The sequence below is a fragment of the Artibeus jamaicensis genome, unplaced genomic scaffold (genome assembly GCF_021234435.1).
Source record: "Artibeus jamaicensis isolate MK-2021 breed Jamaican fruit bat unplaced genomic scaffold, CSHL_Jam_final contig_332, whole genome shotgun sequence".
Taxonomy (NCBI): Eukaryota; Metazoa; Chordata; class Mammalia; order Chiroptera; family Phyllostomidae; genus Artibeus; species Artibeus jamaicensis.
In genome coordinates, this window is record NW_026521788.1 from 30,774,744 (window position 1) to 30,845,772 (window position 71,029).

The 71,029-nt window shown below is 43.2% G+C and overlaps 2 protein-coding genes across 8 annotated transcripts; one reads left to right on the forward strand and one right to left on the reverse strand.

Moving 5' to 3' along the window:
- Positions 1–1,474: 1,474 nt before the first annotated feature.
- Positions 1,475–10,535, reverse strand: TMEM254 (transmembrane protein 254). Of its 2 annotated transcripts, none has more exons than XM_053663842.1 (4): positions 10,446–10,535; positions 8,530–8,633; positions 8,277–8,336; positions 1,475–3,768 (listed from the first exon to the last, which is right to left on the reverse strand). In XM_053663842.1, exons 1-4 carry the CDS (start codon positions 10,533–10,535, stop codon positions 3,648–3,650), a joined length of 375 nt encoding a protein of 124 aa, XP_053519817.1. In that variant the 3' UTR covers positions 1,475–3,647. The 2 variants fall into 2 exon arrangements, with proteins under 2 accessions (XP_053519817.1, XP_053519816.1); XM_053663841.1 differs by lacking the exon at positions 10,446–10,535 and adding an exon at positions 10,077–10,251.
- Positions 10,479–49,783, forward strand: LOC119064187 (pulmonary surfactant-associated protein D-like). 6 transcript variants are annotated; one of them, XM_053663838.1, is made up of 9 exons: positions 10,479–10,568; positions 11,127–11,245; positions 29,706–29,801; positions 30,185–30,403; positions 34,669–34,777; positions 39,615–39,813; positions 46,151–46,267; positions 46,888–46,971; positions 49,215–49,783. In XM_053663838.1, exons 6-9 carry the CDS (start codon positions 39,639–39,641, stop codon positions 49,589–49,591), a joined length of 753 nt encoding a protein of 250 aa, XP_053519813.1. In that variant the 5' UTR covers positions 10,479–10,568; positions 11,127–11,245; positions 29,706–29,801; positions 30,185–30,403; positions 34,669–34,777; positions 39,615–39,638; the 3' UTR covers positions 49,592–49,783. The 6 variants fall into 6 exon arrangements, 5 of the variants coding, with proteins under 5 accessions (XP_053519813.1, XP_053519812.1, XP_053519815.1 ...); XM_053663837.1 differs by lacking the exon at positions 34,669–34,777; XR_008391336.1 differs by lacking the exons at positions 39,615–39,813; positions 46,151–46,267; positions 46,888–46,971; positions 49,215–49,783 and having other exon boundaries at positions 34,669–36,386.
- Positions 49,784–71,029: the final 21,246 nt, after the last annotated feature.

Consider the following 71,029-nt stretch of genomic DNA (forward strand, 5'->3'; position numbering starts at 1 on the left):
GTTTGGTAATTTTTTTCTTCCTTCTGGTCCACAGACCTTCCTTCCTTTCTTGATTTGAGTCCCAGTTTCCTTTCCATCACTATTGGTTTCCTGTGCATTTTCCTTAATTTTAATTAGTTTAGCCTTCATTTGTTCCTCCAATTTGTGACTAAAATCAACCAGTTTTGTGAGCATCCTGATCACCAGTGTTTAGAACTGTGCATCTGAAAGGCTGGCTATCTCTTGATTGCTTAAGAATTACTGGCTCTGGGGCTTTGAGCTGTTCTTGAGCCTTAATATTTTGGTCTGTTTGCACCTGTTACTTATGAGGGGCGGAGCCTTAGGTGTTCACAAGGGTGGGGCGACCCAGTCACTGGGTTGTGACGCTATATGTGGGGGTGGGGTCAGAGAGGGGCAATGGTGTTTGTTATGCTCTCTTGGATTTCAGTCCCTTCTGCTGCTTGCTGCAAGCAAACCTGCCCCGCCCCCGCCCGGTGTTGGCTGCTGCGTGTGTGGGCCTGTGCACCCTCCTGGACCCTGTAGGTCTCTCCAACAAACTCTCTGTGAGCCTGGGAGCCTCTCTTGGCACCTTGACCCCGAAAGTCTTTCTAATTGGTGCTTTCAGGCTCTAATTCCCATCGCTGGGGCCCTAGCCTGAGCAGTCTGTCTTACTGCTTGGTCCTTTGCTTGGTTTATCTGCATGCAAATGTGTGACCGTGTTCAGCCAGCTGCCTTGTGCCCTCACTGGGTCCACCTATTGCCACCCCACACCTGGGACCTGCCAACTGCCGCCTGAGCTCCTGGGTTGGTCCAGCCGATCTTTCCTGCCTGACCCTGCTCTGCAGCTGACTCCGCCCCTCTTACCAGTCTGGCTGAAGTGTTTGTTGTTGCCGGACTTCTGTACAGTTCAATTTTCTGTGTTTTGGCTGCATTTTTGTTACTAAAACTTTGCTATCTTCAAACTTCGTTGTGCGAGGAGGCACAGTGTTTTCACCTATGCCTCCATCTTGGCTGGAAGTCTAAATGAATTGTTAATGGGAACTAGAGGACAGTCCCATAATAAAAGGAGATACTCGTGTCCACCTGGGGCTCAGTGTGCATGGAGAAGTGGGCTGTGGGCAGTTCTAGAAATGTAATGAGGAGGGCCTGGCTGGTGTAGCTCAATGGATTGAGCGTGGACCTGCAAACCAGACTGCGGTTTGATTCCTAGTCAGGGCACATACCTGGGTTGCAGGCCAGTTCCCAGCAGGGGACACATGAGAGGCAACCATACGTTGATATTTCTCTCCCTCTCTCCTTCCCCTCTAAAGGTAAATAAAATCTTTAAAAAATAAATAAATGTAATGAGGAGCATACAAACCATACCAGGGCATTCTGCATGTATCAGTGAAGAAAAAAAAATGCCTGCTATCTGAACTGGACAAACAGTTCTATAACAGAGTCTACTTGAAAAAAGGTAGAATCAAAAGTTTGACAATATATCAAAACAGACACAAAAACAATATTTTATTGGAGACAATTCATACCATTTAATCAAATAAATCCATTTCATTCAATAATCTGCTATATTGTTTCTAGCAAAATTAATACTATTGTATTTCCCTTGGAGAGGACCATGCTTTCAAAAAAACGTGAGTTGAATTTCCACTATGTTTAACTCTAAAATATTTTACCATACCAAAAAGCAACCCCTAATCAGAAGAGAAACAGAAGGAAAGATGTTTGTAGAAACTGATCTCCATCAGAAACAATTCACTGTCCATAGTCTTTCAGGGTGGTGCTTTTACATGGGGACTTTTTTGGGGGGATGGGGGAAGAGGGCTGTTTCTCATAAACGTTTGCTTAAAACACATAGCATGCCCCACTGCAGCGATTTTCAACAGGTGTGCTGCAGCACAACTGGTGTGCAAGAGTTTTTTTAAAAATTTAATCCTCACCCAAGGATAGGTTCATTGATTTTTGGAGACAGAGTTTAAGTGGGAGAGAGGAAGAAACATCAATGTGAGAGAAACATTGATCAATTGGCTACTGTAGGTGCCTTGACTGGGGACTGAGCTCACAACCCTTTGGTGAATGGGACAATGCTCCAACCAACTGAACCTCCTGGTCAGGACTGCAGCAATAGTTTTAAAAAACATAATACCTGATTATTTACCAGGGGCACTGACCTCTTTTCCCTTAGATTGTCAAATGAAGAAATGACAACAGCCTGGCTGGTATAGCCTGGCTGGTATAGCTATAAAATAATTGAGTGGGGAGGGAGAGGCTGTGAACCAAAGGGTTGCTGGTTTAATTCCCAGTCGAGGAACATTCCTGGGCTGCAGGCCAGGTACCCAGTGAAGGGCACACTAGAGGCAACCACACATTGATGTTTCTCTGCCTTTCTTTCTCCTTCCCTTCCCCTCTACAAATAAATAAATAAATAAATAAGTAAAATCTTACCAAAAAAAGAAAACAGCCAATACAACAATGCTGTCTGGTATGAATGATTCAAAATTATACCTGTTTTTTGTAGATCAGCAAAAAATATATTTTTTGGTGTGCCATGAGATGAAAAAAGTTGAAAATCACTGCCGTACTGTAACCAGTCAGTATTAATGAGGTGAATGGGTAGAAGAGGTGGTAACCAGCTGGACCACCCATGGACTAGAATCTCTAGAACAGGAATGTTTTGTGTTGGAGTAAGCCAGAGCTGAAGGGAGACACCTACAGCATCTGGAGAAAAGGACCAAGAACAGGAAAGCGTGAAAAAGATACAGGTTTCCCAACAGGGGACCAAAAGAAAGCTGGTACTACCAGTCAAAGATCGTCTGTGCTTTTCCTTGAGACTAGGTTACACTAAATGGGTCCTGCAGTTTTCACATAAAAATTGGATTGATACTAGACAGTGAAATCAAAGTTTCCCTTTTTTGTTCAATAAACACTGATAAAACACCTGTTTCCAAGGCAATGAGGCAGGTGATAAAATAAAGCTAAGATGTAGTCTTGACTTGAAGGAGTAATCCAGCAGTAGCAATCAGACCTTGCACTGTGTCCAAGGGGCCATATGGAGGGAAGAATCACTCTGGTTGGCAGAATCAAGGAAGGCATTGTCCAACTCTCTCCTCATGGGTGTCAGCATGTCCTTCTGCCTTTATGTATCTGCTCAGGCTGCCTGGTTCCAGGCACTTGCTTATCTTCCTTATCTTTCTTGGTAGTGTGAGAAATGAAAATTTGAGAGGATAAGACCTTGCCTCACTGGTGCTAACAAATGCTTGTGGAATTGATATATTGTGGACATGGTTACTCCCCCTTGGTCCAGAAAGGTGGAAATATTTTGGGAAAAGAGAGCTAAGATGATTGTTAAGGTGTTTTAGTCAGAAGATGGGAGTGAAAGTACATCAACAAACAGATTTAGTACAGGGCTTAATCCAGATGATAGGGACAAAGCACCAACATAACCAAGGACTTCTAGAAGGTAGCTGGAAGCCCTCTGCCAAATAGGTTAGTGTGCAGAATAGGACAGCTAAAATCTTTTCCTATGATCTACTCAAGTTCAACTAAAGCATAAGAAATAATGAATAACTAGAGAGCCTTAACTTTCCAGAAAATAGAAAGATGGAATAAACAAAGCACCCCACAAAAAGATGAGTTTGGATGTCAAAATGTAGAGAAAGCTTCTGAATATGTTAAGTTTTTTTTGGATGCTTTGGATTGTAAGCAATCAAGATGGACAGGGAGGCTATCCCAAAGAGGAAAGTCTGTAGGAACCAGAGTAGTTGAGCCCGAGCGTTCGTTATGCCTTTAGACCTAAAAAAAGAAAAATTTAACCATCAAAATTTTAATATTATGGTTTCATAGGAGTTACTGTCTTCTATTTTTTTAAAAATAATGTACTCCTTCTAACTACTTTCATTGGGTTTATTTTGCCATTTCTCCAGCTTCTTAACTCAAATGCTTAGTTGATTTATTTTCATTTTTCTTGTGCATTTAGGATGGTACACTCTTCCCTGAGAAACAGTTTGGCCACTGCCTAGAGCACTGTTATTATACCACTGGTTCTCTCATGATTCTGATGAGTGGATAGGGTTAAAGTAGCACTGGTATGGCTTCAGAGCAAGTGTTTTGAAGAAAGGCCAGATGTGAATCTTAGCTTGGCCAACTATCCACTGAAACCCTGGGCAAGTCACTCATTCTTTAGACAATTTCCTTGTCTAAAAAAATAAGAAAAATGGTTTTTATTTCATCGAATTTGAGATGATTTATGAGATAATGAACACAAAGTGCTTAGTAAAGGGCTTGACATAGTAATATAGTAATAATACTATAGTAATAATAGTAATGATAAACACCTGTAACTAAACTGCTTAAAACAAAGCTCAAAAGAAAATGACCCAACTGAAGTGAAATACTACATTTTCATCTGTATTTAAGTCTCATGTGAATGACTTTTAATTGAAAACAAAATGTAAAAACAATATATGTAAAAATGACACACAGTTGATCCTTGAAGAACATAGAAGCTAAAGGAACTGACTCTTCCACATAGTCGAAATCTGTGTGTAACTTCTGACTTCTGCAAAATTTAACCACAGTTAACCCTTTATATTTGCAGGCGGTTGGCCCCAGGAATCCTTGGTGATACAGAAAACAGAGGACGGTCAAGTCTCTTGTATAAAATAATGTAGAACAATGCAAACAGTAGGTCCTCCACATCTGTGGATTCCAAACTGTGGTCTGAAGACAATATTTTCAATCAGCAGTTGGTGGAAACCACAGATGTGAAACCCATGGGTACGGAGCACTGACTGTATATGTTGAAAAAAAAAAACACCCAACATGTTCTTTAGGGGTCAAGTGCACTTTTCCACAATAACAAATTAAAAAATAAAAATCATATGATAATCTTAATAAATGAAGAAGAAGCATCTCATAAAATTTCAAAATCCATTCTGCTCTAACATCTTAGCAAACCTAGAAATGTTAGAATGGAACTTCCTTTTTCTGATAGTGGAGATCTACACAACTCTAGAAAAGACGTGATAGAAAAATGTTACAAGTTTTCCTTTTGATCAGGAACAAGGCAAAAATGCCTACTACCACCATTTCTAGTCACTACTGTGTTGGATGTAGTAGCCAGTGCAATACAAAAAGAATCCTAAATAAAAGATATACAGAATTAGCCTTGTCTGGTGTGGCTCAGTGGATTTAGTGCTGGCCAGTGAACCAAAGGGTCGCCAGTTCGATTCCTAGTCAGGGCACATGCCTGGGTTGCAGGCCAGGTCCCTGGTTGCGATGAGGTGTGTAAGAAGCAACCACACATTGATGTTTCTCCCCTTCTCTTTCTCCCTCCTTTCCTGCTCTCTAAAAATAAATAAATAAAATCTAAAAAAAAGATGTCCAGATTTGAAAGGAAGAAATAAAACTGTCTACATAGTGTTACTTACAATAGTAAAAACTAGACTTAAAAGTCCACCACAATGGGAATTTGTTAAATACATAAATACATTAATATTGAGGTACATACACATATAGGCTACTATGCACTAACAAAAGGAATGAGACAAACTTATAGGTACAGACATGGAAAAATAGGAATAAATGCCAAGGAGAAAAGTTATGGAAGAGTGTGTGTGTACACATACACACACGTACACACACGTACACATACACACACACACACTATGGTGGCTATAAAGCAAAACATATAGTCCAATCTTAACTCTGGTTAAAAGGAATTCACCAATTCATTTTTATTGCTGGATGGTGGGATGTGGGATGCTACATATACACAATATGGCTTTACATACTAAGTAATTCACTTGAATTACTCATCTATTCATAATCTAGAAGGAATGCTTATTTTGTTTTATAGGGATCAACAATACATTGCAACATGTTACACCATAAAGAAATGATTTCGCAAGATAATGGTGACTGAACTTCTCCACATTTGTTTTCCCTCCACCCTTCAAGAAATGGGTAGGAGGATATTAATGAGTCTTTTGGTTTTCATTAGAGTTTCTAAACCAAGAACAAAATAGGTGTCAAGTACTCCAACAATGTAAGTTGAGAGGCTGAACCACTCACCTTTCAGCTAAGATTTCACCAATAGGCTGAAGAGGCCATTGGAAAGAGGCACTAGTGTGCTGTGGCATTTCCTATTACAAGTGAATTCCAAAGAACAGCTTTAACAGAACCACTTGGAGAGCGTGACAAGAATTTCTTGGAATTTAGGGGAAGTTATTAACATCTGATTTAAAGTTGAAAGACTGGTTGTCCCCCCTGCTGGGTACAAGGCTGCACTGTGAACAGCATGCACTTGCAGATTCAACCCAGTGGGGGGACAAAGAAACTTACTGTGAGCCACACAGACCTTGTGGAAGGACACTGGACATTGGTGGGCTTAAAAGGGACTTGCTTAGAGGCCTGACTGAATAGAAGAAGAGAACTCAGTAAAAGAGAATTTTCCCCCCATCATAGATCCCGAGGAGAAACAGCAATGGCACATTGGAGGATGTGTCTGAAGAAACCAGCAGGGGAACTGCAGAAGGGAGATCCCAAGTGATGAGTGGTTTTGTGAACACCCACCACGGCCCCTCTGGAGGAAAGAGCCAACACTGGGTATGCAACATCCTCAGCACCCAGCTGCTGATCACAAGGCAGACTGTGCCCTGTTGCCCTTAACTGCTCCCACAACCTCGAGGCCACAAGCAGCTGCTAATCAATAGAAAAAGAGGCAGAGAGCCCTGGCTGGTGTAGCTCAGTGGATTGAGCGCAGGTCTGCGAACCAGAGGATCGTGGTTCAATTCCCAGTCAGGGCACATGCCTGGGTTGCAAGCCAGTTCCCTGCAGGCCACTTCCCAGCAGGGGATGCACTAGAGGCAACCATACATTGATGTTTCTCTCCCTCTCTCCTTCCCCTCTAAACATAAATAAATAAATATTTTTTTAAAAAAAAGAAAGAAAAAGAGGTGGAGAGGAGACATCAAATCCCCTCTTCCCCACAACAGGCTCCTGAGCACCAGCTTGAGGAGAGTAGACATTCTGAATAGATAAGTTTCCTGTTTTATCCCTGGCTGGTGTGGCTCAGTGGAATGAGTGCTGGCCTGTGAACCACAGGGTCACTGGTTCAATTCCCAGTCAGGGCACTGCCTGGGTTGTGTGCCTGGTCTCTAGTGGGGAGCTTGCAATAGACTGCCACACACTGATGTTTCTCTGCCTCTCTTTAAAGAAAAGAAAAAAAGAAGTTTCCAGTTTCAGTAAATCAATTGGACTATACTAGAACATATCACAGGGGAAACCTACGGAACTGCTTCAGATTTCATCCAGACCTAGGGTGGGAGACAGACAAAAATCTACACAGTGAGTGTATTTGGAGAGGGGTGAAAAAGAATAAAGCTGGTTTCAGTTCCTCTCCTGGAAACTCTAGCTTGTTTAATCAACCAGAAGATAGAGTACCATCCATTTAGAGTACTTAGCAGTGTCTGGCATAGTGCATACCCAATAAACATGAATTGCTTTTATTAACAAAAAGTAGTATTTTTCACTTTTAGCAGTAATACAGCAATAATAGAGGTGATAGTTAGTCTTGGCCAGAAAAATATCAACTGCCAAGCAGTTTGGCATGATTATAACCATCTCTTTCATTACATCATCCTTTATATGCTACAGAAAGTACAAACATAAAGAGAATCTTTCTTAGTACTCTCACACAGTATTAACCTACACTGGCATCTGCTGAGTGGCATTTAGTCAAGTGGCTTTTAACTTGCATTTACTGTCTGTGGAGCTTGTAAAAATAACACAGTCCCATGTCTGAAGCAAGGCCGACCACATCAGGATCTTGTTGGTCTGGAAACCAGGCTTGTGTATTTTGAAAAAGCTCCTTAGGTGACTCGGTTGTGAAAGTAGGATTGAGAGTCATCAGCCCCAGTCAGTAACTAAGCCTTTTAAAACTAGAAGGCAGCCTCCTAATCTTTGTTCTTGTTGGTGCAAATACAGAGAATTTTTTTTGAAAAAAATAAGAAAAGTCATCTAAATTAAGTAACTAAACAACTTTCCCTCTGTCAATTAGGCTTTTGAGAATAATTAAGTCCCAATAGATCTAAAATTTCTTAAGCTAACACAAATGAAATTAATTCATTCATTAAATATTTATTGACTACTCCCTCTGAGCTAGGCTCAGTATTAGGTGTGGGGATTCAACTCTACCCTGAGAATGCTCTCAGCCTACAAGTACATGAATTAATTAAATGGGACTACTCTCAACTTATATCAGATACTAAAAGTGACAAATACCTATGAAAAACACTTACTTGCACAATACCATGGCATACAAGGACTCTCCCACATGGATCAGCCAGGCAAGCCAATACCTGAAACAAAGTCAGTTTAGTTTAAGGTGATGGTTATTTGCTGATGAAATCTAACACAGAAACGTCAAAAAAGAAGGTGCTTTAATGTGAACTAGCACCATTCTTAGATATCTAAAGGCAACTGCAGGCCTCCCATGTCTACAGGGAGACTAGAACTGCAGTGGTCCAATCCCACTGCTGCTGCTCTCCTTACCCATTGTGTAGGAGGGTGTGATGGTGGTCCGCCAAGTACTGAGTGAAGAGGCCCAGGGGCCCTAGGCTCTGATAAGGAATACTTTGAGGCCAGAAGACAACCCACTGAAAGAGAACCAAAGGTACAGAACACCTATTAGGTCACTTAAGTCATTGTATTGAGAGAGGCTATGAAATAATCCTGATTCTACAACAGCAAAGACAGAACAAAAAAATTTTTTGAACTAAGTCATATGGGGTTCCATGCTTGACTTCTATTTTCTAAAAATTATTCCAATGGGAGATTTATGCTGAGGAAACTATGTGGTTATCAGACTTATTGCCCAGGTTGGATGACTTCTATTCTTAATGAATTCCACACAATTTTAAGAGCTTATGTGTCCTGGCTAGCTTCCTTACTGCACAATCTATGGCTTGAGCCAAGTCCCCATTTAATTTAAAATCCCTTTCTCTTCTTTCATCTCTTCTACCTCTAAAACTGTGACTGGTTCACTGCATAGAACTGAGAAATAAGTAAGATCCGGTTTGTTAAGTGCTAATAGCAACTACTTAATCACATAAGGTTTTTGTAATCTTACCAACTTTCCCTGTTAACTAGGCTTTTTAGAATAATTAAGGCCCATTAGATCTAAAATTTATTATTCCATACAGATTTCAGCCAAGAGCAGTACTACCTATCCCATTATGGTGTTATACACTTAAAATTTAAATAAAGCATAAAACCAAGTTATCCTCCCAAACCAAGATGAAAGGGCAGCATCCACCAGCTCCACAATATCCCAATATAAAGCCACCAAAGCTTTCCTCCATTTATATCCTAACTACTCAGAGATGCAGAATCAAAGAACAGAATTTGACCTTTGAAAATTTTCAGTTCAACACCTCCGCTTTACATATGGAGAAATCACCACAAAGGTCGTCAGTTTTCACAACAACAATGTGGACAAAACACTTCTAATCTGCAATCTCCAGGACATACCGGGAAATACCCAAATAGTTTTTGCTTTCATTCAAAATTATACCAAGTCGGTCTCCAACCGACCTTTCCAGTTTTGCCCGTTGTCTTTTAAATGAACTGTCAGCCAGACAAGAGTTGCTTCTCCTCTCAGTAGAGATTCTCTGACTTCTTGTTTTCACATCCGTGCCACAACATTTATATTCTCTCCACTCCTTCTTATCAGTTAAATTCTACTCATTCCTTAGGGTTATGTCCGTTCCCTAATCAATTCCAACTGCCTCAAACATTCTGCTTCAGAAGCCCTATCCTGACTTGGCAAGCCTACAGCAGAGTGTAAACCTGCCTTCCTCGGAGTGCTGAGACTGAGGTAAAACGCAGTAACCGCGGAGCAAACACAAAGGCAGAGAGAGACTCGATAAATAGAAGCTGGGTTGTAAGGCTACTGAACTTCGGCTAGGTGCAGTAACCTTGGCAACCACCACCAGCGCAAGCGCAAGACTGCGCTCCCAAGGAGCCCCTTGCCCTGCCCCCAAGCCCTGAGAGCCTGCTGGCAGCCCCAAACAGATACCCCGCTCCTTCCGACGCCTCACCATAAAATATCCTAGCGTAAGGATGGTGACCAACGAGGGCAAGGGTCTGGCTGTACGGAAGTAGGCGGTGGCATTCTTGCCGGCCTCTGACTTTGCTACCACCATTTTGAAGGATATAGACACTGAGGTGTGGGGTGAAGAGCAATACCTGCTCCCGTCCCCACACAGGAAAACCAGAGTACCTGGTTTCGCCTGCCTTCCTGCATCGGCTAAAGACGCGGGCAGTCCACTGCGCCTGCGTCTTTTTGGAATCTAGTCACCCTCCGCTGAGAGAGCGCAGGTGCGGGATTGCGCCTAGGCGATCAGTCTTTTCCCGGCAGGCCCGGGTCCTTCGTTGAGTGAGGCGCTCGCTCCCTTCACTGTCTTTACCGTGTAATAGCCAAAGGAGAGGGTGATGATGGTGAACCAGAACAGACTGCCCCTCTGGAAGTAGGCTTTATTGTTCGCTGCTGGCCCCATTGCTGCAGCAGAGCCCTGGGAATTCGGAGCAAGGTACGCTAGCCTAGCCGCGGAGAGAAGGGTCCGTGCGAGGAGGGCGGGGCCTGGCCGGAGCTCCTCCCCCCAAAAGGCGGGAGAAAGTTCTGCGGCTTCACTTCCGGGAGAGATGCTAGCTGGATTCTAGGCAGGTGGGCGGGACAACATCCGCAGGGTAAAACCGCCTCCCGCTCAGCGTAGCTTTGCAGCGTTTATGATGAAGGTGTGGAAATAGCTTTACACACGTGTGATAACCACGAGTCTAATTTCTGAATTTAAGCTCGGCTGGCTCTGTGAGAAACAACTCTGTTCCGTTAGAATCAGACGTGTGGAACCACAGGGCCAGCAGTCAGAACAGGGGATGTGGGTTTAAGCCCTGGCTCTGTTGGTAAATTTTTTTTGCATAAATTTAGACTAGTTACATAACCCATTTATGTCTTAATTTATCTCCTAACTTGCCTTTTCCACATGTGGCAGGCGCAGTAAATTTTTTATCCTCCAGGTATGCTGTATTGCCATCACCTCTGGGTTGGCAGAGAAATTGCTTGCCTCCTTACATACTTTATCTCTCTATAGATGGATTCATTAATGACCTAAACATTGAAAATAGTGAAGAAAATGTGGAGAAGAGTTTTACAACTTTTGATAAAGGGGAAAGAAACTTCTGAGCAAACTTAAAATTTAAAGCCATTGAGGTAAAGATTGAACATTTAACTGCATCTAAATTTCAATTTTATTCTTATGAAAGTCACCATAAAACTGAAAGACCTAGAAGAATGAATTCTTTAACTTGTATAATAGATGAGTAAAGGATATGAATTGGACATCCTTAAGAGAGAAAATATGAATGGCCAAGAAACATGATGTTCAACTTTAAGGCAATTTGGGAAGTGCAAAATAAAGCAAAAGCAACATGCTGTTTTTCCACATGAGATTGGCTTAGGGAGTATTAGGATACACTATAAAGAACTATAAAAACATTTGGTATTTGTCACACAAATGAGCCAATTAAAAATGGTACTCCAGAGATAGATCTGACACATATACCCAAACATGATAAAAATAACATTTAAAATTAAGAGGGAAAGAATGAACTATTCATTAATTTTTTTTCTGGGTGCTTGGTTATCTATGTGGGAAAAATATTTTAGACTCTGCTGTCAGTCAGACACAAACACAATGGGGTATCATGAGGTACAGAGATAGTAGTCCCCCTAAGGGAGCACTGATGATGTAGGGTGAGATGGGTATGTGCTAATACAGCCAAAAACAAACAAACAAACAAAACCCCATAAAAGCTCCCCACACTTTCTCAGAAACATGGAAGGAGGAGCATTGTAAACAAATTAATGGAAATATGGATAACATTGTGTGTCTAGAGAATTAGGAACAATTTATTGTTGCAAGAAGGAAAAATGTGAAATTAAGTGAAGGAAGGTGAGGCTGAAAAGGCAGGTAGGGTTTTGGTCATTAACAGTGTTCGGTGTCAAACTTTTGATTTGACCTCTTAGCCCAGGTAAGTCAGTGAAGAGTGCTTTTTTTTTTTTTAAATTAGTGGAGTGAAAATATCTGGTATACATTGGATGGAGGTAAAATTGAAAGCAGGGAAGATGAAGGGTTGATAAAGTAAAATAATGGAAATGGAAAAAAGGTTATGTCATTCACTCAAGTATTCAAAAAATATTTCTGAGGACCCATTTAGTGTTAGGTGCACTGCTAGGCTATGGAGATACAACAGTGAACGACACAAATGCAGTCCAGGCTTCATGTTGGGCACAGTGTAGTTCTGACAAATCAATATGGATTTATTAGAGGCAGCACAACAATTTTACATTTTTAGATTGAGAGACAGAGATGAAGGGAGAAGGAGAGAGAAAGAAAGAGAATCATTGACTTGTTATTCCACTTATTCATGCATTCATTGGTTGATTCCTGTATGTGCTGCAAGGGAGGATTGAACCCACAACCCTGGCATATGGGGATGCACCAAGCAACTGAGCTTCTTGTCAGGGCTATAACTTAATGTTTTTTAGTAAACTGACCACTTTAACTTTAAAGTATAAGATCCTGCATTCGGAGGTTACAGAAGAAATGTCCTCAGGGCATTAAATTAACAAATGAAGGAAGGGGGGGGAGCAGATTGATCTGGTAGTGTGAGATGAAACCAGTATGTGTTTGTCCTGCCTAAAAATCTTCAAATTCAATTAATGATGAGTGATGATGATGATTAGGTTTCATGCAGGATTTTGGCCTATAGAACACTGACTTTTTAAATATATACTTGGGAATCAGTGTTATCAGTTAGTGTTAGTTTAGAGGTGGCATGAAGGAATATTTCAATAAATGTTAGCTATTTTTTACTACTGTTACATTTTAGTGATAAGTGCTATGATATAGGAGGATGAGGCGAGCGAATGGCTAAAATTTATGTAAAATCATCTCAACCAAACCTAGTGTGTTCTAAGCCAATTTGCTGAATTCATTCAGCCAGTTTGACAAATTCATCAAGTTTACGGAGTGTGACTTAAATACTTTAACAGTGATGTTAAGTATCTTTGTCAGACATGTTTATTCTTGGTCATGGAGTAACTTTTCTGTTTATGTATATGAATATTTTGTGATTCTTTTAAAATGTCATTTCTTGGTGTGTTGACCTTTAGATTTTTTAAAGGTTTTTTAAAGCCAATTTCTCAGGTAGTATATTATATTAGTTAGGATTAGATATGGCTGTGAGAAAGCAAACCCTTATTTTTCTTCCACAAATCCAGATGTTGAATTCCAGGGCTGCTTTTGGGGGCTGCTGCCTGTTCTTATTGTACCCCTACCAGGCTGATGCCTTGTGGCTGACCCTCCCAGGCATCTTCACTCCTGGGTTAATAATTGTGGAATACTGCTGCACACTGTATACAATTTGACAGAGATTGTTTTTTTTTTAATTTTTTAAATTGATTATGCTGTTACAGTTGTTCTATTCCCCCCTTCATTCTTCTCCATCCTCCCCCCCGCCCCACCATTACCCCGCCTTTAGTTTATGACCATGTGTCTCAAGTCCTTTAGATTCTATATTTCCCATGCTATTCTTGCCCCCCCATCTATTTTCTATCTACTGTCTATGCTACTTATTTTCTGTACCTTCTCCCCCCTTCTCCTCCTCCCACTCCCCTGTTGCTAACCCTCCTTGAGATCTTCATTTCTATGTTTCCACTCCTGATCTAGCTGTCCTTTTAGTTTGCTTTTATTTTAGGTGTGGTTGTTAATAACTGTGAGTTTGTTGTCCTTTCACTGTTCATGTTTCTTTAACTTCTTTTTCTTCGATAAGTCCCTTTAACATTTCATATAATAAGGGCTTGGTGATGATGAACTCCTTGAACTTGACCTTATCTGAGAAGCATTTTATCTGCCCTTCCATTCTAAATGAAAGCTTTGTTGGATACTGCAATCTTGGTTGTAGGTTTTTGGATTTCATGACTTGGAATACTTCTTTCCAGCCCCTCTTGCCTCTAAGGTCTCTTTTGAGAAATCCGCTGACAGTCTGATGGGGACTCCTTTGTAGGTGACTGTCCCTTTAGCTCTTGCTGCTTCTAGGATTCTGTCCTTCATTTTAATCTTGGGTAACGTAATGATGATGTGCCTTGGTGTGTTCCTTCTTGGGTCCAACTTCTTTGGGACTCTCTGAGCTTCCTGGATTTCCTGGAAGTCTATTTCCTTTGCCAGATTGGGGAAATTCTCCTTTATTATTTGTTCAAATAAGTTTTCCACTGGTGGCTGTTCCTTTCCCCCTTCTGGTACCCCTATAATTCGGATGTTGGAGCGTTTAAAGATGTCCTGGAGGTTCCTAAGACTCTCCTCATTTCTCTGAATTCTTGCTTCTTGACTCTTTTCTGTTTGGCCATTATTTGCTTTCTTCTGGTCCACTCCATTGATTTGAGTCCCAGTTTCCTTTTGATTGCTATTGGTGTCCTGTGCAATTCCATTCATTTCAATTAGTTTCGCCTTCATATATTTGTCTAATTTGTGGCTATAATCAACCAGTTCTGTGAGGATCCTGATCGCCAGTGTTTTAAACTGTGCGTCTGAGAGTTTTGCTATTTCTTCATCACTTAGATCTATAGGCTCTGGGGCTCTGAGATCTTGTGCCATTTTTGGTCTGTTCGCGCCCTTTAAGTGTGAGAAGCGGTACAATGGACTCCCAGGTCGCTGGGTTGTGACGTTGTATGTGGGGGCGTGGTCAGAGCGGGGAAATGGTGGCCCCCTCTGTTGTTTCTTGCTGCTGGGTGAGGAGCAGAGGCTTAGGTGGTTCACCAGGGCCAGGCCACTCAGAGTCGCTGGGTTATGACGCTGTATGTGGAGGTGGGGTCAGAGCAGGGAAATGGCGGCGCCCTCCCTGCCGCTGGCCGGGGACCGCTGGGTTCCGGTCCATCTACTCCCTCGCTTGTCTATCCGTGCACAAATGCTCAACCACAGTCAACCCGCAGCCCTGCTCCCTCGCTGTTTTCCTCGAGGTCGCTGGCTTGGTGGCTCGCTCGGTGGCTCACTAGGTCCAACCCTGTGCCTGGATTCCACGCACCTGGATTCCACGCACCTGAGTCCATCTGACCGAGTTTTCCTGTGCAACCCTGCTCCACCAGCTGCTGGTTTCGCCCCTTACCGCGCAGGCTGAAGAATTTGTTGTTAACGGACTTCCGAAAAGTTCAATTTTCTGTGTTCTGACTGTGTTTTCTGTTGCTAATATTTAGTTGTCTCTAAACTTGGTTGTGTGAGAAGGCACGGCATATCCACCTATGCTTCCATCTTGGCGGAAGTTTGACAGAGATTGTTACAGAACAGAATGGGGTGGGGTGCGAATGATATACTATTGCTGAATAGACCCACCCTTGTGCGCTCCCCCTCACCCCCGCCATGCTAGGTTCGCCTTGCCCACTGCCAGGGAAAGACATCTGTCAATGCCAGAGATTGTTGAAAAGGAAAGGGATTATTTATTTAATAAGTTATACAGACTTAGAGTAATGACTTCATGTCTTCATTAAAAATACTGAAGTCCTTTAGAATAGCCACCAGTGCACACAGTCCTTCCTTCTCCTCTTTACCTAGTCCAGGGTATCTCAGCAAAAGAAGTAGAAGTCTATGGTTCAGGCAGTCCCTCAGTTCCGGCACCATCAGCTGTGTTGCTGCCTCGATCTCCAGTTAATCCAAAACCATGTGGCACCTCTTCATGGACCACCAGCAAGAGTTCTTTCACCCCTTTTCTTCCAGGCAAAGTCTCTCCTGCTTCCTAAGCCACGTGGCAAAAGGGAGCACCCTAAAGCTGCATGGTCTGAAAAAGTGCCCTGCATGGGTGCCCTGCCTGGTTTTAAATACCAGCGCCAATCTTTCTCTGCAGGACCATTTCCAACTCCTCCCACAAACAATTACACCTGCCAGCATTCCCATATTCTTCCAGCTTTACTGGGTTGCCATAGTAAATGTAGGCAGGCATAGCCCCATGGTGTGGAGCCAATCATCTGCAAGCTTTTATGCAGGTGCTGTACCCAGAGGGAGTTGCCTTGTGGTAGCATCATGGGTTGAAGTCACTCCCATCCCCCTGGCTCAAAGCAAGGCCACAGCTAGTTAACATATCTATGAAACCAGTTAAAGGTTATAGATATGTTAAATGACTGTTCTAGAGGTTATCTACAAAACTGTTGCTATTCAAAACAATTCTTAATGGTTCTGCTCCATGTGCCCATCCCCCATGTCAGATTTGTGGGGGTGAGGACATCCTATATATATTTTTTCTAGTATTTCCTGGACACCCTTTGTTCTGGACCACATTACAAATCCCCATTTGGGCTCCCCTCCCCCGCCTGGCTACACTATGTTACAAGATCATCTTCTCATGAATATATAGTATTTCATCATGGGGTAGGATTGGAAGGAAATGAAAATGCCTAATAATTTCCCTTTGAGCACATACACAAGAGAAAAAAGAATACAGACTAGAGCAGGGGTGTCAAACTGATTTCCTCAGGGGCCACATCACTGGGGGCCATTGCAGTTGCTTTCGAAGGACCGAATGTAATTTTAGGATGGTGTAAATGTAACTGCTCCTTAACAGTTAAGTGAGAGCTGGGTGCTGCTGCCCGGTAGAAACAAGGTGCTAGGTTGGATAAAACAAAGTGGAGGGCTGGATTCTGCCCATAGGCCTTGTGTTTGCCTCCTGTGATGTAGAGGCCAATACAACGTCTTTGTAAAAATAAAAAACAAAGAAAAAGTGATCCAAATTTGGATACAATAAACACATTATTGATAATTTGTGCCTAGAACAATTGTGTAACATAGTACTAGGCACTCAGAAATATTTATTGAATAAATAAATGAGTGAAATAATTTTGTTTCAAACATCTGTACACTAGGAAAGCATTACATTTTTGGAGTAGGCAACCCTAGGACACCAGATTCTGGGGCATTCAAGTTTACTTTTAAAAAAAATATTTTATTGATTATGCTATTATAGTTGTCCCATTTCCCCTGCTTTACTCCCCTCCACCCTGCACAACCCCTCTCACCCACATTGCCCCCTTTTAGTTCATGTCCATGTGTCATAAGTTCTTTAGCTTCTACATTTCCCACACTACTCTTGCCCTCCCCCTAATTTCTCCCCACCATCTGTGCTACTTATTCTCTGTACCTTCTCCCCCCCTCTCCTCCTCCCATTGCCCTGTTGGTAACCTTCCATGTGATCTCCATCTCTGTGGTTCTGTTCCTGTTCTAGTTGTTTGCTTAGTTTGCTTTTGTTTTAGGTGTGGTTGTTAATAACTGTGAGTTTGATGTCCTTTCACTATTCACATTTTTTATCTTCTTTTTCTTAGATAAGTCCTTTTAACATTTCATATAATAACGGCTTGGTGATAATGAACTCCTTGAATTTGACCGTTTCTGAGAAGCACTTTATCTGCCCTTCCATTGTAAATGAAAGCTTTGCTGGATACTGCAATCTTGGATGTAGGTCTTTGGATTTCATGACTTGGAATACTTCTTTCCAGCCCCTTCTTGCCTGTAAGGTTTCTTTTGAGAAATCAGCTGACAGTCTGATGGGAACTCCTTCGTAGGTGACTGTCCCCTTATCTCTTGCTGCTTCTAGGATTCTCTCCTTCATTTTAATCTTGGCTAATGTAATTATGATGTGCCTTGGTGTGTTCTTCCTTGGGTCCAACTTTGAGACTGTCTGAGCTTCTTGGACTTACTGGAAGTCTATTTCCTTTGCCAGATTGGGGAAATTCTCCTTTATTATTTGTTCAAATAAGTTTTCCACCTGTGGCTATTCCTCTTCCCCTTCTGGTACCCCTATAATTCGGATGTTGGAATGTTTAAAGATGTCCTGGAGGTTCCTAAACCTCTCCTCATTGTTTTGATTTCTTGTTTCTTTCTTTTTTTCTGTTTGGTTGTTTCTTTCTTCCTTCTTGTCCACTCACTTGATTTGAGTCCCAGTTTTGTTTCCATCACTATCGGTTCCCAATGCATTTTCCTTTATTTCACTTAGTGTAGCCTTCATTTTTTCATCTAATTTGCGACCAAAATTGACCAATTCTGTGAGCATCCTGATCACCAGTGTTTTGAACTGTGCATCTGATAGGTTGGCTATCTTTTGGTCACTTAGATATATTGGCTGTGGGATCTATTCTTCCATTTGAGCCATTTTTTTGGGGTGGTCTGGTGGAGCCTGTTATGTAGTGAGGGGTGGAGCCTTAGGTGTTCATAAGGGTGGGGCAACCATGTTGCTGGGTTGTGACGCTATATGTGGGGGCAGGGTCAGAGAGGGAACAGTGGTACTTGCTCTGTGTCCTCTCAGATTTCAGTCCCTTCTGCTACTTCCCACAAACAAATTGGGCCCTTCTGGTGCTGGTTTCTGGGTGTGTGGGCTTGTGTACATTCTAGGATTCTGTGGGTCTCTCCAACGAACTCTCCTGTTGGGCTTGGAGTCTCTCCTGGCGCCTCAACCCCCACAAGTGTTTTCAATCCATGCTTTTAGGCTTTATTTTCCAGTGCTGGAACTCTGGCTTGCACAGTCTGTCTCGCTGCCTGTTTTTCCTGGTTTATTTGCATGCGAATGTGTGACTGCGGTCAGCCAGCCACCTTCTGTGCCTCACTGGGTCTGCCCATTGTCACTCTACACCTGGGATCTACCAACTGCCGCCTGCATGTCTGGGTTTGTCTGGTAGCCACCGCTTTTCCTGGCATGACCCTTCTCCGCCCTTCTTACCAGTCTGAATGAATAGTTGGACTTCTGTACAGTTCAATTTTCTGTCAGTTCTGGGGTTTTTTTGTTTCTAAATTTTTGTTGTCCTTAATTTTGGTTGTGCAAGGAGGCACAGTGTGTCTACCTACACCTCCATCTTGGCTGGAAGTCCTTAAGTTTACTTTTAACATCACAAATGGGGAAATGAATTAAAAATTCATCAGATCCAAAAAGTGGAGGACACAGGAAGACTTCCGCCAAGATGGGGGCGTAGGTGGAAACAATGTGCCTTCTCGCACAACCAAGTTTAAAAACAACAAAGTTTTAGCAACAAAAACGCAGCCAAACCACAGAAAATTGAATTATATGGAAGTCCGACAACAATGATCCTTTCAACCAGACCAGTAAGAGGGGCGAAGCCAGCAGCAGAGCGGGGTCGGGCTGGAAAGATCCACTTGACCAACCCAGGCATTCAGGCAGCCCTGGGTGGATCTCAGGTGTGGGGTAGCAATGGGCGGACCCACGGAGGGTGCAAGGTGGCAGGCTGACCATGGTCACACATTCATGGGCAGATAAACCAGCAAAGGAGCAAGCAGTGAGACAGACCAGGCAGGCCCCAGCCGCAGGAAGCAGCAGAGGGGACCCCTATTGCCCCCCCTTTGACCCCTGCCCCCACATACAGCATCACAACCCAGCGACCTGGGTGGCTACACCCTGGTGAACACCTAAGGCTCTGCTCCTCATAGGTAACAGGCCCAAACAGACCAAAACATGGCTCAAGAAGAACTTAAAGCCCCAGAGCCCATAACTCTAAGTGACAAAGAAATAGCTAAACTTTTCAGATGCACAGTTCAAAACACTGGTGATCAGGATGCTCACAGAACTGGTTGATTTTAGTCACAAATTAGAGGAACATATGAAGGCTAACCTAATTGAAATGAAGGGAAATGCACAGGAAACCAATAGTGATGGAAAGGAAACTGGGACTCAAATCAAGGAAGTGGACCAGAAGGAAGAAAAAAATGACCAAACAGAAAAATATGAAGAATCAAGAATTCAAAAAAAAAAAATGAGGAGAGGCTTAGGAACCTCCAGGACATCTTTAAATGCTCCAACGTCTGAATTATAGGGGTACCAGAAGGGGACCAGGAACAGCAACAAGTGGAAAACTTATTTGAACAAATAATAAAGGAGAACTTCCCCATTCTGGCAAAGGAAATAGACTTCCAGGAAATCCAGGAAGCTCAGAGAGTCCCAAAGATGTTGGACCCAAGAAGGAACACACCAAGGCACATCATCATTACATTAGCCAAGATTAAAATGAAGGAGAGAATCCTAGAAGCAGCAAGAGATAAGGGGACAGTCACCTACAAAGGAGTTCCCATCAGACTGTCAGCTGATTTCTCAAAAGAGACCTTACAGGCAAGAGGGGCTGGAAAGAAGTATTCCAAGTCATGAAATCCAAAGACCTACAACCAAGATTGCTGTTTCCAGCAAAGCTTTCATTTAGAATGGAAGGGCAGATAAAATGCTTCTAAGATAAGGTCAAACTCAAGGAATTCATTATCACCAAGCCCTTATTATATGAAATGTTAAAGGGACTTACCTAAGAAAAAGAAGATAAAAAATATGAACAGTGAAAGGACATCAAACTCACAATTATTTACAACCACACCTAAAACAAAAGCAAACTAAGTGGACAGCTAGATCAGGAGCAGAACCATAGAAATGAAGATCACATGGAAGGTTCGCAACAGGGGAGTGGGAGAAGGAGAAGTGGGGAGAAGGTACAGAAAATAAGTAGCATAGACAGTAGGTAGAAAATAGATAGGGGGAGGGCAAGAATAGTAGGGGAAATATAGAATCTAAAGAATTTGAGACATATGGTCATCAATAAAGCGGGGCATATTGGTGGAGGGGGTGTGCAGGGTGGAGGGAAATGAAGGGGGCGGGAAATAATGCACATAATCAATAAAGTATATTTTTTAAAAAAGTGGAGGACACAGTCTCAAAATTCTTGTGGGGTGGGACCTGGGAGAAAAACAAGGAAAACAAAACTACAGAGCACCAAATTCTTGAAAATCACCTGTTGTTATTGTTACCTTTCTTTTTTTAACCAGATGGTCCTTTTAATCAAATTGCCAGGTCGTTCAACTTGCTTTCACTAAAGCATTTTCTTTTCAATTTACTTAAACTCTTCTTTGCAGCACCTGAAGTAGGTGTATATGCCAGGAGGGCAGAAAATATTCAATATCTTAGTGCCTGCAAATAGCCTAGCTTGATTAGAGAGCCAAGAGTTGGCAGGTGGCCACAGAGATTAGAAGGGTCAGTCTGAAAGGGAAGTAGTGGCCAGGTCATGAAAATTTCTCTTAGGCACTCTAGTAAGTTCTCGCTTTTCCTTGCAGATGGTAATTGGGAGTTAAGAACTTAAAGTTAGTGAATGTTGGTTTTCTGAGAGCAGAGACTATTTGTAGGACTCAACACACAGCTGGAGGCTCTTACTGTTTTCAGGTATATATTTTTTTTATTCTTATCTGAGGACATTTTTTCCCCATATGTGTTAGAGAGGAGGAAAGGAGAGAGGGAGACAGAGAAACACCAATGCGAGAAAGAAGCATGGGTTGGTTGCCTTCTGTAGGCTCCTGGACAAGGGATTGTACCTGCCCAGATCTGGGACAACCTGCAATCCAGGTACCGTGACCTGGAATGGAACCCATAACCATTTGATTATGGGATGCTGCTCCAACTGAACCACACCAGCCAGGGCATATGATGTATTTTTCCAAAACTTAAAGGACTCAGTGGATATCCATTGAAGCTAAGCTTAATATAAAGGATCTAAAGAGAATCTCAAGGAAAAAAAATGTTTGATGACTTAGGAAGGAAGACTAACCATAAAAGTGGGCAATTTAGGGGCTAATTTGTTGACATCTGCCAGTGAGATCTAAATAATGAAGTGGAGACAGAGGCAAGATAGACTGGAGTTGTGAAAAGAATGTAAAGCAAGGAAGTGAAGATCTGGTAAAAATGTTTTTTGGAAGCAGCTTGATAGAGGAGGCACCAGGAAGGTCGCCACCTCGTGTGAGCTCAGGGTACTGAGAAAAAATGAAACCAAAAAGCTGATCTGAATTTTGGGTTGCTGGGGGAGAAAAACAAAAAAACAAAACAACAAAAAACAATGACCAGAGAAATTAGTTTAGGTTCTACCTTATTTTTGATTTGCTCTGCTCTTTTAGTCTCCAGAGTCCTTCAATATTTACAGCTCCTCAGGTGTTTTTCTCAACCACCTCAAAACACCTAGTACTGCCCAAATGGACTGGCTGAGCTATCAAGGCCTGTAATTCCCAGCAGCAGCACAGGACCTGTCTGCAATCATGACTCATTAAAATGACCTCCCATATATCCTCTGTCCATCAAGTCTGTTGCTCATGCTTCTTCATTGTTGTTGGGGAGGCATGACCTAAGCTGGAATCAAGTCAGAAGCATGGGTACTCCCTCCACCTGCACCTCAGCCATTGACTTCCCCAGTGAAAAACCTTACTTTCACCTGCTCTATGTTCCTCTGGCATTTTTCTCTTCTTACAAGTTTTATCTCAAACAGTTAATCTCTCTTTGCTTCCATATCCTTATTTCCCCAAGCCTCTTGTGATTTTGGTGCCATGAATATTATTGGCAGCTTGAACTTAATAGTTTAATTCTTAATTAGGTCTTTGTTCACACATTAACTGCTCTGTTTGCTCAAGTCCTTTTGTTCTCACCAATAGAGTCATAAGTTGCTGAGGTGGCATCTCTGTCAAGTAGACAGAGATAATTCAGGGTTGGAGGAGATTTTATTCATATGAGTTTGTTTTGCAGAAGGAAGGAATGTTTTCAAGCTAGCTGTGTCCAGCTGATGATGTCTAGGAGCCTAATGAGGAAAAGTGTTATTTGTGACTAAAGAAACACAATATTTCTCTTTCAGTTCTCCAGAACTGCACCTCCATTACTCCCTTGCTGCATAAAAACTCCCTAACTTGCTTTTTGAGAGAGATGGATTTGGGAGATCTTGCTCTTCTGTTCTCTAACTTTGACCAAACTGAATAAATCTTTCACTTTATCTGAGTGTTACCAGACTAAAGTGGTCCATTTCCCCCAAGTACATCAAAGCCCAGTAAAACAAGATTAGGAGCTTTCACCAAAGAAAGGAAGTGTTTATTTTTTAGAAACTGGCTCATGCTCAGAGTCACAGGTGAGCTAATACTCAAAGACCTGGCTCCCTCTTGGCTTTCACAGTTAGGGCCATGATTAGGGTTGTGGTCTATACCAGTTGGTTGGTGCTGAGGGAGGGGGTAGTTGATCAATGCATCTGGTCCTGATGGCAGCCATGCGTGGCTTCCTCTGCTTTGGCTAGTTTTCTGTCTGTGTTTGACAGACTCAAGGCTTGTTCCTAGGATTATTTGATGCCAACCAGAACCTCATTATTTTCAGGGCTTAATGATTAAGGGAGTTGATGTGCAAGGGAGAAGGAGGCAGGTGAGTCGGGGTGCTGGATAAGGCCAGTTTGAATCAAATGGAAGGAAAGGAGAAAAGGTCATATTAAAGAAGTGAAGTTTTGCATGGTTACACAAACGCGGTATCTCCATGTATTGGCCTATTAGTGCAGTGGGTACACAAACTGAATTTTGGGAGGTAACTCTGAAATATTCATTAGTGCAAGTAATATACTGGGTGGGGCAAAAGTAGGTTTACAGTTGTGTGAACATGAAACAGTTTATTTTTGTGTCATTATTATTGATTAATTATTACACTATTTTTTCATACAAAAAGCTGTAAACTTACTTTTGCCCCACTACAAGATTTATGTCATATAATATATGAATGATCTTTCCTTTGGGCCTGCCACATAAATTTATAGCAATTTATTTAAATAGCAAGGGGGATGTGAGGATCCCTCTGAATTTAGATAAATTAATTTTGAAACAGCTTTCAAGTAATGTTGCATTTTTCATACCTTGAGGAATATAGAAGACTCCAACCCACTTGGGAAGGTACAAAGTCCTGCACTTGTGAAGAAAATCCCAAAGGCCTGCAGCTTCCTTATCTGTAGAAAGGAGGTTTTGGTTGTCTCAAGGACTGTTTTAAGGGTAGGATGAATTAGCAGATTATGTAATGTCCATAATAATCCTTATTCAGTATTACTCTCTGGTCTCTCCTGCTTCCAACCTCAGCATTCCTTAGTAATGAGATATCGGGCAGTGTGGATCATCAGTGAGCCCGAAAAAACTTCCATTCTCACATCTTCACTCAGCCTGCAGTCTATAACACAACAGGGTGATAGTGACAAGAATGAGGTTAGAGGTTAGACTGCCTTAGTCAGAGGCTCACTCTGTGGTCCAAGCCTCTCTGGTCCCAGTGCCCTGAAGGCACTGGGGATAAAATACTAAGTAAGGGTTTATGGGGAAAATTAGAGTCAGCTGGTGAATAGTGATGGGAAGCTAGGTTTTTGAAAAGGTGTATGAGGTGAAGCGATGAAGAGGTATGTCTAGGTTGGGCACTTCAGGGGTCTATGGATTGCTACACCAGAGGCCATCACTTTATCACTCAGAAAGACCTTGGACTAGAGGTTTAACATGGCTTCCAATGGTGAGTTTCTCTGATAGAAGGTGGTATATCTCGTGTACTAGTGTTTGGTAGGGGTTTGAGCTTTCATCTTGTAAAAAGTTCAGGTTTATAGGCTCTGAGAGCTCATGTCACTGATGTCATTGTTTGTGGCTGCAGTACAGTAGAACTGGGCAGTAGGACTTTTGAAAGACTCAAGTATTTTATTTCTATTATTGTTTGGGGGGTGCTAATTCTTTTAAAAAATTATATTTTATTGATTATGCTATTACATCTGTCCCAGTTTTCTCCCCTTTGGTCCCCTCTACCCAGCAGCCCCTACTCCCTCAAGCAATCCCCATACCATTGTTCATGTCCATGGGTCATGTGTATAAGTTCTTTAGCTACTCTATCTCCTATACTGTACTTTACATCCCATGGCTCTTTGTAACTACCTATTTGTATGTCTCAATCCCCTCACCTCTTCACCCATTCCTCTATACCCCCTTCCCATCTAGCAACTATCATAATGCTCTTCATGTCCATGATTCTGTCTCTGTTCTTGTTTGCTTAATATATATATATATATACATATGTATATATATATACACACATATATAGCCATTTTATTGTTCATAGTGTTTTATCTTTTTCTTAAATAAGTCCTTTTAACATTTCATATAATAATGGTTTGGTGATGATGAACTCCTTTAGTTTTTTCTTGTCTGGGAAACACTTTATCTGCCCTTCAACTCTGAATAATAGCTTTGCTGGGTTGAGCAGTCTTGGCTTTTGGTCCTGCTTTTCATGACTTTGACTATTTCTTGCCAAACCCTTCTTGCTTGCAAAAACTTTTTTTGAGAAATTAGCTGACAGTCTTATGGAAACTTCCCTGTAGGTAACTAACTGCCTATCTCTTGCTGCTTTTAAGATTGTCTCTTTAACCTTTGGTATTTTAATTTTGATGTGTCTTGGAGTAGGCCTTTTTGCATCCATCTTGTTTTGAACTCTCTGTGCTTCCTGGACTTGCATGTCTATTTCCTTCACCAAATTAGTGAAGTTTTCTGTCATTATTTTTTTCAAATAGATTCCCAAGTTCTTGTTCTTTCTCTTCTCCTTCTGGCACCCCTATGATATGGATGTTGCACCACCTGAAGCTTGAAGTTGTCCCAGAGGCTGCTAATACTATCCTCACATTTTTGGATTCTCTTTTTCCTTCTTGTTATTCTGATTGATTGTTTTTTGCTTCCTTATGTTCCAAGTCATTGATTTGATTCTTGACTTCATTTGCTCTACTGTTGTCCACCTGTAATTGTTCTTTATTTCAATTAGTTTATCCTTTGTTTCTGACTGGATCTTTTTGGTGCTGTAGAAGTACTCACTAGAGCATCCTTGTAACCATGTTTTGAACTCTGCATTTGTTAAATTGTTTATCTCTATTTTGTTTAGTTCTTTTTCTGGCAGTTTGGTTTGCTCTCTCATTTGTGTCTTCATTTTGTTGGCCTCCCTGTGTTTGTTTCTATGTATTAGGTAGAGCTGCTTTGAATTCCTGATTCGGTATCATGGCCCACTGTAGTAGGTGTCCTGTAGGGTCCAGTGGCACAGTGCGTCCCTTATCACCCAAACTGGGTACCCAAGGTGTGTCTTTTTTGTGGGCTGAGTACACCCTTCTCTTGTAGTTGAGCCTTGGTCACTGTTGGCAGAGCATTGGGAGGGATTTGCCCAGGCCAGTCAGCTACAAGGACTGGCTATGACCACTGACCACCAACCTTTGCCCTCCACAGAAAACCAGCTGTGCAGAGGCAGCATGGTGGTGCTTTGATGTGGTTTGTAGCTGTTCACTGGGTGTGCAGGCCCTGAAGTTTTCTAGGTGGTGCAGGCCAAGGTCAGCCCCCACTTATATTTTACCCAGGGCCACCAGCCCTGAGCCATAGACCAATCTGAGATGGCTGCCTCTTGTGCTGGGCTTGGAGATTCCCAGACAAGCCAAACTGTGAATCTAGGCTGCCTGCTGCTGGAGCTGTGCCTTGGGCCATTTAACAAGAGGTAGAGGGGCTGAGGGCTCACTGAGGCCAGCTGTTGCTTGTTTGAAAGGATTTAGGAAGTTGTGAAGCCAAGACCAGCCATTCATATGGAAAAGGCACTGTTAAGTGCCGACTGTTATGTTGAGTGGGACAGAGCCTCTGGGGGTCTCCAGGGTGAGGCAAACAGTATTAGCCAGGTTGATGGAGTCTCAGATATGGCACCTACCTGCCAGCTTTGTGGCTCTGCCTGCCTTTCTGTCTGGGAGAAAGCTGTCCCCCTGCTCTTGACTGGATGCCAGGTACTTTAGTTCCTCCCTGTATGACACTGATGCCTTTCAAGCTGCTACCCCAGTGCTGGAGCTCAGACAAAGTGAGTCTGAGTAAGTCTCTGTGTGAGTCCTTTAAGGGGAACTGCTTGAAACTCCAGAAGTTTCTTTTGTAGACTCAATTCCCGCTGGTTTTTGCAGCCAGAAGTTATGAGGACTTTCTTCCTGGCACTGGAACCCTGGGCTGGGGGACTTGGTGTTGGGCTGGGACTCCTTGCTCCCAGGATATCCCTCCTGAATTTTTAGCAACCACACATGGAAGAGAGACCAGCCTGTTCCACATCTCTACCCCTCCTACCAGTCTGGATGTGTTACCGAACAAGAGGTCCGAGGGGGGGCAATACAATATTTGGCCCACCTAGGGATGCCCAAAACTGCTATACAACAGGGGCCCCTCCCAAGGACAGAATACTAATATCTACTGGGCTCTTTTGTCCACCGCCAATTGGAAAGACATCTCTCAATGCCAGAGATTTGCGAAAAGGAAAATGAAATGTTTATTTAATGCTATTTAGGCTTAATGCCTCCACTAAAATATCAAAGTCCTTTAGGGTATATACCTACACCCACACAGCGCTCCCTTCTCCTACTGTCCCAACTCTGGGTACCGTAAATCAGGAAAAGAGCACATGTCTGTGTTTCAGGCTGCTGGCACCATTAGCTGTGTCACTATGCAGGCAGGATCTCTCTCTGGTTAATCCAAAGTACTGTGGTACCCTTTCATGGTCCACTGGCAAGAGTTCTTTGTACCAAGTTCCAGTCAAAGTCTCTCCTGCTTTCCAGGCCACTTGGCCAAAGGAAGCATCCCAAAGCCGCATGGGCCTCTTCTACCAAAGTTGCAGGGGTTCGCACTCCACCAAAGCATGTGGCTTTCTTCTTCACCTGGCTGCAGGGATCTCCATTCTGGCAAAGCTGCATGGTTTTCCCTTTCAAAACTGGGGAAGAGGGGGTCCACACTCTGCCAAAACCATGTGGCTCCCTCTTTCACCTCACCAAGAGGGGGTCCTTTACTTTCCTGAAACCGTGTGGCTCCCTCTTACATGACTGCAGGGGTCCTCACTCTGCCCCAAACCACGTGGCCCTCTCCTCACCTGGGTAGTTAGTTATCCCCTCATATCCTGGAGCCAGTCTTTTTTTTTCGTGCTCTCCGGGGTGCAGCCCCTAGTTACCTCTCCTGGGTCCAAGCCACTCCCTTCTCCCTGGCTCAAAACTTGGCCACAGCTTTTTAACATATCTATGAAACCAGTAAAGGTTATAGATATGTTAAATAACCATTCCAGAGGATAGCTGCAAAACTGTTGCTATGTAAAACAGCTCTCAATGGCCCTGGCTCTATTTGTCTCTTCCCCCTGGGTGCGAGGGTGGTGAGGACATCTTATATGTCTCTCCAATATTCCTATACACTTTGAATTCTGGACACCATTCCAAATCTTTTTTTGGGGCCCCCCCTTGGCTGCACCCTGTATCAGATGGACATGGTTTCTTTAATTCAGTAGTTGTCAGATTTCTTGTCACAGTAGTTGTCACATTCAACTTGATTTCTAATGGTTCTGAGTGATAACTGCTCTCTATTTTTGTTGTAATTTTGGCATGGTTGTATGAGGAGGTGAGCCATGTTTACCTATGTCATCATCTTGACTGGAATTCCTCTAAATTTTTATTTTATTTTATTAAATATATTGGTGTGACATTGGTTAATAGAATCATTTAGGTTTCAAGTGTACATTTCAGTGATACACTTTATATATCTGTATGTTGCACTGTGTGCCATTACCCAAAGTCAAACCATATTCCTCCCATCCAAGTACTAACCTGGCCCCACCCTGCTTAGCTTCCGAGATCAGGCGCGTTCAGGGTGGTATGGCCGTAGACCATATTCCTTTGCCATATATTTGCCACCTCCATTCCCCGCCACCCCACAGTGTCTTCCTTCTAGTACCACCAGTGTTGTCTGTGTCCATGAGTTTCAGTTTTATATCCCACAGATGAGTAAAATAATATGGTTCTTAAGTTTTTCTCACTAATTTGCATAGCATAATATTCTCAAGGTCCACATATGTTGTTGCAAATGGCAGAATTTTATCTTTTCTTATGGCTGAATAGTATCTCATTATATATATGTACCACATGTTCTTTATCCAATCATCTATTGAAGGACACTTTGGTTGTCTCCATGTTTTGGCCACCACAAAAAATGTTGCAGTGGTCATAGGGATGCATATATCTTTGCGAATACATGTTTTTGAGTTTTTTACAGGTAGATACCCAGGGGAGGGGTAGCTGGGTCATATGATAACTCTATTACTAATTTTCTGAGAAACCTCCAGAGTGTTTTTCATAGTGGCTGTACCAGTCTACATTCCTCAGGTATTTTAAAATGAACTTTTGGTTACATTAAAAGGGATTTTTTGTCAATTATATGTCAGTGTAACTGGGGAAAAAAGAAAAAGTAGAACCAACCTAAATATTAAATATCCATCAACAGAGAACTGGTTTACAAAAAGATTTATTATATTTTAGAGATATGCAGCAGGGCCTCAACTAATATCATTTAATGTTTCATTATAGTGTTGATGAGATGCCATAGGAACTTAGATACTGCTTATAGTAATTAGTCTGTGGTGAAATTGGTTTCCTTATACATCATTTCACTTAAAGTCACAGACCCAATCGATGATGTTAAGTGAGGACTTACTATATAGAACTATTTTGGGGTGAAACAGTATATCCGGGATTCACTTTAGAATAATGAGGGAAGATTGTTGAGGAGATCAGTGGGTGGGTGGGTGAAATAAGATTGGCAATATATTGTTATATATTAGAGTTGAGGGATGGGATCATCAAGTTCATAATGGATTTCTCTCTTACTATCATGTATAGTTAAAAATTAACAGGATTAAAAAGTAAAAAGAAACCAAAAAAAACAAAACAAAACAAAACAAAAAACATTTCCCCAAATTGAAAGAGCTATCCTGGAATAATTGTTGAGGTAGTGCTTTGATTTTTCTTCTAGTTCACAAATGGTGTCATACTTGAAGTTCAGAAATAATTTGGAACTTTCCAGGTCTGGGTTATGGATGAGACTTGACCCTGCTATGTCTCTGTTCAGGTGAGCTCTATTCATATCGAAATGTGGAAGAGGAGCCTGGCTTCTCTAACCTGGTTGGAAGTAATCCCAATGCGACCAACAAAAACTAAGGATTACTTAAGGGAAAAATTTACTCTGGAATTTTAAACTCCAAACTTGTTAAGAGCTTTTCTTCATTTGCAAGCAAAGAAAGAGACATATATGGAATCTCTTAATCTGCAGTGTGGGGGTGGGTTCTCCAGGTTCTTGTGGGTTCTTGTGAGAAGAACTCACAACCTGTATTGCTCAGATACTTCAATTTATTGGAGGTTGATTAGATTAGCTACTATATGAAATAAAAATTCAGACCATGGTCAGGAATGTCTTAACACTAATAATGGTAATTTTCTTCCTTTTTCTCATAGATGTTTCCTCAATGCCTCAATGAAGATTAGGCAATAAGGACAGTACAGAGTGATCCCTGCAAAAAACGGAAGATAACTCACCTTCAGCGAATATTGTTAATCTCATTTTTGCTGAGCCCAATCCCACAATCATCAGAAAGGGTCTGAAGGCAATAAGGGAAAGATGGCCCAGTTTTGTGAAACCCATTTCTCTAGGACAAACCTGAGTAATATTCCATTGTACGTTTGCATTACATCTTTATTCAGTCATCTATCAATGGACTCTCAGGTTGTTTCCATATCTTGGTTTTTGCAAATGATGTTGCATAGGGGTGCATATGCTTTTCAAATTAGGGTTTTGGGTAAATACTCAAGATAAATACTCAGAACTGGAATTTCTGGGTTCTTGTTCTTGTTATAACCTTTGTTTTAAAGTTTTTTTTTTCTGATAGAAGTATTGCTATCCAGCTTTTTTTTCTCTGTTTCCATTTTCCTGAAATGCCTTTTTCCATCCCTTTACTTTCAGTCTGTTTGTATTTTGATATGAAGTGGGTCTCTTGTAGGCAGCATATGTATGGGTCTTGTATATATCTTCTGAAGAAATGCTTAAGTCCTTTGCCTATTTTAAAATGCAGTTGGGCCCTGACTGATGTAGCTCAGTGGATTGAGCACAGGCCTGTGAAGCAAAGGGTCACTAGTTCAATTCCCGGTCAGGGCACATGCCTGGGTTGTGGGCCAGGTCCCCAGTGTGGGGTGTGTGGGAGGCAACCATGCATTGATGCTTCTCTCCCTCTCTTTCTCCTTCCCTTCCCCTCTCTCTAAAAATAAGTAAGTAAATAACTAAGTAAATAAATAAATGCAGTTGGCTCTTTTAATGTCATTGAGTTGTCATACTTTCTAAAAAATATATTTTATTGATTATGCCATTACAGTTGTCCCATTATCCCCTTCATTCCCCTCTACCCTGCACACCCCTCCCACCCACATTCCCCTCTTAGTTCATGTCCATGTGTCATAAGTTCTTTAGCTTCTACATTTCCCACACTACTCTTGCCTTCCCCCTAACTTCTCCCCACCATCTGTGCTACTTATTCTCTGTACCTTCTCCCTGTCTCTCCTCCTCCCATTCCCCTATTGCTAACCCCCCATGTGATCTCCATTTCTCTGTTCTGTTCCTGTTCTAGTTGTTTGCTTAGTTTGCTTTTGTTTTAGGTGTGGTTGTTAATAACTGTGAGTTTGATATCCTTTCACTGTTCATATTTTTATCTTCTTTTTCTTAGATAAGTCCTGTTAACATTTCATATAATAACGGCTTGGTGATGATGAACTCCTTGAATTTGACCTTATCTGAGAAGCATTTTATCTGCCCTTCCATTCTAAATGAAAGCTTTGCTGGATACAGCAATCTTGGTTGTAGGTCTTTGGATTTCATGACTTGGAATACTTCTTTCCAGCCCCTCTTGCCTGTAAGGTCTCTTTTGAGAAATCAGCTGACAGTCTGATGGGAACTCCTTTGTAGGTGACTGTCCCCTTATCTCTTGCTGCTTCTAGAATTCTCTCCTTCATTTTAATCTTGGCTAATGTAATTATGATGTGCCTTGGTGTGTTTTTCCTTGGGTCCAACTTCTTTGGGATTCTCTGAGCTTCCTGGACTTCCTGGAAGTCTATTTCTTTTGACAGATTGGGAAAGTTTTCCTTTATTATTTGTTCAGATAAGTTTTCCACTTGTTGCTGTTCCTGGTCCCCTTCTGGTACCCCTATAATTCAGATGGTGGAACGTTTAAAGATGTCCTGGAAGTTCCTAAGCCTCTCCTCATTTTTTTGAATTCTTGTTTCTTCATCCTTTTCTGTTTGGTCATTTTTTTCTCCCTTCTGGTCCACTCCATTGATTTGAATCCCAGTTTTGTTTCCATCACTGTTGGTTCCCTGTACATTTTGCTTCACTTCACTTAGTGTAACCTTCATTTTTCATCAAATTTGCTACCAAAATCAACCAAATTCTGTGAACATCCTGATCATCAGTGCTTTGAACTGTGCATCTAATATGTTGGCTATCTCTTCATCACTTAGTTGTATTTGTTGTGGAGCTTTGATGTATTCTTCCATTTGGGCCATTTTTTTGGTCTTGTCGTGCTTGTTACATAGTGAGGGGTGGAGCCTTAAGAGTTCACCAGGGCAGGGCAACCCACATTGCTAGGTTGTTAAGGAGCATGTGGGGGCAGGGGCCAAGAGGGAACAGTGGCACTTGCTCTGGTCTCTGTCAGGTTTCAGTCCCTTCTGCAGCTTCCCCAAAGCAAACTGGACCTTTCTAATGCTCATTCCCCTGTGGGTGGGCCTTTGCACATTGTAGGACCCTGTAGGTCTCTCCAACGAACTGTGGGGCTGGGAGTCTCTCCTGGCACCTCAATCCCCATGGGTGTTTTCAGTCTATTTCCTGGCACTGAGACCCTGGGTTGTGCAGTCTGTCTCACTCCCCAGTTTTGCCTGTTTATCTGCATGGAAATGTGGGTCTGCCGGGTCAGCCATCCGCCTTGTGCACCTTGCCCCACTCCACAGTCTCCACCTTGCTGGGTCTGCTCATTGCCACCTTGCACCTGGGGTCTGCCAGCCTCCACCTGTGCACCCAGGGTCCGCCCACTGCTGTCTTGCACACCCAGGGTTTGTCAGCTGCTGCCTTGCACACCTGATGCCACTGCTTTTTTTGCTGCGACCCCTCTCTGCCCAGTGGCCCAATGACTCTACCCCTCCTACCGGTCTGCATGAATGTATCTATTTTAACTCCTTGGTTGTTGGACTTCCATACAGTTTACTTTTCTGTCAGTTCTGAAAATTGTTGTTTCTAAATTGTTGGTATATTGTTGTTATTTTGTTTCTAAATTGTTGTCCTTATTTTAGTTGTGCAAGGAGGCACAATGTGTCTACCTACGCTTCCATCTTGGCCAGAAGTCCCTGTTTGTTTGTTTTTTAATTACAGTGGGCTTGTATAATTTTATATCCGTTACTCTTTTTTTTTTTTAGATTTTATTTATTTATCTTTTCAAGGGAAGGGAAGGAGAGAAATATCAATGTATGGTTGCTTCTCATGGGTTGCCAGCTGGGAACTGGTCTGCAACCCAGGCATGTGCCCTGACTGGGAATTGAACCATGATCCTTTGGTTCTCAGGCCCACGCTCAATCTACTGAGCTACACCAGCCAGGGTTATGTCAGTTACTCTTATACCTCCAACTTTGTTCATCTTTCTCAAGATTGCTGAGATTATTTGGTATATTTTTGGTTCTACATAAATTTTTGGAATATTTGTTCTAAATCTGTGAAACATTTCATTGGCAGTTTAATAGGAATTGCATTGAATCTATAGCTTGCTATGGGTACTATGGACATTTTAATGATGTTAATTCCTCCAGTCCATGAACACAGTATGTGCTTCCACTTATTTGTATTTTCCTCAGTTTTTTTCTTCAGTATCCTATAGTTTTCAAGTACAGGTCTTTTACCTTCTTGGTTAAATGCATTCCTTGGTTTCTTATGTTTTTGTTGTAATAGTAACTGGGATTGTTTTTCTTTCTGACAGTTCATTATTGGAGTATAAAAATGCCACTGATTTCTGCCCTGGCTGGTGTGGCTCAGTGGATTGAGTGTTGGCCTGCAAACCAAAAATGCCACTGATTTCTGAATATTAATTTTGTATTCTGTTAACTTGCTGAATTTGCTTATTATATCTATTATTTTGGGGGAGAAGTCTTCAGGGTTTCTATGTATAATATCATGTCATCTGCAAATAAGGATGGTTTTACCTTCTCCTTTCAGGTTAGGATGCTATTTATTTCTTCTTTTTTTCTGATTGCTGTGACTAGGACTTTTAGTACTCTGTTGAACAGAAGTGGTAAACATGGACCTCTTAATTGTAAGGGAAACACTTTTAGTTTTTGTTCATGAGTATGATGTTAGCTGTAGGTTTGTCATATATTGCCTTTGTTATGTTGAGGTATAATTCAAAAGAGAACTCTTGTATACTATTTGTTAGAATGTAATTGGCACAGTCATATGGAAAACTGTATGGAATTTCCTAAAAAATAATTATAGGATGCCTATATTATCCAACAATTCTATTTTTGTGCATATGTCTAAAGAAAACATAATTATCATGAGATATCTGTACTCCCATAATCATTGTAGTATTATTCACAATATCCAAGATATGGAAGCAACTGAAATGTCCTCTTAAAATGAATGGATAAAGAAAATGTGTGTGTGTGTTTATACACACACACACTCATGCATATGTCTATATATATGTACATGCAATATTATGCAGACATAAAAGAGATCAATCCTGCCATTCGTGACAACATGGGTGAACCTGGAGGACACTAGGCCAAATGAAATAAGCCAAAGAGAGGAAAACAAATCCTACATGGTATCACTTATATGTGTGTAACTGAACATTTTATTTCATTTTCTATTTTTAAATCCTCACTCAAGGACATTTTTATTGCCTTTTTAGAGAGTGGAATGGAGAAAGGAAGGAAGAGAGAGAAATATCAGTGTGAGAGAGAAATATCAGTTGGTTGCTTCCCATATGCACCTAAACCAGGAATCAACCTGCAACCTAGGTATGTGCCCTGGGCAGGAATCAAACCTGCAACCCTTTGGTTACAGGGCAACACTCCAACCAACTGGGTCACACCAGCAAAGGATAACTGAGAAATTTGCTGAGAGTAGATCCTAAGAATTCTCATGAATTCAAAACTAGTTACTGTGTGAGATGATAGTTGTGATAATTAACTTGATTACGGAGATCTTTTCACAATGTATATATTGAGTGATCACATTGTAGACTTTAAATACAATAGAATTATATTCGTCAATTATGCATTATTTCAATAAGCCTGGATAAACAAAGAAAAATGAGTTATATACATATAATGGAAGATTATTCAGTTTTACAAAGGAAAATCAATTCTGCCATTTACAACAACATGGATGGAGCTGGAGGACATTATGCTAAATTAAATAAGCCAGACACAGAAGGGCAAGTACTTCCTGATACCACTTTTATGATGAATCTGTAATAGTCAAATGGATAAAACCAAAGAGTAGATAGTTGTTCCTGCAACTGGGTGGAGGAGGAAATGTGGAGGTAACAGTTAAAGGGTTAGAGTTTCAGTTGGGCAAGATAGATAAGTTCTAAAGATCTATTGTGCAACATAAGGCCTATAGGTATCAATATCCTATTTTACAGTTAAAAATTTGCTAATAAGTTAAGTCTTAGGCAAAGTGCTCTTATCATAAATACATAGAAAGAAAAAAAAAGGGCAGGAGGAAACTTCCAAAGATGATGGATAAGTTTATAGCCTTGATGGTTTCACAGGTGTATACCTATTCTAAGTTCATCAAGTTGTATATTAAATGTGTACAGCTTTTTGTATGTTAATCATAAGCGAATATAGTGGTTTAAACACAACTTCATGGTTTCATTGAAAGGCAAGGGAAAGAACATGAGAACACAAATCACAAAAGAAGATAGCATAGAATGACTGAAAATGTGGGCATGGTCACCTTGAACTGAAATTGTTGGGGACTCTCACATGGAGGGGGGATAAGAAATGGATATATCAAGCATGTAATTCAATGTGATTTACTTCAAGGGAAGTAAAAAATAATAGATCAGTGTTAATGCAATTGTTTTTGGTTTCAGAATAAGAAGATTGAGATGTCTCAATCTCCAAGAGCCAGACAGGTTCCCATTATGCCACACATGCATTCCCACTTCCTTCCCCAGTCACTAAATACACAGCTAGCTCAGCTCAAATCAAGTGAAGGTGTGGAGTGTGTTTCAGGTTTATTGTTCATACTATGAATAAATACCAGAAATTCTCCAAGAAAATAGGATATGCTTAGAAGTCAGAGAGAGGTATCAAGCCAGAAACAGAACAATCAAGGTCCAACATCAAGGAGAGTAACTGAGAACAACAGTACTGTGGCACCCATGGGGCAAGAATTGAAGTCAAGGTCTGGGGCCACGTGTTTGGAGCCAGAAATTGAGGTCAAACAATAGCAAATCAGGCTAAGGTGAGGAGTCTAGAGCTATTGTCTTGAATGTTTATTTGTGTACAAAGTTCTTGTGTCAGTGATTTTCAACCTTTTTAATCTCAGTGATTAGCACACATAATTATTAAAATTCTGTGCTACACCATAAAATATATTTTTCACTGATCTAATAAAAATAGGTATAATTTTGATTTATTCACACTGGATGGCTATTTTTATGTTGACTCTTATCATTTTTTTTTATTTGACAGTCTAAGGGAAAAGAGGTCAGTGCCCCTGACAAAATAGTTAGGTATATTGCATGTTTTAAAAATTCTTGTGGCATACTGGTGAAAAATCACTGCCTTATTGGCTGGCAGTGATAAAAAATGTCATGGGTCTGCTGAGCTGGGAGTTTCAGCAGTAATGTGGGCAAGCAGCTGGTAAACCCACTATCAGAGGTTCAGCTTAGCTCTGACAAAAGTGCAGCTCATGCAGTCTATTAGGGGCTGCAGGTATTGCTGAGGCTACAGTATGGCATCAGGAGCCAGTACCCAAAGAAACCAAGTCATCATCCTAGACCACATATTGGGAAGATAGGTTGGCCCAGTGGTTCTCTGCATGAAAGCCATTGTGATCATCATTTAAGACCTGATTCTCATCTGTGTTGGTGTAACTGAGGAAAGCAAAGATAGTAATTGAAACAGAGTGTCTGGGTTGGATCATAAATAAAACTAGACTCTGTTGTAATGTGGAGTTAGACAAAGGAAATATTATATTCTGTGCTATGTAATGGGATCCCAGAGCATTATAAGGGAAGTATTCAACAGGTTAGGAAGTAGCAATTAATAGAAACTAAATTGCAATGAATGATAAAATATAGGGCTTCTGAAATAAGTGACCATGAATAGGAGTTTGTTGAACTATCAGGATAAGGCTTGACAAGTAGGCCTTGTGGGGCAGGAGAGCAGTGGTGTAGTTCAGCCTCCATGCTGATCTAGATCTCTGGGAGACACCTGGACAGCCTAGATGGAAAGGGCTGTGTGTTACTAATGAAAGAGCTTTATTGCTTGGGGCACATGTTGCTCTACTATGGGATCCTGCTTCAACAATTACAATATGGGAAGTAAAAGACCTTTTCCTACCAGCTGAGGAAACCTGGTATTGTAGACTCTACAATGTGTAAGGAGATGCCACAGAAGCATCCAAAACAGGAGCAAGTCAGCACCACCTAAGGCGTGGCCAAAAGGGAGGACTGTGGACATGGGGCTTCTGGTGTATGGACCTAAGCAAAGGATTGCTACAAAAGATGAAGACCTAGGGATCTAGTAGGAAGCAGAAATGATAGAAACAACAGGAGGGCAGACAACTGTCCCACAGTCACTGGAAGATAAAGTTCACTGGGAATTGGCTGTAATAGTGTCTCAGCAGCTCAGGGCTCCAAACTGGTTACTAGAGCAGTACTCAGGGAAAGCCCAGCTAAAGAAGTGGGGAGATGAGGGGAAGGAAGTTAAGGGAAGTCCATTCCACAAATGCCAAGTGAGGGGCTCTCCAACAACTAGAGCAGGAAGCAAAAGAGTGACCCCTGGCAAGTGGCAGCTCCCCGGGCATTGTCCTTATAGGCTGCTGCTGACTCTGCAACTCCTCACCTGCCAGACCCCTGCCTGGAAATGCCAAGAAGCTCCCAGCCCTTTCCCACTATCTGGAGAGTAATGTTGAAGTGAAGGATGAAGACAAATTGACAGCAGGTCCTGGCGGCTGAAATCTGGATGCAGGTTGCTTTTGAAATATGGAGTTATGGAGTAGTTAGTAGTAAATAGTTAATAGTTAAGTGCAACTTTCTGGTTTTCTCTGGACCTCGTATTTCTGGATATTTATAAAAACCAGAACTCGAGGATACAACTTAACTCACAGAACTGCAGTGTGGTGCAGGTGAGATTATGGACTGAGGGTGCTTTGTACACCCTAAGGTGATATGTGTATGGTGCTAGGAACATTGGTGGCAAGTTTCCAGAACCCAGGTGGGGGTTGAGGGAGTGAGTCAACAAGAAAGAAAACCGCCACTTCTTAAAGAGTTCTTAAAGAGTAGGGCTGGGCAGCTGGGGTTTCAGGGCAGCATAAACAGTCAGTGCCTGCCAAGGAAAGGCTAGTTTGTTTGGAGATCCTGGAATCCCAGAGGAAGCAATGGTGAGTGTCTCTGTCCTTGCCTCTCGTGTTGTTTTTCCTGTGCTGAGTGAATATCCCCAGGCCCATCAGGGGTGGTCTGTTTTACTGGTGTTGAGGAAGGCAGTAGGTGTTCTGGTCTAGGAGGTGTGGGTGTGGATGTTAGACAGGGACAGAGTCGGGGAACAGGAACACTCTTCTGCCCTCACTCTGCTTCTTTTTCTCAGTGGGAGATTTGCCCAGAATGCAAATCTTAGCTCCCAAGTCTCCCTCACATGGTAACTGGATGTCCTACTGGACATCTGTTCTTTCCTACACCTAAAACTACCCTGTCCCTGACTGAGCACATCTCAGAGGGGCCCCTTGTCCCTGAGGCCCCTTTTCCAAGTCATCTCAGGTAGACTGAGCAGGACTCCAAGTGTCCTAGGATCTCTCCAGCTGCTAATATAGTATCTCTGAGAACTTTTGCCTTGGGCCCATCTGGAACTTTCTTCATGGAGACAGGGTCTAGTCCAGGAATGCCCCAATGACCTGGTGAACATGCAGCCGTGTACTCATGTTGTGCTCAGGACAAGTGTCACTAAGTGCCTTTGGTCTTTAGCTCCTACTCAGACCTGCACTGTAGACTGCCAGTACCAGTCCATCCAAGGCCACAAGTGATAGGAAACAGATTTGCCTTTTTGGAGCCAAGCCAACTTATTTTTTTAGTTTGCATTAACATTTATTTAATTTAATTTTTTTACAATTTTTTAACTGTTTTCCAAGTACAGTGTTCTGCCTTTTCCCTCCACCGCTCCCCACCACCCCAGCCCTCCCCGCCTCGGTCCCCATTCCAACTTAATGATGCAGTCAGGAAGAAGGAGTTTCAAGAAGGGGAAAGATACTACCCAAAGGCACTTGTAAATCCTTCCTGATGGGACAGATGGCCTTAGTGAGGAGTTCTACATCCTAGCCACTGTCACTGCTGATGACAGCAATCAAGGGAAGTCACTAGAAGGAACAAAATGGGACATCTGAGAAGAGATAGATGCTGCTGTGAACCCATGTTCGAGTTTCAGCCAGGTAACCATGCCCTCTCAGACTAGGCTATGTGCCCACTTGTCCTAAACTGCTTTGGGATTCCTGCTGCTCCTGATCCCACAGAAGGGAAGAGGAGGTAGGAGATGTGCCTCCCCTGACCTCTAGGAGCTGTGCTAAGCACTCACCCATGTTCTAGAACTGAGAATGTGTCCTTTTTCTTCCTACCCACCTGCCTAGGCCGTGCCTCTCCTCTTCCTCCCCATGCTGATCCTGTTCACTGAGCCTCCAAAGTCACTGGGAACAGAAATGAACTATTCCCAGAAAACAGTGCCCGATGCCTGCACCCTGGTCATGTGTGGCCCTGTGGAGAATGGCCTGCCTGGTCGTGATGGACGAGATGGGAGAGAGGGCCCCCAGGGCCAGAAAGGGGATCCAGGTAGAGTTGGGACCATGGGCCTGTCCTAGGGGTGGGCTTTGGAATTGTAACCAACTCAGCAACCCTAGATATTGTGCTGTGGAAGCCTTGGAAATGGACACCCACCTCCTTGGAAGGAGAAGTCCCCTAGACACTCAGTCCATCTAAAACAGTGCTTTACCAGCTGTCAAATGACTGGCTGTCCTGAGCCTCCATGTGTCTCCTCTCTGCATCACCCACCTGTCCTGATTTCTCCCCTGGGATCTTCTTCTTTTTTATTTTATGTATTTATTTTCAGAGACAGAGGAAGGGAGGGAGAGAAACATCCATGTGCGAGAGAAACATCAATCAGTTGCCTCTTGCACACCCACAATTGGGGGCCTGGACCGCCACTCAGGCATCTGCCCTGACCAGGAATCGAACCAGTGAACTTTGGTTCACAGGCTGATGCTCATTCTACTTAGCCATACCAGTCAGGGCTTCCCTAGGATCTTCTGATTCCTCTTACCCCAAATATGAGCCAATAGTGTGTAAGTGACAGGAACTTGGGGTGTGTAGAGCCATGCTCCTACACTTAGAAAATGTTCATTGAGGGTAAATGGGGCCTGTGCAGGGTGTTAAATATGTTATTAAACTAAAGTGCAGGAAGGGTGGAAATGGATGTGGCTCAGTCGTCCATACTCAGGCCTGATCGAAAGGATTTGTCCTAAATATTCTACAGAGTGAAGGAAAGGGAGCTCATATTTCATTGTCCAGCTGTGTGCTTGAGCATTCACTTGTATATAAATTTAATCCCACTTATCAGGGAAACATAACCTCATTTAACAGGTAATAAATTTGAGACTCAGAGAGGTAATATGGAAGGGGATAAAGAGAAGGGCTTCTGGGTCAGACAGGTGTGTGTTTGATTGCTAGCTCCACCTCCAGGAGGGACCTCTCAGGAAAGCCACTCAATGTCCCTGAGTCTCAGTTTGCTCATGTGTAAATGGGAAGGCTATTTGTCACATAGTGACAACTAATTGAACCAAGGCTTTATTTTATTGAGTTGTCAGGATAAAGTTGCATCTTCCTGCTATAGCATCAGGTGAATTCTCCTGAGCTTTGCAAAGGTACTATTATTAAGGGTGTTATCCAAGTAATACTGTCACATATGGGATAGTCTGAGTGTGACCAAAAAGAAGGGAGAATTCAACAAAGCAGCAATGAGAATGAAGAGCCAAAAGTGGCACTTGGCTTGGGTTATAGATGCATCAACTGTGGGTTTATCTTTGCAGAGCTTGCATTTTGGTTGAAAGAGGAAGAAGATATTTAAGCTGGAAAGAATAGATAACATTGCCAGGCTTTGCAGGATGAGGAACAAGCAAATATCCAACTGTCCTTTACAGAGAGATGGTAGCTCCCAGTGGGAATGGGCTGGGTCTTGAGAAGGCTGCCTGGAAGTGTTCTCAGAAGAAGGGTGGTTTTTAAGGTGCCTGCTCTCCCTTGGAGAATCCCAGCTCTCTCTAGCACCCAGAGGAACCCTGAATTGATTCCTGGGGAGGACACCCTTTCCTAGGTGGTTCTCTAACCTTTGGCATGGAGTCTGGCTGAGGCCTCCCTTTCTTATGCATGTGCCTTATGCACATCCCAAGCCTGGGGTTGGTGCTTGGAGAGAGAGTGGTGCACAGTAGGCCTGGGGGCCCAGGCTCCACACTGGCTCCTTAATTCCAGGCACATTAGTCACTTAACCCTATGGGTCTGAGAATTTATTAGGGCACTGTAGTAGCCTCAGAACCCTCAGCAAGTAGGTATGGGTGTGACTTGTGACACCTGCCCTGCAGATTCTGATACACATGGTCCCAGAAAGCTGCTGTAAAGGACAAGATGAAGCTGAGATGAGAGACCCTTGAGCAGAGGCGGAATGCAGAGCCCATGTTTCCATGGTGATGCCCTGACTACCATGGAGGGCCAATAAGACCTGGACCCTGCTTTGGAAGCTGTATTTACAGGGACAATTCCCTTAGTTCTCAGCATCTAGGTTGTTGTCCAGAGGATTCAGCAGAGAGCCCCCAGGGGCATGCACCTCCCTTGGAGAAGACCACACACTTCACAGCAGCCCACAAGGCCCCTCTCTGCCCCTGCTTACTTGTCTGATCTTGTTGCCTTCTCTTCCCCACACAGTCACTGGGCTCCCACTACACTGGCCCCTCACTGATCTGTCAGCACCCTCAGGGCCCTGTCACTGCTCTTCCCAGAGGCACACTCCTCACCACCTTCCCAGCCTCACTCACAGACCACTAGCTCAGACAGCCCTTCTCTGACCACCCACTTAGAAGATGCACCCTGACAATACTCTCTATGCTTAATACCTGTTTCTGTGCAGTTGAATTTAAGCTCCATGAGGAAGGGATCTGAGTTGTTGTCTTTCTCTTTGTCTACTATCACCCTGCATTTAGGACAGTATGTTATAGAAGCTCTGAGAACACCTGTGGAATGTGTGAATGTGAGATGCAAGGAGAAAAGGAATTTGGTACAGTTAAGAGTGGCCACACTTCTGGTCCATGAAGCTTCACTTCAGGTGGCATTAGCATACAGGGATACATACATCTCTTGGGAAGACTAGGATGCAAAATTAGTGCTTTAGGAGGCGTGAATGCTTGCTGATGAGGGTGTCTCTTCTCCATCTCAGTGCTCTCCTGGCATCCATGCTTGTGTGCCTAGGATGGGCCACCTTGAAGGTTCCCTTCTATGGGTTATTTTCTTCTCTTGGCCCATCTACCTGTTGCCATATTGGCCAGGTAGACTCAATATGAAACCTAAGGGAGACTCAGCCCAGGGTCAGGGCATCTCTGTCCCTGCACAGTGTGCTGTTGAATATGAGATATGGGGCTCATCCTGGAGCCCTCTATGTTCCATTTCATTCCAAGTGAGGACTGTAACTGGAAGCAGGACACCATGCCCAGTACACGGCCTTTTAAAGGCACCAGTCCCCCACCATCAGCACATTCTTGCCCCAGGCAGGTCTCACCCATCCTGCCCTGAGAGCAGGGTTTCCACGTCTGAAATGTCACCTCTCCTCTACAAATCTCTCTGGATCCTCCTCACCTTTTATGTCCTACTTTGTCCTTCAGTAAAAGAGCTCTGAGACTATGTGTGTGTGTGCTGGAGTAGGGGTGCTATGATGGTGTGAGGGGCATCTCACACATTGTCTTCCACACTCATTTCCCGTGCCTCCCAGTTTCACATTCTGCTACAAATCCCTTGCAGAACTGGACCCGGTGGTAATGTTCGCATCTCACCCACTGCTAGTTGTAAAGTTATGTTCCATAGATGGTTTCTTAGTGAACCAATAAATGGAACGATGAGCCAGTGGAAAAATATGTGAATGAATATGTTGGCACCATCTGTCAGGTAGTATTTCTTTTTTAAATAAATTTTCTTTTCTTTGTATCTTTTTTTTCACTTTGTTATACCATCAGTCTTACTCATTTTCTAAAAACTGAATTTATTGGGATGATATTGGTTAATAATATTCTATACATTCGAGGTTACAATGTATTATACATCATCTGTATCTTGTGTTGTGTGTTCACCACCCGAAGTCAACTCTCCTTCTATCACCATTTATCCCCTCTGTACCCTTCCTGTCTCACTCCACATCCACTTCCCCTCTTGTATCTTTCTTTTTGGACATGAATGCTTATAGCAGATTAATTCACAACAATCAAAAGATGTAAACAAACCAATGCCCATCAACTGATAAATGGATAAATGGAATCTGTCCTATTCATACTCAAAGTGTATTATTGAGCCATACCAATGAATGAAGTATTGAGACATGCTTCAAGGTGAATAAACCTTAAGAAGCCACTCCCAGTTAATAAAGTCAGACACAAAATGTGATATATTGTATGATTCCATTTACATGAAATATCTAGAATAGGTAATTGAGACAGAAAGCAGAATTGTAATACCCAGGGGCTGGGGTGAGAAATAGGGGGATAAGGAGTGACTGTTTATGGCTATGAGATTTTCTTTTAGGGTGACTAAATGTTTTAGAACTAAACAGAGACAGTAGTTGCACAATATTTTGAAGCTGGTAGATGCCAATGAACCATATACTTTAAAGAGATTAATTTTACATTACATAAATGTCACCCCAATAAAAAAGAATCACCAAACTTACAGAATTTAGTGTAAAATTCTTTTTTTAAAGAAAGTATGTTTTAAAGATTTTATTTATTTACTTTTTTTAGAGCAAGGGGAAGGGAATGAGGAAGAGAGGGAGAGAAACATCAATGTGTGATTGCCTTTAGAATGCCCCCAGCTGGGGACCTGGCCCATGGCCCAGGCATGTGCCCTGATTGGGAATCAAACCAGTAACCCTTTGGTTCACAGGCCAGCATTCAATTCACTGAGCCAGCCAGGGCAAGTGTAAAAGTCTTAAATATTAATATCCCTTTGCTCCCTTTAGTTTTTTTGGGTAAATGTTGTATAATCTCTGGCTTAGGCAGCCTTTGTTGAGGTAACACATCCCTTTTAAAAGTTTGGTTATTTTTCCAAAAGAAAAGTAATATATGGTCACTACAGAAAAACAAAAAGAAGAAAATTAAAGTTACCTTAATCATGCCACTCAGAAAAAAACAACTTAACATTTTTGTATAAACCTTTCCTATGTTTTTTCCAAAGCATATTAAATGTGCACATACCCTACAATGTCTCCACATATTATTGAAAGCAAATCATATTGAACATAGTATTTCTAACATACTTTTATTACTTAATGATGCATTAGATAATAATTTAGTATATTTTCTAAGGACTGAAAGGTATGTTACAGGACTTCTCCAATTTTTAAAATTGAGATATAATTGACATACAACATTGTATTATTTTCAGGCCTACAACATAATAAATGACTCAATATTTGTATATATTGTGAAATGATCATCCATTACCACATATAGTTATATTTTTTCTTGTGATGAATGCTTTAAAATGTATTATCTTGGCAATTTTAAAATATACAATATAGTGCTATCAAGTATAATCACCATTCTGTACATTACATCTCTAAGGAATTAGTTATTTTATGATTGGATATTTGTACATTTTCACCATCTCCACATGTTTTGCCTGCCACCCAGCTCCTACCTCTTGCAACCACTAATAATCCGATCTGTATAGTTATTGTATGAGTTCTATCTTTCTTTTAGAATCCACATATAAGTGAGCTCATACTGTTTTTTTTTGTCTTTCTTTGCTTGAATTATGTCAGTTACCATAATCCCTGAAGGTCCATTCATGTTGCAATTGGCAAGATTTTTTCTTTTTATGTCTGCATAATATTCCTCTGCATGTGTATCACATCATCTTTATCCATTCATCCACAGTGGACACTTAGCTTGTTTCTATTACTTGATTACTACAATGCTGCAATGAATATGAGGGTACATATATCTTTTCTTTTTTTTTTTAAATGATTTTATTTATTTATTTTAGAGAGAGGGGAAGGAAGGGAGAAAGAGAGGGAGAGAAACATCGGTGTGATGGAGAAACACCGGTTGGTTGCCTCTTCCACACCCACAACCAGAGACCTCACCTACAACCCTGCATGTGCCCTGACTGAAAATAGAACCAGTGACTTTTCCCATTTACAGGATGATGCTCAACTCACTGACCCACACCAGTCAGGGCCTGATAGCTTTTAAATTAGTGTTTCATTGTCTTTATATAAAGATCCAGAAATGCTTTGCTGGGTCATACTTTTATTTTTTAGTTCTATTTTTAATTGTTTGAGGAAATTGCATATTGGTTTCTATAGCGGCAGCACCAACTTACAGTCCCACCCATAGTGCACAAGGGTTTCTTTTTCTCAACATCTTTACCAGCACTGTTACCCTTTGTCTTTTTTATAAAAGCCATTCTAACAGATGTGAGGTGATATCTTGTGGATTGATTTGCATTTCCCTGATGATTAGTGTCAAGTATCATTTCTGATAAAATTTTGGTTCTAGGAGGGGGAAAGCAAGGAGTCCATGATCAAGGGTAAATGCTCTCAGATTGCCTGCTGTAAATACTGCAGTTTGTCAAGTTGCCATCACCCTCAAGCAGGTCAGGGCTGGCATTACTGGGCAGTAGGAAGAATCTAGTAGGCTTGCCAGGAGAGTCCATCACTGGGCATGAGGAACTCTCTGTATGTGGGGGGAGTGTGGTGTGAGCCACAGGGATAGTTGGTATACAGGGAAGGTCGGTTGCTGGGTGATGGAGATGGTCCACGTACAGAAGGGGGTGTGACTGTGTTTGGAACAGTCTGTGTGAGGGTGAAAATCTGGGGAATGTGTGCAGAGCTCACTCAATTCTTCTTCTCTGATCTCAGGCCCTGAAGGAGCCATAGGCCCACAGGGGCCTCCAGGTGCCGGGGGTCCCCCAGGACTGAAGGGGGACAAAGGTGCTCCTGGAGACAGAGGAGCAAAAGGAGAGAGTGGGCTTCCAGGTAAGGTAGCCTCCCCTAGCTCTGGGAACCCCACTAGTGGGGGAAGGAGGAGGGCTCTCTTCAGCTTGGGACAGCCCTTCCACTCAGTGGTCAGACCGTTTTAGGGGTACGTGAAAAGCAGACAAGGCTGACAGGCTAGAAGGCAGGAAGATTGGGCTCTGGTTTTAGACTCTGTTACTTGGTGCAGGGCAGGCCTGAGCGGTTTTTCCATCTGGTCATTGGGACAAGCACAGCTCCCATTCCCTTCATTGGATAGCTTTGAGCATCAAATAATCCAGGGGATGGGAAGTACTTGAAGAATATGTAATCCTGTCCCCCACCCCACCTCCCAAAGGAAGTGCTGTCAGATTCTCACAATGTGGAGTGACAGTATCATCTGGATCAGTATCAGTGGGGTGCAAGGACCTGCTCAGGGGACAGTTTGTTCACAACAGTATCACAGGAAATGTAGGCAGCAGGGCCTGTTGTGACAGCAGATATGGATTTTGTGGGGGCCAGTTCCAGCTCCTTACCCCTCTCCCAATAAAGCCAGCAACTGGGCACCCTTCCTTTGAGGCCCAGACTCTGAGCCAATCCCTGGCTGTGCTGGACTATTCTTCAGTCTGCCTCTCTCTCTGCAGACATCACTGCTCTGAGGAAGCAGGTGGAGGCCCTACAGGGACGGGTACAGCATCTTCAGGGTGCCTTCTCTCTGTACAAGAAAGGTGAGTTCCTGGGCCTGGACCTGAGCCTGAGGCAGACACTGGGGATAGGCCTCTGACTGGGTCTGTGTTTTGGTTTAGAGTTGGCTGGGTCTGAGGCAGGCGTGGGTCTGGGACTGTAGTGGGGAGGGGGTGACTGGCTGGACCTGGGACTGGGGCAGGGAGTGGGGCTAAGGGTAAGGGTGGAACAGAGCAGTGCAGCCACATGTTCTTGGAACTGGAAGTAGATGCAAGGGACAAGTGGCAGGATGTGTCCCTTACCATGAGTTCAGTGGTCTGGCAGAAGCATGGCCAAGGCCATGCGGCTCCAGAATGCCCCCAACATCACAGACAACTGTGATCCAAGCCACATCAATGCCCTGAGCCCAGGGCAGTCCAGCAGACCTTCACTCTTGCTGACCCTGTGTTGGTCCCTGTCATATATGAAGACACCCAACCACCCAGGATGCATTTCTTAGCTCTGTGGGGCTGGGTGTGGGAACACCCCAAGATGTTGCTGCCCAGCCCACAGCAGCAGAGATTGCAGACTCTGCTCTGAGATTCGGAGTTGGGATGCTGTCCTTGGGTCAAGGCTGGTGAGAGCCAGACGTTCACATGTGGCCACTGAGAATCTCACCTGAGGCATGCCCTAAGTCTGGCTGGGGGCCGGTTGTCTCTGGGATCTGGGTATTCAGAGCAGATGTTCCTCCCAATGCCTGGAATGCTGAGGAGTCTGAGGCCTCCAGGCGCACACACCCGAGTGTCCTGTGCCTGTGGGAATCTCCTCCTCTCTCCCTGTTTTGCTCCCCCTGACCCCTGCTCTCCCTGATGTCAGCTTTGAATTCAAATTATTCAGCAAATCTCACTGATCCAAAAAAAGAAGAGTTCCTGAAGGAGGAAAGCATAGAGGGTGAGGCATAGGGTTGGCACCAGAGCACCAAAGCCCACTAAGTACCTATGTATCGAGGTTTTGTGCATGTACTCACTCACTCTGCATACATGAGCACACGCATCTTATGCAGGCACACACAGATAGTCACACACATCTAGATGGACCTTTTGGGCTCCCATTACCTTGTGATGGAACATGGCTGTATTCGTATATGCACATGTGTACCCATGTATGTGCATGTGATGGCATGTGACATCTCGTGCTGACCTTGTGCAAGGCTACTCTGGGTGCTGTCTTGAACCTGTGGATAATGTGCACTCTGAGCCCTTGTGGAAGGTGCTCACAGGTCAAGGGCAGTGGGTTGGGGTGCAGCCTGGGCTACTGACCAGGCCCGTGAGTTTGGGGCACTGCCTTCTCAGGCGCCCTGAAGATTTTTATGCATGAACCCAGAAGTCAAAGGGATGGAAAATGAGGGAGAATAAAAACAGATAGTTAAATGTCATACAAGTGATAGTTTAATGAAATATATTTCCACTTTAAAGATGAGAAATTGGAAACTCTAGGAAAAATGGACTCTCCCTTGCCCACCTGGACAGTCATTGCCAAGGTGGGCTGAACACCTAACCTTCTGATTCCCAGACAGGGCTCTGCAGCACTGATTCTCTCTCTGTCCCCCACACACAGATCCGATGCCTTCAACACCTCACCCAGCACTCTGGCTTCACCCACATGCACACCATGAGGCCAGCATTGGGCTACGCACAGTGCAGAGATTAGCACATCACTGCTCTGAGATGGCCCACCCATTCTTCTCCTTTCCCACCCCCCCCCAACAGCACAGACCCTCTGACAATGGCACATGCCCTGCTGTTACATGGGTTCCAAGTGAGATCAGAGTGAGCACCTGCATTGTTATCCATGGTCTCATAGACTGGCCCAGGCTGCATGGTGTCATTTCAATGGCCAAAATCAGTCCAGTTCTATCCAGATTCTGGATAGAATCTACCAATTTTATTAATTGGTGAACGTATTCTAGTATGCCATGTGGGGAGGAATGGAAAGAGCATGCGTAAGCTTTAGTGTCAGATCAAATAAGGTTTAATTCCTAACTCTACATTTGATGGTTATGTGACAAGGAGCCTTTTAATCTCTCAGAGCCCAGGGTTCTCACCTGTAACTAGGGACCTCAGAGTCACCTTATAGAGGGCATTGTAATTTGGGGTTACTCTGGTATCAAGTGTCTCACTTTTGTCCTATCTGGTGCCCTGATACCCTGTATGGGAGGCCTGGGCCTCTGGTTGGAGCACAAGGGTCCCCCGAGCTTTGGCTGGGTGCTGTCAGAACCCAAAACTGACTGTCCTCTTTCTTCTGTTAGTGGGTCTGTTTCCTGATGGCCGAGTTGTTGGAGAGAAGTTCTTCAAGACAGGAGGCTTTGAAAAATCTTTCCAGGACGCACAGCAAATATGCAGACAGGCCGGGGGACAGTTGCCCTCCCCACGCTCTGCAGCTGAGAATGGGGCCTTGCAGCAGCTGGTCTCAGCTCATAACAAGGCTGCATTCCTGAGCATGACTGACTCCCAGACAGAGGGCAAGTTTGTCTACCCCACAGGGGAGTCCCTGGTGTATTCCAACTGGAACTCAGGGGAGCCCAACAACAGTGGTGGGGAAGAGGACTGTGTGGAAATCTACGACAATGGAAAGTGGAATGATAAGTCCTGTGGAGAGAGGCGCCTTGTGATCTGTGAGTTCTGAGCTACCCAGGGTGGATGGGGCACTTGTGGCCCAGGAGCCTGGTCAGTGAGTCAGGGCCAAACCTGTGAGCTACCAACATCCCAGCAAGAAGCTGACATCTCTGCTGGCCACGGCTTCTCCTCAGAGCCATGGGATGAGGTCAGAGGTAGGGCTCCTGTGGAATACCTCTCTCAGAATAAAATATGAATCTGGCATCACACGTTGGTGACCTGTCATTGGAGGAAGGGGCAGCCTGCATTCCCAGTCCCAAGGGATAAAATTGGGTGTCAAAGACCTCCTTGTTGCAAAATCCAGTGGTTCCTCTTGTTCCCTCTGTGTTCTCAAATTGTCAGCCACAGAAGTGACCCAGCTGCTCAACTTCTCCTCTGTAACTCTTTCTCCTCCTGTCTTTCATGACACCACTCTTAGTTGATTTTATCTTTATAGCTGTTCTTATCATCCTTTTGCTAGTCCCTTCTCCTCTTCTTGACCACTTAATGGTGACATGCTCAGACCTTAATGCCCCCTTCTCTTCTCTCCTTACCCTCACTCCAGGAATGAGCTCATTCTGTCTATGGCTCCGATCCCTTCCACTGATGACAGCCAGATGTGTATCCCTGCTCTGGACCTCTCCCTGAGCCCCAGACTCCCCTAGCCCATGCAAGCTGGAGCCCAAGGGCTGGGAGGTTCCAGTGGCTGCATCTTGCTTCAAGGCCTGAGCCATAGAAACTGCACGGCACAGTGGGTAGATATGGCAAGTGGGTAGATCTGTTCCCTGGACACACTGCATGGTCTTTCCTCACATAGCCTCCTCCTCATCTTGCTACTCAGGACCTCTTTCTATCTGTGTCAATATGCCTCCTGGATCATGGGAGGGAGTACCACCAGCACAATCCTAATGCCATCTGAAATATTAGACACAGAGGGCATCCAGCCATGCTCACAGTCCTCCTCATGCCTGACAGTTGCAGGAGGTTCTTTTTTCCACTCTGCCTCAGAGACAACCTAGGCAGATCCCCTCCCTCACTGTACAGATATGGAATCCAAGACACAGAGAGGGGAGGAGACTTGTATGGGGCCACAGGTTGTATCAGTGCTGCAGCCTGGCCATGTGAAAGGTCTTTTGACTCCAAACTTTATACTTTGACTTGTAAATTTTTATGCCACATGCCCACGTGTATTGAGTTTAATGGCACTTGTGCTTAAGGAACTGGGATGACACTAAGCAAACCACAAGCTTCTGGGAGAGGGTAACAAATACCCCAGACAGGAAAGCAACCATTCTCCTTTGCTACCAGGCACTGGGAAGACTGCCCTTTCTGGCTCCCCATGAATGGGACCCCTAATCTCTACCCCTCTTCCCAAGTCTCTTGTGGCCATATCTCATGTAGGACAGCATATCTGAAAACAAAAAGCCTTACCTCCCAATAGCACACAACTCAGCTCTCTGCTAAGATCTTTTTGCTGTGATGAAAAAAATCCCTAATTCTTGGCAGCTTCTGAAATATGTCAGTTATGGTTAACAGTGAGCAAATAATCTTAAGTATAGGGACTACAACTGGACATAATCAGCTGGGGAGCTTAGAAAGACTTTTTTTCATTGCAAATAGAAAGAAAAACAATTGGATGTGGTTTAACCAGAAAGAGGAGTTTTTTTCTAAAATCAAAGAGTTCTGAAGTGGCTCGAGGACTGTGTTGCACAAGTAACACTGGGAGCCTCCCTCCATCTGCCTCCCTCCGTGCATCCTTGCCTCTATTCCTTTTTTTTTTCATACTCCCTCTGCTTCCAGTCTCTCAGCTGCCCAATCACAGGGAATCTCATGTCACACAGAGATCAGAAACTGTTTTTGGATGTCAAGTCAATATTCCTGTAGAAATGAATCTCCCTCTTTCATATTCCAACTTCTGGTCTAATAACCCAAACCTGTGGGGTCGGCTACACAGAACAATATGGTAACAAGGATGTATGCAATGTCATGGTAATCTGCACAGACCATCTAAAAGTGACCACTACCCACCCCAGAGCTTAAGCCAAACATTTCTCGACAAGAGTGTAGGAAAAAATGGCAGAATTATGTGACCCAGGAGGAAGAAAAAAATCTCTTGTGGTGTTGAAAGCCAGTAGTGTTGAGACCCCAAGTTCTAGAAAGAGGCTTAAGCTCCACCCAGCATGGAACTGGTTTGTTCTCTAGTGCAGAGAAGAAGAAGGAGGGGTGATTTGGATTCTGTAGACATAGACCCACTGAAGCAGAGAACTAAGGCAAGTATTTCAGGAAATTTAGGTCTTAACCCATCCTGAGCACAGAAATTTCTCCTGCACTCACATTTATGGGCCAAGGTCAACACAGATCTTAAACACTAATGGAACCACCCCCACCATAAGTAGCCATGGTCTCTAGTTTAGTAGCCTAGGTGCCAAGTGAAGACAGGACTTACAACTCAAGAGATGTTGTTACCCTTTACAATGCCAGGTGAATCATGGGAGCAGACTGGGGTCCTTCTATGTCTGGAGGGTGACAACCACAGCAGTTTCATAGGGAAGCTGCTGTTCAGTTTAATAGAATATTCTCAGATCACTTCCTGGTTCCACAGGAACCAGGAACTCTTGTGCCACAAACTAGCCCACATCCCATAATGAAGTGACATGGAGTGCACTGTGAAGTGTGGGCTTTCTTAGGATCCTACCTTTGTTCTGAATTCCCTTCATATGAAACACTGACACTGAGTTGTTTAAGTTCAGTCAATCTCTCTTCTCAATCATTCTTATCTTCCTGGTATCCTTAATTCGGATTTAATGGTGTACTTTGTATTTTCAAGTTACCTGTGAGTTTTATACTAGAGCAGAGAAACCAGATATCTATTGGGGGAACAAAATATTAAGTCATAAGTCAAATCTTTATCCAAGTTGCTGGTCTTACCTTTATAGATGCTACAGCCCTACATGTGCCTAACATCAGGGATAAGGTGTAGACTTGTGTTCCTGTGCACAGCTGAGGAGCTCAGCAAGGAGATTTGAAATGAGTGGATGACTGTCAAACGTTGTAGCCAGGAAGAGGAGAGAGCCATCTCTTGGTGCAATCACCAAGTTACTTAGAGGCCAAGACACTCACTATTGTTTAATCTAATTGTGACTGTTACGCCTCTGTATGGCTCATAGCAGATATCCTATGGTAGATTTTACTGTTTTTCCCCCTCAGTTTCAATAAGAGAGACCCTATGAAGGCAGGTGTGTGACCAGTGTTGCTTCTGGGTGGAAACAGAACTGGCCAGTACACAGTTCTGAAGGGCCCCCTTTCCCATGGCTATGGTGAGAGCAGAAGCATCGGTGGTTATGATGTTATTGTGTAACCCAGCATTCTGACCACCTGAGCCAATGTGCAGAGAACAACTGTCTTTGAGGATCACTTGGATGGATCTACCTGGACCTTGAGTGATATTTGGGGATTGTTATTTCAGCATAGGTAGCCCCATCTTTACTGGATAATTTTAGAATGTGAACCTATTTGACTTCCATTTACTTGAGCAAGCAGTCTCCCTCAGACCACCTGACTCAAGCAACTTTGAGCCACAAAGGCACTCACGAGGGCCCTCTGAGCAAAACAGCACTCTTCATATTTGTTTAGTAAGTAGACAGAGTTAATAAACGAAGTAGTTGAGTGAAGGAAATCCTTAATTCCTATTTGTATGCCTGACTATAGGGCCGAATAAAGAGTTTTTGAGATGTTTCTAGGCTCTGTGGTCTGAGGAAATATCAGTGCAGCCCCACTGCCAGCCCTTCTGTACTTATGTTAATTCCCTGAATAGCTGGGGCCATGCTAGGGCCAAAAGGTCAGGTGACAATTTCAGGCCAAGCAAATACTTTGTGTGACCAGTAAGCTGGATCAGGGCAGGAAGGGGTGCATACAACCAGGGTGAATTTAGGAAAGCCCAGCGTAACTGACCATGGCTACAGAGGGCTTGAGAGGATAAGAAAAGGATGAGGATGTGAATTCTCCAAAGCCTCAGTTTCAAAAAGAAGTTGGGCTGGGAAGACCTCATGATGAGGTCTTTTGAAAGAATAAACATCCCAGAATGGTCAGAAAAATACTTAAATAACATTATGAGAAAGGATTTGTTCATCTTAGGTTAAAAAGTTTTAGAAAACTAACATAATTGCAACAGTGTGTTACTGATATAAGAATAAATAGAACAATGTAAAAACTACCCTAAATGCCCAATATGTATACACATATACATTATACATGCATGATAAAAATAGGTTAATCCCAGCAATCACCACACTGGGGGTGGTGGTGTAAGGAGATTAAATGGAAATGAAAAAAATACAATAAAGATAAAATTAAAAAAATACATGATCAAAACTACAAGAAAACAATGAACCAATCAATTAATAACTCTGTTAAATGGTTAAGCATTTAGCAGAAAAATAAAAACATTCTTTTAGTTATATGTATAAAATTAAAAATAAGACAAACTTAGAGGTAGTGATTTATATAGTCTTGGATAGAAGAAGAACTATCTAATGATATCAGAGTGGAAAACATAAAACAAAAATGTTTCATCTGACTACACAAAAAACTTGTAAATCTTTTCTTCATAAAAGTAAAACAGCAGAGTGAAACAAAAATGCTGATTCATTTCGAAGTGTGTAGCAGATAAATCATTAAGAAAATGATGCATAGCTTAAGTAGTAATGAGAGGGGAATATGTAAGAATGAAATTTCATAAAATAAGAAATACTAATGGCCAATAGTGATGAAACATAAAGAATGTACAATCTTAGTAGTCACTAAAGAAACTCAAACTAAACAGCAGTAAGGTCCCCAAACTTACAGACTAGAGTTAAAGCTATACTCAGAAGCAAATATACTTTACTTTCATTATTAAGAAATTAAAAAATAAAAGCATGGTCACTGAGTGTGGTGTTAAGGCATCTCTAACGCATCTGTCCATCCTCCCTCTCAGACCCAGGGGGTGCTTCTGCCTCTGGACTCCTCAGATCCCTTTCACACGTGCATCCAAACTGCACACCACACTTTATGATCCCTGCCTTTGGAGTGCTTGGACCCACGTGTCATCAGTGTTGGGGGAGAGGGTCACCTAGGGACAGAGACAGATCATAAGAAAGGGTCAGCTCAGGTGGGCAGGATTTGTCTCCAGAGGATGTTCTTGCTGGGGAAAGGGTCACACAGACAGCTCTCCATATGGAATCTGATAGTTCTTTGGGGACTGCCAGTGTCATAGTTTTTTTATGTGAACAGGAAGCTGAATTTGGCAGAAGTGTCAGGCAGGGCTGGACAATGAGTTGTTTTCCTCACACCTTCTCAGATCCCTTGGTATTAGCTTCAGGATTAAAATGACTTCCAGGGAGTCTTCCGGGCTGAGTAGGAAACAGTTGATTACTATGTCTGCCACTGACATGGGAAAGGAGATGGGCAACATGTGTGCTGTTGTTGGCCATTCTTGGCTTAAAAGGACCCTGCTCTGCAGCACCTGAGGGAACCCAACCAGGGCGATCCCCTGAGCTGCATCTGTGAGCCAAGTGAGGGCACCTCTGGGACCTCTGCAAGAATCCTCCCACTTCCATCAGCTGGACCTCTAGGAAGCACAAAGACTGTGATATAACACAGACTGACAGCTGGTGGGACAACAGTGTCACCTCCATTTGAGACCTGCTGGAGACCCCCACCATCTCTCTGCATGCCGGGCCCAGTTCTGGTGTCCTCACAGGTCCCAGGACAGCCTCTCTAGTTTCCTTGGTTACATGTCCTCAGCCTGAACTCCTCTGCACTGTTGAGAGAACGGGGGCACCACAAAGATCACAAGTAAACTCTTGGCAATGTTCTCCAAAAGATCCCGGTTCAGAGAAAAGTGCAGACTCTTCTGCTGATGCTGAGAGGTGGGAGTGGGGAAAGCCTAGGGCTTGGTTCTGATTGACCTTCACAGCCATCCCTCAAAAGTTCACAGCAGTAGCTCAGGGAGATACCCACACATCCAGCCTCCATAGGGCCAGTCCTCTCCTTGCAGGGTTTCTGAATCAGCCTTGACACTGAAATCTGGGACAAGCAGACAAAATATAGGGTCAAGATGGCATCTGGGTCCTGCCCTGAAGGGCGCACAGTGAAGGTTTGGAAATGAGACAGACACACAGATGTGGAACCAAGAATTCCACCAGTGCCAGGGCTTTCTGGACAGTGAGGGCTGTCTGGTCACCAGTGACAGTGTGCGTCTGGGTCTGGCTTTACGGAGTAGGACGTTTAGGGAGGGCATTCCAAGTGGGTGTAGGAACCAGGGCAGGAGGGGAGAGGAGGAAAGCAGGAGCATCTAAAGCTGCACACAAGGAGCTCATGTGGCCCCCTCACTCACTTGCTCTCCCAAGTGTCTCTGTGTTTGCTAGCCCTGTCTTAGAGACACCAGCAGAGGGCAGCATGAAGCCATGGCTCCAGGTGCCCAGCTAAGGCCAAATACCCTAGAAAGGGGGCTGTGCCCAGAGCCATGGTCCAGCACAAGTCTGGCTGCTTCTCTCTTGGATCCAGCTTGGAGCTGAGTCAAGCTCCAGGGAAGGGAGTTGGTCAGTCATTATGGGAGAGGACTGCAAATCATTCATTCATTCCACAGTAGTTGAGAGTGAGGTGGTCCTCAAACCTTTTCTAGGCCCTGGGACTGCCTAGTAGGACACAGTTCATCATAGTACTCACAGCAACGACAAGAGCAGGTGCTGGCATGGCATTTACCACAGCCAGTGCTTTCCTGGCTGCCTTCCTGGTATCGGTCCAGTTGTCCCTCAGAACAAGCCTGTGAGGTAGGCACTACCAGTCAGTAACCCAATTTTACCAAGCAGGGAACTCATGCACAGGGTGTGTGTGACTTGCTCAGGGTCACATGCTGCAACTCGGTGGAGCCAGGGTTTGAGTCCAGGCAGTCTGGATCCAGAGTCCTCTTAATGACTTTGCTATGCTGACAAACTCAAATAAATGGTCAAGATGATTTCAGGTGTCTACATTCACTAACAAGAAAATAAAACAAGATGTTGTAAGGGTCACAGGGGTTGGAATAGCCTTCAATTCAGTGGTCAGACAGAAACCTGGGAGGGGAGGACAATGGTTCCAACAACAGGCAAGACCTGGTGGCAGAATGGGATCCTGTGATCACCCACACAATCTCTGTTGAGACTTATGGGCCCCAGTGTGCAGCTCAGGTCCTCTCTGTGGGCCCACTTGTCCATGACCAAGCACCCAGAGCTGACACACCTCACCTAGAGCTCTGCAGGGATGGGTGTGCAGAGAGAGGCACTTGGTTACTCCTTGAGGGAAAGGCAGGGGCTGAGGAAAGGCCCTCAAAGCAGCATGCTGGGGGTTTTAAGCACTGAGTCTGCTGGTTTCTCTACAAAAACTGATGCACCCACACATGCACAAAGACCCCCAAATTCATGTGCACACAGTTCTTAGCTCAGGTTTCATGTGCCTAGTGCCCCACCTTCTCTGACACTCACTCCCCAGAGCAGTTCCAGGCCCAGGTGCAGAGCCTGAAGTCAGAAGGCAGTCAGACCCTGGCAATGCACAGGGAAGGACTTTGGTCAGCAGCTGCTTCTTACTGTACTAGTGGGGCACTGATCATTGAAGGAGATCACTTGGGGTCTGATACTACAGAGTTCAGCAGGACCCCCTTTCCTCTCAAGCCTTCCCTTATAGGGCCTGTAAGGATGCAGAAGCCCTGACCTCCTGGCTCCAGGGCTCCCTGCAAAAGTGAGAGTCAGGCAGAAAGCAGCTGTGGTGAGGGAATTTTCTTGAGCAGTAGTTTCCAAAGCTGGCTGAATATTTGGGTCAACTAGGGGGCTCAGAAAGTGAAGATTTCTGAGATTTTGATGCTCTGGGTCCAGAGTGGAACCAGCTTGAGCCTATAAATCCATCAAGCCTTCTGAGCACTTCTGCTGGCCACTCCTTTGAAGAGCTACCAGGGGTGGCACAAGCATCTGCTTGCCAGGACGTGGCAGGCTGGACCCTGGGTTTGCAGTGACTACCTCAACCCAGGTGTTTGCTTAGCTAACAAATGGCTACTTGCTTCCTGCTTCATTTGAGCACCACACTTGTGCTTTCCGAGAAAAGCCACTGTCCCAAGGTTGGGACCCTATCCTCTGTACACAGGTTGCAACCAGGATGGGAAACACCCCTTCCCCAGAGGGACCCTGCCTTGGTCTCCTCCTCTCTTCCCAGCACTCCATCAGCCATTCAGGTTACTAAGACAACATCCCTCTCCAAAGTGCACTTCCTGACAACTCCAACCCAGGCCCCTTGATGACATTCAGTTTCTTCCTGACTGATGAAAAACAAAATCCCTGAGTCTCGTCAGACTCAAAAGTACAGATCAGTTACACAATTGTAAGCAAACAACCCTCAGGTCAGAGCTCTCTGCCACATCCATATACAAGGTCCAGGGTCTGACTGTGGCCCCTCCTGCTGGTGAGTCTCTGGCAGCTGCACAGAAGGGAAAGAGTCTGGTCCATGGCAGAAAGGAGGTTTGAGAAATGTGAGCTCTAGGTCTTTAGCTGGTGCTCCAAGTCTCCATCTTCTGGCTGGGGCATGGCTGAAAGTGAGAACAGCAGCACTGCAGGACTCCAAAGAGATTGCTGTGCAGGAGTGAGACCCTGCAATTCCAAGACCCAGAACACAGGCTGAAGCCTTGGCCTTCAATGCTGCAAGTTTGGTAGCTGTTTTCACTGTGGCAGAGGAAGCAACCCTGGTGCCTTTTTTAAAAAGTAAAATAACAGCTTTATTACATCTGAAGTCACATTTATTGGTTACACAGTGAGAGGAGTTTGAATTTAGGGATTATATCCCCTGCTGAAAAGAATTTTCAAAAATCCTGCTTCATATGAATTAAGCTTGAGAGTGTTCAAACACTTTATGATAGATTTTACATAGTGAAAAGCAGACTGAAGAGTAAAAGTAGACTGTTCTAACGTATTTTCCTCACAGAGCAAATCCTGTGTCTGATCTTACAGGAGACTGTTGAGTTACGCATGTCACTGAAATTCATAGCTCCTATCGGGAGAGCAAGGTCAATTGGCCATTCTAACTTACTCAGATTGGCTTTCTATGGACTTGAGAAATAGGTGATTAAGTGTTCAGGGCACAGTTATTTTGGACTAAATTGACACCTAACAGAAACTAAAAACAGTTCTCATATCCTGTAGCTTTTGCTCCTGAAATGGGCCCCACAGAACTGAAACTGTGTGTGACCACTGACTCTTTCTTCTTGAGAAGGGAGAAGCCTTGCTAGACCAGTGGAGGTAGGGGATTGAGGCCCAAGGAGCCAACATGCCACTCAATGTATTAGGGAGATGCTTCCAAACCTGAACTTCCCACCCACCCAACTACCTCCTTTTCAGCCTCTTGGGGCACACAGAGACCCAGGCCTTGTTCTGCCTTGAGCATAACCATGGAGGCAGAGCCCAGGCTCCAGAGAGGCCTCAACTCCAGCTTCTTTTCCAGGGATGCTGTGAGACTCGACACCCAATCCTTACTCTTTTGAAGATGCAGCAAAGAAAGATAGCATCTCAGAATGCCTGTAACAGGGCTCAAAGGTCACTCAGAGTCATCCCCATTCCTCAAGTCCTGGGGGAATGTGTTACTTGAGGCCCCTGTTTGTGGAGCCCCTACCTTCATTTGGTTCCCTGTGCAAGAGGTGTAATCATGCTATGTCCCTCAGTGAAGGGAACTGCCTGCCCTCAGCTCTTGAGAGAGGGAGAGAGACTGTCTGCAGAGTCACCATGAGTTCATAATTTCTCTCTGGTCCCGAGTCCTGGGAAGCCTGAATGAAGTCCTGGTGCTATATTTGGATTCTCATGAGAATCCTGTATCTTTATTTTATTTATTTATTTTTAATGGGCTAAAGATAGTTTATTCAATAAATGGTGCAATATTTTTTCTGATATTTCTCCACAGGCAAGCAAAACAAAATGAAAAATAAACAAATGGAATTATTTCAACTAAAAAAATTTTGGACAGCAAAGGAAAGTTTTAACAAAGTGAAAAACAACCTAATAAGTGCAAAAACATATATGCTGATACATGTGATAAAGGGTTAATATCCAAAATTTATAAAGAACTTAGGAAATTTGCCCTGGCTGTTGTAGCTCAGTGGATTGAGTGTTGGCCCGATAATGATGAACTCCTTTAACTTTTTAAAAAATTTTTTATTTAATTATTTTTCAAGTACATTTTTTGTCTATTTCTCCCATCCCAGCCCCCCCCTCCATCTCCCCACCTCCCTCCCATTCCCGCCCCCCCCCAGTCCTCATCCCTGTGTCTTTCATACTTGTTCCTCAAAATCCCTCCCCATTTTTCCCCTTAAATTCCCTTCCCTCTCCCCTCTGGTCACTGCCCACTTGTTCTCTATTTCAGTGTGTTTTCAGTCTTTGTTTGTATTCTCTTTGCTTGTTTGTTTTATTGTTTAGCTTTCTGTCAAAGGTGAGATCATATGGTATTTGTCCTTCAATGCCTGGCCTATTTCACTCAGCATAATGCTTTCCAGTTCCATCCATGTTGTTGCAAAGGGTAGGAGCTCCTTCTTTCTCTCTGCTGCATAGAATTCCATTGTGTATATGTATCACAATTTTGATCCATTCATTTACTGATGGGCACCTAGATTGCTTCCAACTCTTGGCTATTGTAAATTGTGCTGCTATGAACATTGTGGTGCATAGGTTCTTTGAAATTGATGTTTTAGGATTCTTGGGATATAATCCTAGCAGTGGAATTGCTGGGTCAAAAGGCAGGTCGATTTTTATTTTTCTGAGAAAATTCCATACTGTTTTCCATAATGGTTGTACCAGTCTGCAATCCCACCAACAGTGAACTAAGGACCCCTTTTCCCCACAACCTCTCCAACATTTGTTGTTTGTTGCTTTGTTTATGATAGCCATCCTGACTGGTGTAAAGTGGTATCTCATTGTGGTTTTAATTTGCATCTCTCTGATAGCTAATGATATTGAGCATCTCTTCATGTGTCTCTGGATATTCTGTATGTCCTCTTTGGAGAATTGTCTGTTCAAGTCCTTTTCCCATTTTTTAATTGGGTTAGATGTCTTCCTAGAGTGGAGTTGTGTAAGTTCTTTGTATATTTTGGAGATTAAACCTTTGTCTGAGGTATCATTGGCAAATATGTTTTCCCATACAGTTGGTTGTCTTTTTAATTTAATACTGTTTTCTTTAGCCATGTAGAAGCTTTTACCAAAATAAATTCAAGGTGGATAAAAGACTTAAATATAAGCTGTGACACCATTAAAGTCCTAGAGGAGAACATTGGCAAGAAAATCTCAGATATTCCACGCAGCAACATTTTTACTGATATGTCCCCCAGAGCAAGGGACATAAAGGAAAGAATAAACAAATGGGATCTCATCAAAATAAAAAGCTTCTGCATGGCTAAAGAACTCCTTTAACTTGACCTTATCTGAGATGCACTTTGTCTGCCCATCCATTCTAAATGATAGCTTTGTTGGATAGGGTAATCTGGGATGTAGATCCTTGCATTTCATGTTTTCAATACTTCTTTCCAGCTCCTTCTTGCCTCCTAGGGTTTTTTTTTTTTTTTTGGTTGAGAAATCAGCTTACAGTCTGATTGGAAGTCCTTTGTAGGTAACTGTCTCCTTTTCTCTTGCTTCTTCTAGGATTCTCTCCTTCATTTTAATCTTGGGTAATGTAATTATGATGTGCCTTGGTGTGTTCCTCCTTGGGCCCAACATCTTTGGGAGTCTCTGAGCTTCCTGGACTTCCTGGAAGTCTATTTTCTTTGCCAGATTGGGGAAGTTCTCCTTTATTATTTCAATTTTTGTAATTAAAAACTTATTTTTTAAAATTTTAATTACTGTTCAAGTACAGTTTTCTTTTTTAAAAATAAAACATAAAACTTTAATTTCTCTTTACAATTTTTCTATTTCTTTTTTTAAAACATATTTTATTGATTATGCCATTACAGTTGTTCTATTTCCCCCTTCATTCCCCTCCACCCTGCACACCCCCCCACCATTTCCCCCTTTAGTTTATGTCCACTTGTCTCAAGTTCTTTAGATTCTATATTTCCCATACTATTCTTGCCCTCCCCCTATCTATTTTCTACCTACTGCCTATGCTACTTATTTTCTGTACCTTCTCCCCCCTTCTCCTCCTCCCACTCCCCTGTTGCTAACCCTCCATGTGATCTTCATTTCTATGGTTCACTCCTGATCTAGCTGTCCTCTTAGTGTGCTTTTGTTTTAGGTGTGATTCTTAATAACTGTGAGTTTGCTGTCCTTTCACTATTCATTCTTTTTTGTCTTCTTTTTCTTAGATAATTCCCTTTAACATTTCATAAAATAAGGGCTTGGTGATGATGAACTCCTTCAATGTGATCTTATCTGAGAGGCACTTTATCTGCCCTTCCATTCTAAATGAAAGCTTTGCTGGATAGAGCAATCTTGGATGTAAGTCTTTGGATTTCATGACTTGGAATACTTCTTTTCAGCCCATTCTTGCATCCCTAGGAAATTGAAAGATAAAACAAGATTAATTGAACCATCCTTGCATCCCTAGGGTGAATCCCACTTGGTCATGGTGAATGATCTTTTTAATGTATTGTTGGATGGGGTTTGCCAATATTTTGTTGAGGATTTTAGTATCTATGTTCATCGGTGATATTAGCCTTAAGTTCTTTGTTGTATCTTTATCTGATTTGGGGATTAGGATGATGCTGGGTTCATAAAAAGTGTTTGGGAGTCTTCCATCATTTTGGATTTTTTGGAATAGCCTGTGAAGAATAGAAGTTAGCTCTTCCTTAAATGTTTGGTAAAATTCTCCTGTGAAACCATCTGGTCCAGGGATTTTGTGTGTTGGAAGTTTTTTGATTACTGCTTCAATTTCTTCTGCTGTTATTGGTATTTTCAGGCTTTCTGCTTCTTTTTTATTCAGTTTTGGAAGATTATATTTTTCTAGAAATTTGTGCATTTCCCCTAGGTTTTCAAATTTCTTGGCCTACATTTCTTCATAGTAATTTCTTACAGTTTTTTGTATTTCTGTGGTGTCAGTTGTAATCTCTCTTCTTCCATTTCTGATTGTGTCTATTTGGGTCCTCTTTCTTTTTTTTCTTTGTGAGCCTGATTAAAGCCTTGTCAATTTTGTTTATCTTTTCAAAGAACCAGCTCTTGGAATTGATGATCCTTAGAATTGTGCTTTTAGTCTCTATGTCATTTAATTCTGCTCTGATCTTGTTTATTTCCTTCCTTCTACTACCTCTGGGCTGTCTTTGTTGTTGTTTCTTGAGTTCTTGTAGGTGTAAGGTTAGGTTGTTTGTTTGAAATGTTTCTATCTTTTGTAGGTAAACCTGTATTGCTATGAACTTCCCTCTCAGGACTGCCTTCACTGTGTCCCATAAATTTTGAGTTGTTTTGAGTTCATTTTCATTTGTTTCCAGAAACTTTTTAAAAAAGATTTTATTCATTTATTTTTAGAGGGGAAGGGGAGATGGAGAGAAATATCAATGTATGGTTGCCTCTCATGTGTCCCCCTCTGGAAACTGGCCCGCAACCCAGGCTTGTGCCCTGACTGGAAATTGAACCACGATCCCTTAGTTCGCAGGCCTGTGCTCAACCCACTGAGCTACACCAGACAGGGCTGTTTCCAGAAACTTTTTGATTTTTTAAATATTTTATTGATTATGCCATTACAGTTGTCCCATTTCCCCCTTCATTCTCCTCCACCCAGCACACTCCTCCCCTCACATTCCACCTCTTTAGTTCATGTTTATGTTTCATAAGTTCTTTTGCTTCTACATTTTCCACACTACTCTTGCCCTCCCCCTGTCTATTTTTTCACGACTGTCTATGCTACTTATTCTCTGTACCATTTCCCCCCTCTCCCTACTCCCCTGTGGCTAACCCTCCATGTGATCTTATTTCTATGGTTCTGTTCCTGTTCTAGTTGTTTGCTTAGTTTGCTTTTGTTTTAGGCGTGGTTCTTAATAACTGTGCGTTTGCTGTCTTTTTACTGTTCATATTGTTCATATTTTTTATTTTCTTTTTCTTAGAGAAGTCCCTTTAATATTTCATATAATAAGGGCTTGGTTATGATGAGCTCCTTGAACTTGACCTTATCTGAGAAGCACCTTTTCTGCCCTTCCATTCTAAATGAAAGCTTTACTATATAGAGCAATCTTGGATGTAGGTCTTGTCTTTCACGATTTGGAATACTTCTTTCCAGTCCCTTCTTACATGTAAGGTCTCTTTTGAGAAATCAGCTGACAGTCTGATGGGAACTCCTTTCTAGGTGACTGTCCCCTTATCTCTTGCTGCTTCTAGAACTCTCTCGTTCATTTTAATCTTGGGTAATGTAATTATGATGTGCCTTGGTGTGTTCCGCCTTGGGTCCAACTTGTTTGAGAGTGTCTGAGCTTCCTGGACTTCCTGGAAGTCTATTGCCTTTGGCAGATTGGGGAAGTTGTCCTTTATTATTTGTTCAAATAACTTTTTCACTTATTGCTGTTATTGGTCCCCTTTTGGTACCCCTATAATTTGAATGTTGGAATGTTCAAAGATGTTCTGGAGGTTTCTAAGCCTCTCCTCGTTGTTTTGTATTTTTGTTTCTTCATTCTTTTCTGTTTGATTGTTCTTTTCTTTTTTGTGGTCCACTCCATTGATTTGAGTCTCAGTTTTCTTCCCATCACTATTGGTTCTGTAACATGCCCCAGTGTGAGCAACAAATGTCGGAAGCCTTCAGGAGTTTATGATGGAACTTTATTGGCCAAAGTTTCAAAGTTTTTACCTGCGCAGGGGCGAACTCTCGGGGTGTCTCCAGAGACACGGTGCCAAAACGGCTGCAGATGAGAGTCGCGCCTGGCGCTTACAGCCTGGGGTTTTTATTGGGTTGAGCAAACAAGCAAGCAAGCAAGCAAGTAAATACAGAAGCAGACGTAGCTGTTAGCAATTGGCTATTTTGAGAAAACACACACACATCTCTGCTTACTACAATGGATACTTTTCTGCAAAGACAAGGCCATGCAAAGGCAAGGTCATACACGGGCGGTTTATCTCGTTCTGCACTCTTTGTACTTTCTTTAATTTTTCTATCTCCCTTGCTGAGACAGTCTGGTACCTGCCTCGGGTTCCTCCTTGCTAATTTTATCTAATTCCGGCCTAACCTAACAGTTCCCTGTGTATTTTGCTTCTTTTCTCTTAGTGTAGCCTTCATTTTTTCATCTAAGTTGTGACCAAAATCAACCAGTTCTGTGAGCATCCTGATCACCAGTGTTTTGAACTGTGCATCTGATATGTTGGCTATCTCTTGGTAGCTTAGAAGTATTGGCTTTGGGGCATTGAGCTGTTCTTCTGCTTGAGCCATAATGTTTTGGTCTGTTCCTCAATGTCACTTTGAGGGGAAAAGCCTCAAGTGTTCACTGGGGCAGGGCAACCCAGTCAACCCAGCCACTGGGTTGTGATGATGTATGTTGGGGTGGGGTAAGAGAGGGAACAATGGTTCTTGCTCTGCTTGATCTTGAATTTGAGTCCCCTCTGCCACTTTCCACAAGCAAATTGGGCCCTTCTGGTGCCAGTTCCTGGGTGGGTGGATTTGTGTATTCTAGGACTCTGTGGGTCTCTCCAACAGACTCTCCTATGAGGCTGGGAGTTTCTCCTGGCACTTCAAGCCCCACAAGTTTTTTCAATCCATAGTTTTAGGCTTTATTTTCTATAACTGGGGCCCTGGATTGTGTGGTCTGCTTTACTGCTCATTTTGCTTAGTTTATCTGCATGCTACTGGGCGTCCAGGGTCAGCCAACTGCCTTGCACCCCTCACTGAGTTGAGTCTGCTCCATTCCTCCCTGCGCCCAGTTGGCCAGCCACAGCTTTTTCCTGTGGCGACCCCTCTCCACAGGCTGCTGACTGCACACTCTTACTGGTCTGGATGAATGATTCTTTTTGGACTTCCATACAGTTCAATTTTCTGTCTGTTCTGGTTGTGTTTTTGTTTCTAAATCCTTGTTGTCTTTAAATTTGGTTGTGCAAGGAGGCACAGTGTTTCAACCTATGCCTCCATCTTGGCCAGAAGTTTTTTGATCTCTTCTCTAATTTTATTCTTGACCCATTCATTGTTTAATAGCATGCTATTCTATCTCCATGATTTTGAGTGTTTGGTTTTTTCCTTTGGGTTTGGTTTCTAGTTTCAGTTCTTTGTGGTTGAAGAAAATGCTTGGTATGATTCCAATTTTCTTGAATTTGTTGAGGCTTGTTTTGTGTCCTATCATGTGGTCTATCTTTAAAAACGTTCCATGTACATTTGAAAAGAATGTGTATTTAGCTTCTTCGGGATGCAGGGCTCTATAGATATCAGTTAAGTCCATTTCATCTAGGACTTTGTTCAATGCCAAAATATCTTTGTTGATATTTTGTTTGGAAGATCTGTCCACTTTTGACAATGAGGTGTTAAAATCCCCTACTATAATTGTGTTGCTGTCAATATTTTTCCTGAAGTCCTCTAAGATTTTCTTTATGTATTTGGGTGTTCCTACATTGGGTGCATATATATTTACAATGTTTATGTCTTCTCGATGGATTCTTCCCTTGGTTATTATGAAGTGGCCTTCTGGTCTTTCGTAATGACCATTTTTTTAAAGTCTATTTTGTCTGATATGAGTATTGGTACCCTGGCTTTTTTTCTTGTCTGTTTGGTTGGAAAATTTGTTTTCAGCCCTTTACTTTCAATCTGTGTAGGTCTTTTGTCCTGAGGTGGGTCTCTTGTGGGCAGCATATGTGTGGTCATGCTTTCTTATCTGTTCAGCTACTCTATGTCTTTTGATTTGGGCATTTAATCCATTTATATTTAAGGTTATTAATGATAAGTATTTATTCATTGTCATTTTCATAACCGTGTTCCTCTCTCTCTTTCTTTTTTTCTTCCTTTCCTTAAAGCAGTCCTTTTAGCATGTCTTGCAGAGCTGATTTGGTGGAGGTGTATTGTTTCAGACTTCTTTTGTCTGGGAAGCTCCTTATTTGGCCTTGTATCTTGATTGAGAGCCTTGCTGGGAAAAGTAGCCTTGGTTGTAGTCCTCTGGTTCTCATTACTTGGAATATTTCTTGCCATTACCTTCTGACTTGGAGCATTTCACTTGAGAAGTCAGCTGCTAGTCTTATTGGGGGGGACGTCCCATGTATGTTACTTCCTGTTTCCTCCTTGCTTCCTTCAAGATTCTCTCTTGGAATTTTGCCATTTTTATGATGATGTGTCTTGAAGTGGGCCTCTTTGGGTTCCTCTTGATTGAAACTTTCTGTGTTTCCTGGATTTGTGTGACTTTTTTCTCATCAAATTAGGGAGGTTTGAAAATTAGGAATTTGAAAGACAAAGAAATAATAAAAAATTAAAAATTACTTAAAAACAAACAAACAAAAAACAAAAACAAAGGAAAAACCTCTTGTTGGTTTCCAACTACCCAAACAGGTTTTTCTGCTCTGGGTGGCTACAGCAGGCTGAGGGGCGGGGTTACAGATGTTGTCTCAGAGTCTCCAGAGTGGTCTCTGGGTGTTCCACAAAGCTCTCTCTCCATGCATTGCAGGTGCATGTGCCTGGCCAAGCCACCTCTGGTTGCACAGGCTTGAATGCATGCTCTTCCCAGGGCTATGCATGCGTGCTCACAGCCCCTGTGTGTTTGTCATTCTGTCCTTACTCCCCTCTCTGCGACTTCAAGCAACCAGATCTCTCTCAGTGCTGCTCAAACCCTGCTTAGCTGGGGAGGGAGCGCCAACCCAGCTCTCTCCCAAGAACCCTGTGGCTGGCCCAGTGGGCTCTGGGCCTGGGGCTACAGCCTCCCTGGTCCCCGTGCTGATCCCTGGACCCTTATTGTCCTGAAGCACTCTCCTTGCTGTCTGGATTTTCAATGCCCGCTACAATTTTGATCTCCTATTTTCATATATGCTGTGGTACTGTTGGCTCTTTGCTCTGTTCCTCTGTAGATTGGCTATGTTTCTCCCCTTTGTATAGGGGGAAGTAGAATCTGCTCCTCTTACCCAGCCACCATCTGCTCTCCTTTATTATCTTTTCAAATAACTTCTCCACTTGTTGCTCTTCCTCTTTCCCTTCTGGCACCTTTATAATTTGTATGTTGGAACGTTTAAAGATGTCCTGGAGGCTCCTAAGCCTCTCCTCATTTTTTTGAATTCTTGTTTCTTCATTCTTTCTTGTTTGGTTGGTTTTTTTCTTCCTTCTGGTCCACTCCATTGATTTGATTTCCAGTTTCCATCCCATCACTATTAGTTCCCTGTGCATTATCCTTCATTTCACGTAGCATAGCCTTCATTTTTTAATCTAATTTGTGAGCAAATTCAATCAATTCTGTGAGCATCCTGATCACCAGTGCTTTGAACTGTGCATCTGATAAGTTGGCTATCTCTTCAGCACTAAGTTGTATTTGCTGTGGAGCTTTGATCTGTTCTTCCATTTGGGCCATTTTTTTTGTCTTGTAGTGCCTGTTATGTATGAGGAGTGGAGCCTTGGGAGCCCAGGGCAAGGCAACCAAGTGGCTGTGTTATTACACAGTATATTGGGAGGGGTCTGAGAGGGAGCAATGGCGCTTGCTCTGGTCTCTGTCAGATTTCAGTCCCTTCCTCAGCTTCCCCCAATCAAACTGGGCCTTTCTGGTGCTGATTCCTATGTGAGTGGGTTTGTGTACATTCTAGGACCTTGTGGGTCTCTCCAACAAACTCTCCTGTGAGACTTGGAGTTTCTCCCAGCACCTCAACCTGCATAGGTGTTTTAAATCAGGGTTTGAGGCTTTATATCCCTTCCACAGGGACCCTGGGTTGTGCGGTCTGCTTGTTCCCCAGTTTCTCCTGGTTTATGCAGTCCTGGTCTGCCAGCTGCCTTGTGCACTGTGCCCCCCACAATCTGCTGCCTCGCTGGATCTGCTGCTGCCACCCTGAGCCTGGGGTCTGGCAGCCACTGCCTGGGTGCCTAGGGTTTGCCCACTGCAGTCTTGCATGCCCAGGTCTGTCAGCTGCTGCCTTGCCAACCCAGGTTCATAAGCCACTGGTTTTTTTTTTTACTGTGACCCCTCTCTGCCTGGCCAATCCACTCTGCCTTTTCTACTGGTCTGGATGAATGTGTCTATTTTAACTCCTTGCTTGTCGGACTTCCATACAGTTCAATTTTCTGACAGTTCTGGCTGTTATTTTGTTTATTAATTGTTGTCCTTATTTTGGTTGTGTGAGGAGGCACAATATGTCTACCTATGCCTCCATCTTGGCCAGAAGTCAATAATCTAGATTTTAATTGAAACTAGTGAATTGTTCTGCTCTGCATAACAAATTCTTTTTTGTCTTGATCCCAAGTGCAGTGGTTAAAAAAAGAGACGTGTGGGGTTAAAAACTCAGTGACATGACACTTTAGGTATGCTGGAGGAGAAGGGCACAGGTCCTATCACCCTCACCCTGTAGCCCTAATGCCTTCTACATGTCCCAATCTAATTGTCAGCCCGGCCCCGACAGTCCTGCAGAAGGAGGGCACCTGGAAGAGAGCTCTTCCTATGTGCACTCCTGGCTATCCTATCCCTCATCCATTTGGGGATTTTTTTGGTGTACCCACTCAACAAATACTAATGAAGCACTTAGTAAGTATGAGGTGCTCTTCCTGGTAGATGAGATACAGAGAAAAATAAAATGAAAACAAATATTAACAAAAATATTTCATGAGGGGCCCATTTTCCAAATCTCGTATTGTGAATGGCATAGAATTGGAGCTGTGATCCACTCTCTCCCCACAGTGTGCTGCATGGGCTCTGCAGAATCTCAGCCCACCCAAGCAGAGATTGCTAAAACCCATGCAGGGTCATGAGCTGGACTGTGGGCCAACAGTGTCAGAATCCTGCTCAGAGGGAGGTTTGAGTTGCTGACTGGGTGACCCACAGGGTGTGAACCTCACTTTGGGAGAGTTTTTCCTCCTCTCTCTACCAATAAACCTCCACCACTGACCTATAATGGCATGAGGATGTCACAGAAGGAAGGAGGTGCTGAACACAGAGAGCCTGAGACCAATAGTGCCCTGTGAAGGGGGTAGTCAGGAGTCTGCCTGACCACTGGCCTCCCCAGTGATGATGCTGCATGCACCACAATGTCAAATCGATTTCCTAGAATATGCAGGAAGGAAAGACTGTCCTTTTCCCCTCAAGACCACCCTAGTGACTATAAGGAGGTTACAGCCACTTGGGCAGGATGAGGAGATTCCTGAGACAAATAATTGTGCCCTGTGTTGGTGTGGAAGAAAGTATTCTGTGGAAAGTAACTTCCCAGGGTGTTGTGATCATATATTTCTAAGGGGAAAGGCCATGGTGAGTAGCCACGCTGAGGCCTGTAACTTTTTTAGTAAAAGGTTTACCTTTGTCTTAAGCAAGCTGTGTCCATTGTTTCTAGGCATTTAGGTTAACACACCTTTCAAATGCCTGTTTTCAGACTCCTCAGGAGAAAAGACCCTCAAGAGGACACCTAATCTTGTTAACTATCTTGTGATCCATTCCCCACCTTGCTTTCATACCTTCACGTAATCATCCTTACCTTCCTTCCTTAATTCCAAATGCATAAGAGGACCTGCAAAGTGTCATTCTGAGAATCTTTTTCTCGGTCTGTTGTCTTGCTTTAAGTATCCTTTGTTTGGTTCAAATAAACTCTTATAAAAATTCTCTACAGGTTTGGAACTTCTACGATTGTAATTGCATTCTGCCAGGTGACACATTCTGATGGTGAAGGGTGTTCTGGTGCAGCTCACAAACAACTAAAGACAGTACCTGAGTCATAGATAGGGCTGGGCTAGCCGTGGGAAGGAACCAGGGGCAGGAGAGTTTGGCATCAATAGTGGCAGCACTTGGATAAAAAGGAATTGGAACTCCTGGAGGCTGAGATCTGCTGCTGACTCTGACACTGATGTGTCCCTGCATTGGTTCCTGTGGGGGTCTGCAGTGTTCTCAGTGGAAAGGAGAAGGCTAGCCTGGGCCCTTTCCATGGTTGACTCTGACCCAAAGCTGTGCTCTTAGGCAGGACAGAGGGTGTCCTTTGCCCCAAATGGGACCAGAAACAATCATGTCCCACTTTTGGCCACTTTTCACTTCCTCATCTCACAATCAAATACATCACTTCCTTTTTCTCCCAACCCCATGAAGGAATGAGTCAACTCTGGGCATTAGAAAACCATCACTGAATTCTCTTGTAGGGCAGCAGAGAGCTCTGCAGAGAGCCAAGGATGGGTTGAGGAATGCCTCTTCAGGCTGGGAATTCACAGACAGCCAGGTAGGAGGAAGAACAGGAGACATCATTCCACAGTCCATCGGTTCGAAGGACCACACAGTCCTCCCCCTGAGCCATGGTCATTAGGCTCATCTTTCTTCCAGTTGCTGTAGGTCAGTCTCCCTCCTGTCACATACACAAACTGGCCTTCGGTCACTTCATCTGTG

What these genes read in the sequence shown, in the direction of transcription:
- TMEM254 (XM_053663841.1), bottom strand. Translation starts at nt 10,181, where the DNA reads ATGGTGGTAGCAAAGTCAGAGGCCGGCAAGAATGCCACCGCCTACTTC. An exon ending in CACACCCTCCTACACAATGG is followed by an intron (nt 8,337 to 8,529) that starts GTAAGGAGAGCA and finishes ACTTTGTTTCAG; the next exon opens with GTATTGGCTTGCCTGGCTGA. An exon ending in TATGCCATGGTATTGTGCAA is followed by an intron (nt 3,769 to 8,276) that starts GTAAGTGTTTTT and finishes TTCTTTTTTTAG; the next exon opens with GTCTAAAGGCATAACGAACG.
- LOC119064187 (XM_037165762.2), top strand. An exon ending in GGGCCAGAAAGGGGATCCAG is followed by an intron (nt 39,814 to 46,150) that starts GTAGAGTTGGGA and finishes CTCTGATCTCAG; the next exon opens with GCCCTGAAGGAGCCATAGGC. An exon ending in AGGAGAGAGTGGGCTTCCAG is followed by an intron (nt 46,268 to 46,887) that starts GTAAGGTAGCCT and finishes CTCTCTCTGCAG; the next exon opens with ACATCACTGCTCTGAGGAAG.